The following is a 71,047-nucleotide window of genomic DNA, read 5'->3' as shown; positions in this document are numbered from 1 at the left end:
GTAGATTACAAGCTACTTGCAAAGGTTTTAGCAGACCGGTTGCGCACAGCCCTTCCCTACGTCGTCCATGAGGGTCAGACGTGCGGGGTAGAGGGACGCTCTATTAGATGGAACCTACAGTTAATCAGGGACTCCATCGCTTGGGTTGAAGATAGAGGACTGCCTTTAATGGTAGCAGCGCTAGATCAGGCGAAAGCCTTTGATCGCGTGAATAGATCCTTTTATTCAGAGTGTTAGGTCGATTAGGATTTGGGGAGAAGTTCATAGGATGGATTCGTACATTATATGTCGGAGTGGGGTGCCGAGTTAGTGTAAATAGTCACTTAGGTGACGTTTTTGACCTCTCGTCTGGGGTCAGGCAGGGGTGCCCACTCTCGGCTCTCCTCTTCGTTCTGTACATGGAGCCTCTGGGGGCTGCCATTAGGGCAGACACAGGGGTGGAAGGCTTGTTGATCCCTGGAAGTGGTGGGCTGCGTGTTAAGATGACGCAGTACGCCGACGACACTTCCTTGCTACTGTGCAAGGACTCGTGCCTGACAAGGTCCCTTGCCATCTTTGGGGATTTCACCCGAGCGTCGGGAGCGGTTCTGAACCATGCAAAGTCTTCCGTCAAGTTTTTCGGAAGATGGCGCGGTAGAACGGATGTGCCCGGGGGGTTATCTCTCTGTGAGGGGGCCCTGAGGATTCTCGGGGTCCATTTTGAGACCTCCGGCTCAGCGACGCTAAACTGGAACATGCGTATCGCAGTGGTACAGAGGAAGCTAGCAATGTGGAAGGCTAGGTATTTGTCTTTTATGGGCAAAGTCCTGGTCCTAAAGGTGGATGTGTTGCCGTCTCTTTTGTATTTGGCGTACATCTACCCATTGCCGGCTTGTCTGAGGAGGCCTCTAGTGAGGCTTGTGTTTCAGTTCATGTGGAGTGGCAGGTGCGAGTGGGTCGCCAGGGCACGCATGATCTGTCCCATCGGGGAGGGAGGTAGGGGGGTACCACATTTCCCCCTCAAGCTGGACACAATTTTTGTTTCTTTCTTGTTAACGGAGCTTGCTCATCCAGTGATACACCCGTCCGGTTACGTCCTGTGGGTGTTCTTCTCGTATCAGGCGAGAAGGCTAACACGGGTCCTCGGGCGGAACAGCTGCCGTGGCATTTTGGTCATGCGGCCAAGTGGCTGCGTGCGCACCCTGAGGTTGAAGTTGCCCGAGTAGGTTTAGATCACAGGCACCTGTACGAGGAGGTCAGAAAGGCAGGGAGTCCGGCGCCTGTAGTGGGCATCTCGGAAGTGGTCTGGGAGGGAGTGCAGGCGCGGGGTCTGGACAACAGGCTCAAGGACCTGAATTGGTTGAGCCTCCATAAGTGCTTGCCGGTACGTTCCATCATGTACCGGTATAATTTGGTGCAATCCCCCACCTGTCCAAGATCCTCTTGTGGCAGGGAGGAGACTGTGCGCCATGTCTTTTGGGACTGTGCCTTTGCCGGAGTAGTATGGGCTAGGGCACGGGTGTTGTTAGGTTTGGTAAGGGGGGATTTTGTATTGACGTGGGCCAGGTTAGAGAGAGGTGTAGGGAGAGCGAGAGGGACGGATAGGGACAGGTTTCTGCTCTGGAGTCTCATGAGTCTCTTTAAACGGGGGCTGTGGGAAGCCAGGCAGAACATGGTGAAGACAGGGAGAGATTGGGGGGTGGAAGGGATAGTGAGGAGGGTGGAAGGAGATTTGAGGGGGAGGATGAAGAGGGAGGAGAGGAAGTGGGGGCAGCATGCTGCTCGGGAGAGGTGGAAGGGGGGTTTAGGGCTGGGTGTCATTTAGATTTGTAAGGGGATAGATTAGGGACGGGGAGATAGGGAAAGGTAGTTTGTAGGGTGACGGGGAGGGAAGATGCTCCCCTGAGGTTTTGTTTGGGGTTTTTGTTTTGTTTAGTTAAATTAAAATACCATTGTTGGAGTATGTATGAAAAATATAAGTTGTAAAGAATGAATGGTATTGAAGATAATAAATTATTTTTTATAAAAAAAATATTTAAAAAAATAGGGCTGTTTCGGTTTTCATTATTTCATTTTGTTAGTTTTGTAGTTTCTGTATGTATAGGTTTTCCTTCATTAAAATATATCATGAATCATCATCACGCTGCTTCGACGGAAGAAAGCCGTTACATGAAACGAGCTGGCACCAGAAACAAGGTAGGCACAATTCCTACACCTATTACCACCAATTCTGACATCTTGGGGAGATGAGAATCGTAGGCTGAACAATTATAGGATACGGACCCAGAAAACCTGAGTTTATTCAGTAGGCCCATTGTCTAACAACTGGTCGTAAATATATGGTGTAGGGTAGGTTCCATAAGGATAGGTCCCGAGTGGAGCTAGTTCTCTCTGTGATCCATGAGTGACATGTAGGATAGGTCCCTAGTGGGGGTATTCCCCTGTGAGATCTGTAAGAGATATGAAAGTCCCAGCCGCAGTGGCAGTGAGGCATTAGAGTGTATGTACAGTTGAAGTCGGAAGTTTACATACACTTAGGTTGGAGTCATTAAAACTCGTTTTTCAACCACTCCACAAATGTCTTGTTAACAAACTATAGTTTTGTCAATTCGGGATTTTCTTTATTTTTACTATTTTCTACATTGTAGAATAATAGAAGAGATCAAAACTATGAAATAACACACATTGAATCATGTAGTAACCCAAAAAGTGTTAAACAAATCAAAATATATTTTCTATTTGAGATTCTTCAAAGTAGCCACCATTTGCCTTGAAGATAGCTTTGCACACTTTATATAATGGCAAATTGTGAACCTCACAACATGAAGTAGTTGTGTACATTATAAGCTTTATACAGTTATAGTACAGTACAGTACTTTTACAGTATCTGCTGATGTGCATCAGTTCAATGTTTGTACGATTAGGGGTTTCCTTCATTTTATGAATATAATCCATCCGTTTTCTTTGCATTAATCACAATTTTGTAAATATTTTGAGAAGTATAATTTTGCTGATTGAAGTAGCACTTTATTCATTCTTATGAACACACCAGAATGTAAGTGTAAAGTTATGCACCAAGAATGAAATTAAACCAAGTGATTGTAATTGTAATGATGGGTAGGTTGACAACGTCACATAAATAATGCGTGGACATTGATGTGGCCGGAAGCCGTACTTTGTTATGATTCTGAGCAGTCAGATAGCTGGTAACAATGACAAGAAGCTGCTTTATGGGGAATTGTAAGTGGCTCGTTTCAGCTAGTTTTATCTTGTTCTTGATACCATGTCTTGTTTTGAGGTGTTTTGACTGATTTCATGTCAATGCTAATATGGCAAAAAAAATCACTAGCTAGCTTATCAACAACTGTCATGATGTATTTGAGAGACAACAAGCTCATTGTGCAAATGTATTTAAGTTTTCAATAAATATTTGGAGACATAATAGAGTTAACCTGTTGACAACAATCTAAGATAACCCCCTCTGTTTTGCCCCATAGTTGTCAGTTTTGTTGCTAAACAACCAACCCATCTATGAGGACTGCTCCATCTGAGGAGTACCAATATGGCGGACGGTGGCTTCAAAACCTCTCATTGGGCAATATGAATAAATAGCAATCTAGGGTTTATATACATCATTGGTATAATTTTATTTTTTAAATTTAAAAAAAAAGTGACCGGGTCCAAAAATCTGACCGGGTCCATTCGAATCCGGGTCTAATTGTCCTCGTTCTGATCTGGGACCAACGTTTTGGAGCTGTGAAGTAGGGCGTCAATTGGGCAATATGGCAGTCACCATACCCTACCTAGCGCAACACCAACAATTTAAAATTGGCAACTAAAATCATTCCAATCCCAATTAAAAGGAAAATGCAGTTTAGCAGGATTAGAGGGCTGGCTTTAGGAACATGTAGAGGGCTCAGAGCAGGGCGAGAAGGCTGTTTGCCCAGCTAGCTGGCTTTAGGACTATGGACAGAGAGAACATTGACGCAGTTCTCCAGAAGACAGTGCAGTTCTATAAGATGGCTAGGTAACTGTTTGACTTGACGTGTAACTAAACTTTTGACCCCTGTGCTGAGCTAGTGTGTAGTAGCTAATTGCAGTATGACATGTTTGTAGAATGTTAAGTCCCCTATCGACTGAGGTGAATGAAGCTACAGCAGCCAATGTGATAATGGCTGGAGTGCATTTAGGTTGTTTTTGCTGTTCTCCTAAATGCATTTGAGAGTTTTTGAATTGTGTAGAAATGCAGTAAATGAGCTGCCATACCCTAGGTTTAGATTAAATGACGCCCCTGCCATGAAGACCTCAACCCCTGGGAGCTTCATCCTCATTCTCCATTGAAGAAATTACAGCTTGATCAGGTTTGTCACTAGGGGGTGCCATCCAACCAACAATGTATGGGTTCATACTGTACTGCTCTGAAGGAGGGGCCAAAAGTTATATATCTTGTCCCATAATAAGTCCCATATCTTCTCTTGCTGTGAAAGGTTGCCTCCATGCTGATTTAAAATAGTTGCCTACAAAGCTGTCTAGAACTACGTGGACAACCTTTTACATAACAGAAGTCCAATTTTTGTTAACTGTTGCTGCCAACTACTTTATAGTTCTGACATGGAATTTTACAGGCAAATGACAGTCAATGCTGTTTTAAAATACTGTATGTGGCGACCTGCACAAAGCCCAACAATATGATAAGATAGAAATCGGTAGAAATGAATGGCACTTAGCCCAAAGGCCGGCAGATGGCGATATAATGGACTCGGTTTCGTTAGTTTCGTTTTTACCTAAAGTTTGCCAGAAATAGAAAGTGAAAGTGATGCTGCGGTAGTCGCCTCAAGTCGCGTCTTTTGCATATTATTTTTTCCCAAGGCTGTGGATAGTCAATGAGATCGATAAAGTAAGTGAAATCTTTGCTTAAAATAAATACATATTATGTTATATGCAGTGTTTTGGATTCACAAAAATTGCACCCTTAATGTTAGCCTAGTTTCTCAAAGTTAAGTAAACTCGGCTATGTAAAAATATATGATGACTATCCAGTTATTCATTTGTATTTCACTCACAGGGAGGTGGACCCCTTGGACTTCTTAACTCAACAACAGTAGTCCAGCAATAGATACGATAAAACGATAGCCCTGATGTCACGAAGAAGTTGCTCAATGTTCTACCGTAGTTGGAGTCTACCTATCGAGAGTAGGTCACAAGGTACGGGCTTTGACTGAATGCATATGGTGGAAAGTAGATACTGAAACAAGCCAATAGGCTGGTTATTTTTCCCTGATCACGGGACCTGCTTTACACTTTTCCCTATTACTGAGCCGCCAAGGGCCTTGAGTTTTCCCTCTTCCTGATCACATGACCAGGAAAAAAATCTGACCATAATCAGCCGTAGCATCACTGCAATTTACACCACACACTTTGCATTGATGAATATGGACACAAGCACAGGAGGCTGCTGAGTGAATAGAATGGCATCAAACACATGGAAACCATATATTTACCATATATTTCATGTATTTGATACCATTCCACTGACTCTGCTCCATCAATTACCATCAATTACCAACCTCCTGTGAGACATAATACATTATTATTACTTAACTGTCTGGATAGAATTGATGCATGTAGCTATGTTCTGATCATATTGATGCCCATAGGCCTAAGAGGTCTGCTGAACTATGGCCTGTCATGCTGTGTGAATGCTCTGCTGCAGTCCTTCTCTGCCACCTGGGAACTGGTAGATCTGCTAGAAGGGTAAGCCAGGTAGCAGGTTACAATACTTTGCTATTAAGAATCAACACGTAACAAAGACATTAGTTAGTTTACTGGTAGTTATCAGGCTGCTTGTGGGAAAGCATTGAGTGCTTGGAATGTTATGTTCTTAGGTGGAACCCAGTTGACAAGGAGAGTGTCCCTTTGTATCTGAGGAAGGTGCTGCTAGCCATGCAGAGTGACCAATCCCAGCCTGCTCCTCATAAAGACTTCCTGCACTGCCTGGACAGAAATTACATCCGCAGTATGAGTAGTCTGTGTCATTACATAAAAAATGTTAAAATTATGAATTACAAAGAATATAATTTTACTGTCTGTAACTTTAACATTGACAAGAATGTGTTTCTCAGACAATGTTCAGCAGGATGCAGATGAGGTATTCCTTTCCATTTTAAACCTTATCCAACAACAGATGAGTGACAAGGCCTTGGTATGTACCACTTAAATTGACATAATATTAGATCAACTTAAAAATAACAACAGGGACACCCAACAAAAAGCATGTTGGAGATGATACGATAGGAAGCTTCTCTGTCTGTGTTCTCCATCCCCAGGCTCAGGAGATTCAGTCTCTGTACAAGGTTACCGTGGAGACATACCTTCAGTGTCTAGAATGTAAATACATCGAAACTGGGACCAGCTTTCTACTCAGCCTCCCCATGCACATAAGGGAGAGCCATGACTCCCTGGTGAGGGTTCCCTCAAACTTGGCTTGAGTTTTCTCTTATATTGGGATTCTATTCAAAGTACTTAGCACGGAATGTTACATTGCTCTATTTGATAGCTGTCAAAGGGAGGATGTGGTTTGTTTAAAATGAAAATTTAGTCTCTGTGTCTTTCCTATTCTGTGGTCTTCCAGGAGGACTGCATACGGTTCTTCTTCGAGCTTCAGGAGCTAAGGGATGGAGATAAGTGCTACTGTGAAAGGTGTGGAGAGAAGAAGCCATCCAAACAGGTCAGTTCTTTCTAACTGAAGGGATGTTCCATTGTAGAGACTCTTGTGATTTGCCTGTTCACTGAATTACTCCATTTTGTTCTTTCTTATGTAGGGCTTCAAACTCATCTCCCTGCCCCCTGTCTTGTGTCTTCACCTGAAGAGATTCCGTAATTCCCATGGTTACACCAGGAAACTACACTGCAAAGTCACCTTCCCAGAAACCCTGAACATTTCTGAGATCTTGACAGTAGAGGCACTGTCAGAACATTATGCACAGGTAGATAGGCAGATGTTTACAATTTTTGTTTGAGGTATGCTAATATACAACATTATGCACATAAAACAATTACACATGGGCCTCTATATAAACACAATTACATTTTATCACAACATCATTGGAGGGAAATAGTACAGCTGTACTGACGGACATCAAATTGTATTTGTTCGTTCTTTCAGAGTGACAGCCAGTACAGTTTGTGTGCAGTCATAGTGCACTCCGGCGATGCCATGTTTGGACACTACACAGCATACCTTCGCCACAAGGACCAGAGCTGGTACCACGCTAATGATAGTTCTGTACGGCAGGTAAGAGAAAATGAGCGGAAGAATGTTTACCCCACTCAGCAAGTTTGTATTACACCTATACGTTTTTTGGTATCATTAAAAGTAACTTAACATGTACACAAACACAGGTTAGCTGGAAGGAAGTACAGAACACCTATGGAGGAAGTCTAAGGTAAGGTTTTAGCACAACATGACTTCTCTTTAGAATGGCGACATCTCTCAGTATTATCCTCGATCAATTCTGGGGGGGAAATGGCATCAGTTGACAGGTGTCTTATCCTTTGTTAACAGAGAAGGCACAGCATATATGCTGCTCTACAGACGAACCCCAGAGGGAAAGCAACAGGAGTGGTCCTCAGGCTGACGGAGCTAAAGGGATAAAGAGTGGAGACTGGAGACCGTAGGAATCAAGGACCAAACACAAAGTGCACAACTACCTATTGGAGGGGTTGTTGTCTTCATTTAGCATTGGGGATGTCATTTATCTGGATGATTTTCACTTTAAAAAGATGGGTAATGGGTCATTGTTTATGTGCAATTACATGGATTTGTTTAAGTATATTTGGTGTGGTGTGTATATGTTTTGAGGTTTTGTTTATACTGGATATGTTGGACATTCATAGGGCATTACTGAGCTTAGCCAATAGGTGGAGGCAAAGACCCTTCACCCTGTCATTAGTACAGTCATCTTGTAAGCTCCAGAGACTACACGTTCTGAAACCGTTCTGAAACCACTATAAGACGGGTGGTTTGAAGAGAGTGCTGAGTTGAGGTATTCTGGGGGAAAACCTGAAAAAGGCCATTGACTCATTGGTGATAATATTTGCCTGACATGGAAACCTGTGACTCACCTTGTTTCAGAACAATTGGTTTATACAGTAGTTACCCGGTACTCTGTTATGTTTTGATTTCACTACCGATATAATGCTGTCAACAGAGAAATAAATGGTCATTTTCCCAGCTAGCACCTGAAAATGCATTGCATCTTTTTCCAGTTACTGATATGAGCCCTGCAAGACCTAAAACACTCACCGTATGTGCCACAGGCTCTCTCAATACTCATACTTAAATGTGGTTTGGAATGACATGCATTGAGATGTCATGTTCTTGTATAATCTTCTCTATTGTTATTTTCTTATCTTCTATTTCTTCTCATTTGCCTATCATCTTTCTCTCAGAAAATGAGAGTGAGGCATAGATAAAATATCTCCAATCCACCTATTCCTTCTCAACATACTTTACAGTATATACTTTACAGTGCATGTACAACTGGTATAGGCTGTCTGGGGAATCTCACACATAGTTAATAAAAACTGTTCCCACCACCCTAGCCAAGACTGAGGACCAGTTGAAATGGTGCCCGTGTGCTCGCAGCCTGCCTCGCGCTGACAGAATGGAAGACGTCTGCACAGTGCAACAGGTTAAGTAGCCTACGTGGGCATCTCCCACCCACAGTCAACGGACAGTAGCAGAGTAATGCGTTCAGTGTGTACAGTGGTGATGTACAGTTATTTTGCTGGCGTGTCCCTGTTCCTTTTAGATGTTGCATTTCTAGAGTTGACGCTTGAGTCTACTCAACACTACAGAAATGTGACAGTTTTGTAACTAAGTCTTAAACCTCACTCTTGATTGGTAGATATACACTGCTCAAAAAAATAAAGGGAACACTTAAACAACACAATGTAACTCCAAGTCAATCACACTTCTGTGAAATCAAACTGTCCACTTAGGAAGCACACAAGTGGCTCAGGTAGTGCAGTTCATCCAGGATGGCACATCAATGCGAGCTGTGGCAAGAAGGTTTGCTGTGTCTGTCAGCGTAGTGTCCAGAGCATGGAGGCGCTACCAGGAGATAGGCCAGTACATCAGGAGACGTGGAGGAGGCCGTAGGAGGGCAACAACCCAGCAGCAGGACCGCTACCTCCGCCTTTGTGCAAGGAGGGGCACTGCCAGAGCCCTGCAAAATGACCTCCAGCAGGCCACAAATGTGCATGTGTCTGCTCAAACGGTCAGAAACAGACTCCGTGAGGGTGGTATGAGGGCCCGACGTCCACAGGTGGGGGTTGTGCTTACAGGCCAACACCGTGCAGGACGTTTGGCATTTGCCAGAGAACACCAAGATTGGCAAATTCGCCACTGGCGCCCTGTGCTCTTCACAGATGAAAGCAGGTTCACACTGAGCACGTGACAGACGTGACAGAGTCTGGAGACGCAGTGGAGAACGTTCTGCTGCCTGCAACATCCTCCAGCATGACCGGTTTGGCGGTGGGTCAGTCATGGTGTGGGGTGGCATTTCTTTGGTGGGGCCGCACAGCCCCCCATGTGCTCGCCGGAGGTAGCCTGACTGCCATTAGGTACCGAGATGAGATGCGGTTGGCCCTGGGTTCCTCCTAATGCAAGACAATGCTAGACCTCATGTGGCTGGAGTGTGTCAGCAGTTCCTGCAAGAGGAAGGCATTGATGCTATGGACTGGCCCGCCCGTTCCCCAGACCTGAATCCAATTGAGCACATCTGGGACATCATGTCTCGCTCCATCCACCAACGCCACATTGCACCACAGACTGTCCAGGAGTTGGCAGATGCTTTAGTCCAGGTCTGGGAGGAGATCCCTCAGGAGACCATCCACCACCTCATCAGGAGCATGCCTAGGCATTGTAGGGAGGTCATACAGGCACGTGGAGGCCACACACACTACTGAGCCTCATTTTGACTTGTTTTAAGGACATTACATCAAAGTTGGATCAGCCTGTAGTGTGGTTTTCCACTTTTTTTGAGTGTGACTCCAAATCCAGACCTCCATGGGTTGATACATTTGATTTCTATTGATAATTTTTGTGTGATTTTGTTGTCAGCACATCCAACTATGTAAAGAAAAAAGTATTTAATAAGAATATTTCATTCATTCAGATCTAGGATGTGTTATTTTAGTGTTCCCTTTATTTTTTTGAGCAGTGTATATTTTTGGGCTGCCCCCTATAAATGCTGTTTTTGAATAAAATCCAATAAAGTCATTTGTCACATGCTTCGTAAACAACAGGTGAAATTCTTACTTACTTTCCAACAATACCAATAGAAAAATAATAACATGAGGAATAAACAGAAAAATAATAGATATTTGACTTTGATAGTTGAAATAACAGTTTTGAATTTCAGTACTTACAGCAGTAAGACAATGACATAGAACAATGAGCCCAAAATAATTCAGAACTTGGAGTTAGATGACAGACCTCTTTCTCTCTTTTTATCTCTCTTTCTCTTCTATTATAGTAGTAATTTAATTATTGATGCCCAGTTACAATGAGGCCAACACTAACCAGGTGTTATTGCGTGAATGTCCCCTTATAGTCACAGGATGGCTGGCGTGTGCCACAATTTTCACTCAGGGAGAACACCTGCCGTGACACACCCCTCCATACCACATCATGTGGCTCCAGTGTACGCTTAACTTACCTTAACATAGGCGACACATTAGCTCCTATTCATACGTGTGGCACACGCTACATGTCTGCACCACCATTGTTGAGCCTCCTAGTCTGTCGTCTGTCCTTTGTACTGTCATTACCCACCTGGACAGTGGACACATGGGAGGCACCTTATGAACCGTTCTTGTATTTGGAAGGTTTTCAGTCGGTCTGGAGGGTATTGGTTACTGTATTGTGTTTACAGGATCTACTCTTCTAGATCTGGGCAAGGTGACTTATCTCTGCCCATAACAGTGACCGTTCTTGACACGCCAAGAGCGAGGGAAGAGACTAATCTAGCATGTGGCCCAGCTGAACTCATTGCCTGACCACAGTGTCATCTAGGTCAGAGGTTCCCAAACTTTTTCACTCAGATCCCTCTTTCTATGGGCACAAGCACTGTTCATGACACAAACTGTTCACAGCCCTCTTGTTGGCAGAGAGAACATTTTGCAGGTTTAATGCTTATTTCCTGCAATTCTACACATTTTGTCATGGGGTTCAGAGAACATTTAGCAGTTTTAAAAGCAAATTTTCTTGCAATTCTACATATTTTGCCATGTCTAATGTGTATTGAGCACCTCCTCCCAGCTGCCCACTGCACTGAGGCTAGGTAACACGGTCACCACCGATAAATCCATGATTATCGAAAACTTCAACAAGCATTTCTCAACGGCTGGCCATGCCTTCCTCCTGGCCACTCCAACCTCGGCCAACAGCTCCGACCCCCCCCCCCCCCTCCCCCGCAGCTACTCGCTCAAGCCTCTCCAGGTTCTCCTTTACCCAAATCCAGATAGCAAATGTTCTGAAAGAGCTGCAAAACCTGGACCCGTACAAATCAGCTGGGCTTGACAATCTGGACCCTCTATTTCTGAAACTATCCGCCGCCATTATCGCAACCCCTATTACCAGCCTGTTTAACCTCTCTTTCATATCGTCTGAGATCCCCAAGGATTGGAAAGCTGCCGCAGTCATCCCTCTCTTCAAAGGGGGAGACACCCTGGACCCAAACTGTTACAGACCTATATACATCCTGCCCTGCCTATCTAAGGTCTTCGAAAGCCAAGTCAACAAACAGGTCACTGACCATCTCGAATCCCACCGTACCTTCTCCGCTGTGCAATCTGGTTTCCGAGCCAGTCACGGGTGCACCTCAGCCACGCTCAAGGTACTAAACGATATCATAACCGCCATCGATAAAAGACAGTACTGTGCAGCCGTCTTCATCGACCTGGCCAAGGCTTTCGACTCCGTCAATCACCATATTTTTATCGGCAGACTCAGTAGCCTCAGTTTTTCTAATGACTGCCTTGCCTGGTTCACCAACTACTTTGCAGACAGAGTTCAGTGTGTCAAATCGGAGGGCATGTTGTCCGGTCCTCTGGCAGTCTCTATGGGGGTGCCACAGGGTTCAATTCTCGGGCCGACTCTTTTCTCTGTATATATAAATGATGTTGCTCTTGCTGCGGGCGATTCCCTGATCCACCTCTACGTAGACGACACGATTCTGTATACTTCCGGCCCTTCCTTGGACACTGTGCTATCTAACCTCCAAACGAGCTTCAACGCCATACAACACTCCTTCCGTGGCCTCCAACTGCTCTTAAACGCTAGTAAAACAAAATGCATGCTTTTCAACCATTCGCTGCCTGCACCCGCACACCCGACTAGCATCACCACCCTGGATGGTTCCGACCTAGAATATGTGGACATCTATAAGTACCTAGGTGTCTGGCTAGACTGTAAACTCTCCTTCCAGACTCATATCAAACATCTCCAATCTAAAATCAAATCTAGAGTCGGCTTTCTATTCCGCAACAAAGCCTCCTTCACTCACGCCGCCAAACTTACCCTAGTAAAACTGACTATCCTACCAATCCTCGACTTCGGCGATGTCATCTACAAAATAGCTCCCAATACTCTACTCAGCAAACTGGATGCAGTTTATCACAGTGCCATCCGTTTTGTTACTAAAGCACCTTATACCACCCACCACTGCGACCTGTATGCTCTCGTCGGCTGGCCCTCGCTACATATTCGTTGCCAGACCCACTGGCTCCAGGTCATCTACAAGTCCATGCTAGGTAAAGCTCCGCCTTATCTCAGTTCACTGTTCACGATGGCAACACCCACCCGTAGCATGCGCTCCAGCAGGTGTATCTCACTGATCATCCCTAAAGCCAACACCTCATTTGGCCGCCTTTCGTTCCAGTTCTCTGCTGCCTGTGACTGGAACGAATTGCAAAAATCGCTGAAGTTGGAGACTTTTATCTCCCTCACCAACTTCAAACATCTGCTATCTGAGCAGCTAACCGATCGCTGCAGCTGTACATAGTCTATCGGTAAATAGCCCACCCAATTTACCTACCTCATCCCCATACTGTTTATATTTATTTACTTTTCTGCTCTTTTGCACACCAGTATCTCTACCTGTACATGACCATCTGATCATTTATCACTCCAGTGTTAATCTGCTAAATTGTAATTATTCACCTACCTCCTCATGCCTTTTGCACACAATGTATATAGACTCTTTTTTTTTCTTTTTTATTTCTACTGTGTTATTGACTTGTTAATTGTTTACTCCATGTGTAACTCTGTGTTGTCTGTTCACACTGCTATGCTTTATCTTGGCCAGGTCGCAGTTGTAAATGAGAACTTGTTCTACCTGGTTAAATAAAGGTGAAATAAATAAAATAAAATAAAAATTGGTGTGATATTTGAGTGACTCGAACATTACTACAAAGTCTATGGGCTAAAAAACCTAGCTAAAAAAACTTTAGCTGACATGGGCTACTTGATCTGGACATTTCTGACAAGTTATAAATAGCTCTCTAAGGTATGAAATGACTGACATGACAAGAGGAAAACTGATGATGTACTACCCAATTTAGAAATTGTACCTTGTGCATTCTTTCTACTATTACAACTTTCAAGAGTAAGTTGAAAGTCGGACTGAGTTCCCCAAAAAACTGATGTAGGTGATGATATTCTACAGGCTTTGCTGTGTGGAAACTCTCAAGTGCTAGTGTTGTCTTTGGACAAGGTCTCCTAATGCTTTGGGTTCTTTGTTTATGTGTGTGTACCAGTTACTAGGAGAGTGTGGATGGTTTATGGTGGAATTCAGGAGCTCAGGTCAGTGGTTTGCTTGAGAATGTGAGTGAATCTTTGTGACATATCCCTACCCAACCCAGTATTCCGTCTGTCTTGCCAAAGATGGCAGTTTCAGAATTCAACATGGCTTCCTTTGGGCATTTCTCACTGCTTTCATACACTTAGTAGCTGTGAAAGAGGGGTGTTACATCACTGGTGTCATCCGTCCAGTCTTCCTTCCTTCCTCTTTAGCAGTGTTTACTGCACAGTATATGCTGCTGCTCAGAGGATTCCATTCACAGAAATGCCCGTTGACTCTCAGGGCTTAGTAGTCTAAAGCAATATTTTCTAATTATTCAGAGGACAATGACTTTCATAGGATTGAGAGACAAACCCCCCTTTGTGTTGCCTTTGCAGTCACCATCTCGTATCTAGTTCCAGGACATTGCCAATGGCGTTAGTTAGAATAGTTTGATTTAGTGCGGAATTTTCACCTACTTCATCATGAAGAAAAGCCTACGTTCCTCCATATGTCCAATGACAACTACTTTAATCTCTGATTTCCACCCTGTCATGACTAGGCCTACTCTTCTATTTTAATCTTAGTCAACCTGTCATCATGAAACCTCTAGCTTATCTACCGGCTGTCGTGGTTATGTAATGGGTTTTCAAAGAGGAAATGAATCTGCTTCGCTCTCCGTGTTGAGTGTGCAGACCCTGGTGACCATGGTGAAGGGAGGATGTAAATAATAACAAACACGAGCTGAATGGGAATGTCTTTTGCATCACTTTGATATTTCCATTCGTATCAATGTAGAAAAATATAATGGAATGTAGCACTGAAACACTATCCACCAGTTGTCTCTTGATAATGAAAGGTGCATGATTCTGACCTGCCACAATAGGTTTATCATTAATTATAGCTGTACCGTCTAGTGGTAAATGTAGACCAACGCCTAATTCTTGTGAGATGGTCTTCCATCTGTTGAGCAGTGAGACATCCATCTGTCAGTTCATTGTGGAGGTATCCCTGTGATGTACTTTGATTGGTGGCCTGTGACACTTCACCGTTGCTTCTAGGGTCATGACCCTTGACTCATATTGATGTCAGCACTGACTGACTGTGAATGCAGGCATGTGTTCCTACGATATCTGTCTAAATGGTATTCCTAATAGTCCTAGGTTCCTACCAGTAACCCTTGTCTAAGATTCACTCATAAATTAAACTGTCTGGAAACCGTAGAATCTTTTCTCTGGTCATATATAGGCTGCCGTGCTTCAGCTTTCCCCTTCTGAGTTCATAAAATATATCCTCTCCAGAGGGAGTCTGGACCTCATGAAGTTTACCTCTCCCCTCGGTCAGCTTTTCTCCCAATGAGTCTAGTTGGCGTGAGGGTCGTAAAACTAAAACTGTACATCTGCTGTGTTTTCTAAGAGGATGTTGTATCATATGTCTGACCACCATAACTAAAGATTCAAAGACTGAGGGAGAGGTGTGGTTCGGATTTGGTTCGCTTTTTGTTGTTGTCACCCAGGAAATGAACTTAGACAATCTTATCTTCTTCAGAGCGTTGGCTAACAGCTAACATGATATGATGTCCCAGTCTCTATTCATTCTACCTCTATTACAGACCGGGATTCCAGGCCAGATCAGTGATCTGTCTCACTCCGTGAGATTAGCCTTCTCAGGTTACAGGGGAGAAACGGTCCTCTCTGTTGTCTTCACACAGGGCCCTTATAGCTGGCCCTGCCTGTGCATGCCATCGCAAAAACCTCTGTATTCTCTTGCTCCAACATGTACAGCGGCATCCAATGGTTCCCACGCTTACAGTGACTTTTTATTTTGGCTGGTATTGCAAATGATTGCAAATGTTTAGATTCCTCTCAAGTTTCTTGTCCAAGCAGTTACTCATGGCTCATGAAGCCTATCTAATTTAACAACATTCATATCAGAAGAGCAGTATGCTGCCATATCATGTCAGGAAATAGGTGCATCGGTTTAAGAATTACATCACAAATGACTCTTCTGCAGAGAACAGTCCACTTTAGGCTATGACATAATGACTTTTAATGAATTTATGCAGCGATTGTAACCTTTCTCTTAGCAGTGCTGGAAGCTCAGACTATGGTTATTTCATCTAGCATATTCAGGTCTCTCTCACTGTACGGTACTGCAAGCATGCAGGAACATATAGAACTAGAACCTCAGGCTAAACGGCTGCCTCATCATTCCAAGCTCTGGGCTGAAGTGATAAGTCCACAGCACAGTGTTGTATCTGCTCCTGACACATTTGGGGTGTGTCCCGAAACACCCTATTCTCTATTCCCAAAGGGATCTGGTCAAATGTAGTGTATTATATTGAGAATAGGGTGCCATTTGGGACGCTAACCTTAGATAGCGATCGTGTTGAGTGTGCTATGTGTGCAATCAGTTCTCTCATCAGCAGAAAAGTTAATGATTTGTGCAGGGGGGCGTGTGGGGGGAGGCTCTTGTGACCCGTGACACAAACTGAAACTGTCCTGTGCAAACATACTTTTTTGCCTGTCTGCTTGTGCCCCTTCACCATGTTTAAACATTCATCCAGACTGTATGTACTGTTCATTTGTTAAGGATTGTGGACTTGGCTCCTTCGAGCCGAGGTATCAACTGTCAAACCTTTTTGACCTGTTCTCTTCTTCAGCCGCTCCTATTTCCGGACAAAGGCCCTCTAATGCAGGTAGCTGATGTTGGCATTCCGGCTGGATTCCTACCTTGGAGAAGTTGCTGGGATCTGGGGGAAAAATGCATGAAAACAAAGGCAGACTCTCATTCACAGGGTTTAAAGTTCTGTGGGAAAGTGTGGGCAGGACAGGAGGTGTATGGCAGTGGAATGTGAACCTTGGCATAGCTCACCAGTTACTATGACAGTGACACACACAGCCTTGCAGACTGATAGGGTGGAGGTCCATAGAGAGAGAGAGAGAGAGAGAGAGAAAGGCAGCTATATAATAGGGTGTGATCTTAGTCAAGAGGACAGAGCAGAGTTAATTTTTTAACATTTAGGCCTAGACTGTTGTTTTAGATCTTCCTTTGTAGACGGAGGTCAGGAGGCATTTGAACATAGCGTAGCATACGAATGATCAGTCTTCTGTTGAGCTAAGTTACATTGTCTGAAGCCTTACATCATTCTATGGTAGCCAGGCTAGTTCTACAACACGATCACACTTTTTGAGGAGTTAGACAAGGAGAGTTCAAGGTTGAGTAAGGTTTGTTAAGGTTCTGACCTCACCTTACTCCAACTACTATGACCCTCCTCTGAGCTGTATCTGAGCGGTGGTCTGTGAAGATTAAGTGCTCCGCTCTGCTCTCAGCAGAAGAGGAGCCCAGATGGTCTCTAAAATTAATTTTCAACTTAAGGGGATGTGAAATGAGCTGGAAAGTGGCCAAATGTTGTCAAATGGCCGCTGTCACGTACCTTTGAATGCTTCGGCCCCCCAAAAAACATTCCCTCTGTGAAAGTTCTGTGTCTACCATGAAAAGCCTCCTACTTCTGAGGCTGAGAAACATTGGGCTTTACCTGAGGAAGATTGATAAACATCCTGAATGTCATCTGTTGATAAACACCCCAGTCATTTTCAAATGTAATCTTGTTTAGAACTTTCTCTTGTCTTAACCTGCCATCTGTTCATCTTGTTTTATGTATGTGTTGGTTGGTTCTTCTTAGACACAGATATCATGATGTACATTCTTGTCTTGCAGTTTCTGAGAGCTTCAGGCCACTGCTATATTTAAATGAAAACTCCACATCATACGCGGATGATCTCTGTATTTTGAAAGTTACATATCTTGAAAATGTGATTGCTGACAAACAAAACATGTTGGGACTATGTCAAGAATGGACTAATGAAACAAGTACCGGAGTTTCCCTGTCATATAAGACTACACAACAGTCATTGGAAGTCACTGCACCAGCAGTATTGTTTTTACTATTTCCATTACACTCCTAAATAGTGCAAAACAAATATTTCTTTCTTAGAAAGGGGTTATAGAAAGAGCGTATACTCCTGGTGGGGAGTGTGTGTGGAGTGTGTGGTTGGAGAGTTCTGGATGAATTACATGGGGAAATGAAAGGAGGCCTGCTGTAACCCACAGGTCCATTCTGGGAGAGGAGACAGCCTCTGATGTGGCTTTATAACATTTCCTAAAAAGCGCAAAGCCCCCTGGGATGATACCAAAACCAGTCATCAATGGAGTGGTGTGCGCGTGTGTGTGTGCCTCACTATGCTGTATTGTTCATCCTTCCTTTGATATCTGAGGATACAGTTGGCTATCTGTGGCTTCCCACACACAAAAAAGTATGTCCTCCAGAGCTCTAGAAGAGGCCAGGGGAGCACACCCCATCAGGCAGTTGTTTTCTCTCCTTTACACAGTGTTGTGTCTTCAGGGGTGTGGTTCATTATAGCTGAAGCCCTCTATAGAGGTCCTGCCTTGGAGGCATTTTGTGCTTTCTCACATCTATGACATCAGTCATGCACACCCATCTGTAGCCTGGGTTGTTATCTGAGACAGCTGGAGCACTAATATCTACTTTCGGCGTGTTTGTAATTCAATTCTTACACAACCTTTGATTTTGCACTGCAAAGTGATGCAAGCACCTTTTAACATTGAGGAAATATTAATTATGTATTAGAAGTCTGTATTTATGCAGTTTGTACAGTCAAATCCTCCTTGTTTTAAGCCTTCAGCTCCTTTTCTGTGCCTGTGTGAGGCACATTCATTCGGCTTGAGACCCAACCCTCTCTAGTCCAAACCCCCGCTCATCTGCAGTCTGTTATGGCGGACCGGGGGATGACATCGTGTTCGTCTCGGAGAGAGCAGTTGCTGGTAATTGGCGCGCTCTACTCCACCAGTGATGCGGGCCAAACGGAACACACACGGCGGAGCCAGGCAATGCAAGTCAGATGCACTGCTGGGTTTTTCCAGAGTGGCTGACTTGACTGGGGCCACAGAGAGAGCCAGATACAAGAGGCCTCCGAGAGGGGGCTACTCCAACTGTAAATGTCAGAAATGAATGAAGGGGCCTCAACCCTAAATTGAATCTGATATAATGTGCTCCAGGCTAGCCCAGACGTTTGATCTGATTCACAATGTGGTGCTGTCGTCGACGTCGACGGGGATAGAGCTGTGCCTATTCTGGATGTTATGACATGGCAGAAAGGATTTTCATGTGTTCTTGGATGCTTTTGTGGAATCAGAGCTAGGCGTACATCAATGAGTGCACAGTTACCCACACAGCTTTCCATTAAAGTTGCATTGGAGCTCTGTACCTCTTTAGATCTCTCTGGTAAATAGGCCTAGAATGGTAAAATCAACCCTCTGTATCGCCGTTTCATAGGGGCTGCAAACATCTTAACGTCGTGCAGGGAGCATGTTTTTGTATCTTTGGTCTTTATAATACAAAGGTCCACGAGGCATTCATTTACCGATTATTCTGAAACCCTTAGTGCATGTTTGGTGATGGTAGGAAGATTACACATCTGGAAATAAGATTAGGCATTTGTTCACGGTTTAGATGTGTGTCTTGGGGACGCAAATTACATCAGTGGGACAATAACATGCAGCCATTTTTTGTGGCAATGTGAGCTGAGGCGAATTGGCTACAGTGAATATGTGAAAAAAGAATGCTTTTGCCCTCTCTTTGGCCAGCCATCCACCTCTGTCTTGCAAAGGATCCTATTTGTTTGTACAGAGAGCTTTCACCATGTTTCCTGCTATGTGGTTGTTGAAGGAAACACCAGAGGCGAGGCATGTTGATTCTGTGATATTGTTGTTTGTGGAAATGTTGCATAAGCTTCCTCCTCATCTTTGTTGTTATCTGTAGATGTTGTGAGAACATGTTCGCTGCAGTTGGCACGTCTGGGAAAACCCCTAGAGTATGACAAACAAGTGAGGGCAGAGCTGAGCGTGTTGGCACGTGCCCGTCTCCCACCTTCTCAGCCACATTTGAGAGTGCTGGTGCCCCATATACTTATGCGAGACAGTCTGGGTGGTGAATGGAGGGCAGGGCGAGAGGCTCAGCGTGCCTCGCAGGTGGTGAGAAGAGATCATCACAGTTCCTTTGAAGAACAAAGTGCAACTCTGTGTGTCTGTGGGTAAAGAGCAGAGCATGCAGAACTGTCAGAGGAAGTGCCCATGCAGACTTACCAGCGTTGGGCAGATGACTCACTGACAATAAAATGAGATGTGTACTGTAGAGTGGTTGTTGCAATAGCGAGGCCTTGAATTTGTTAATGCATCATATAAGTGGGTATCTTAGGCAAGATAGTGGTGTAATTTCTTCGTCTTTGCAGTCCCCACCTATTTAATTAATTTCCATTAAAGTGAAGAAATCTTTGAATCACACTTAATGTAAGATACAAATGTATTTTTTTATTTTTTATTTTTTTATTATTTTTATTTCACCTTTATTTAACCAGGTAGGCTAGTTGAGAACAAGTTCTCATTTACAACTGCCACCTGGCCAAGATAAAGCATAGCAGTATGAACAGACAACACAGAGTTACACATGGAGTAAACAATTAACAAGTCAATAACACAGTAGAAATAAAAAAGAAAAAAAAAGAGAGTCTATATACATTGTGTGCAAAAGGCATGAGGAGGTAGGCGAATAATTACAATTTAGCAGATTAACACTGGAGTGATAAATGATCAGATGGTCATGTACAGGTAGAGATACTGGTGTGCAAAAGAGCAGAAAAGTAAATAAATATGAACAGTATGGGGATGAGGTAGGTAAATTGGGTGGGCTATTTACCGATAGACTATGTACAGCTGCAGCGATCGGTTAGCTGCTCAGATAGCAGATGTTTGAAGTTGGTGAGGGAGATAAAAGTCTCCAACTTCAGCGATTTTTGCAATTAGTTCCAGCCACAGGCAGCAGAGAACTGGAACGAAAGGCGGCCAAATGAGGTGCTGGCTTTAGGGATGATCAGTGAGATACACCTGCTGGAGCGCGTGCTACGGGTGGGTGTTGCCATCGTGACCAGTGAACTGAGATAAGGCGGAGCTTTACCTAGCATGGACTTGTAGATGATCTGAAGCCAGTGGGTCTGGCGACGAATATGTAGAGAGAATATAAGCTATTCCTCGTTATAATTTATTCTCTGTGGACTGTGTTGGGAAATGCTTGCTAGTTTTAGTTTGGCTGGTGTACGCCGTTACAGTGATGACCTAGCCTCCTGACTTCCTGTGACAAGTCATCTTAGGACAGGAAGTGCAACTTGTGAAGGGTGACCCAGCTAGCTCCAGCCAAAGCCTATCTCATGACACTGCCTATTGGCTTGACTGTGAGAAAAGATGTTTCCAATACGGCTGAAGCATCTTTCCTTTTCTTCTACAGTAACTCAATGCTGAGGCATATTTTCCAGCACATCCTCTCTCAACTGGTGAGCTAGCTGTCGAGGCAGCAACAGTGCCTGAGGGAGGAAATTATTGTAGCATATGGGAATGCGTTATCACTCCTCGTTCCCCCAGTAGATCCCTCATGCTTCATACTGTACGCCACACTTGGTAGAACCTTATCCGTTAGATTTGAAGAAACACATGTTGCGGCTCTGACCGAATGACATGTTTTCTATCTGTCCCCCCATTTGATGTGAATTGTTCCTGACATGTAATGTCAGCCAATGTCTATTCTAAGGTCATGTATATTGAAATGTATTTGCCAAATGTCATGTTGGTTCTTGTTGTTAGCTGGCACACAGTGGAAAGTGGCTGTATCATGTTCCCCTTGTATGTATCACTCTCTTGAGGAAGCAGACACAGCTGGGTAGTGATAGCTCTGTTGTTCTTCTTCCCATTTTAACAGTCAGATTGCAAGCAGGACACAGTGTACACTGTCATAGCCTGTTTGTCCACTTATATGGCTGCCTGTATGTCTGTCTGCTTACCGGTAGGTGCATTGTCACCTGACTTCCTTTGCTTGTGTCATGTTGACTTGACCTCTTAAATGCACTGTAGTGCTGCATGGAAGAATGGGTCATGTTGTTCAATGCAACTTCCTACCTAAAGCTGCAGCAGCCCCCCAACTCTGTGTTTGTGGGAACTGGGAAAATCCACAGGACCTTCATAGGCACCTTAGTGTGTACCTACTGGACAGAGATGTCATTTCAACATCTACTTTTGATTTACATTTGGTTGGGTTTGTCAACGAATAGGAATTCAATGTGAAATCAACAAAGAATGTCACCATGTCAATGGCATATTTTCCAGCACACCCTCTCCCAACTGGTGAGCTAGCTGTCGAGGCAGCAACAGTGCCTGAGGGAGGAAATTATTGTAGCATATGGGAATGCGTTATCACTCCTCTTTCCCCCAGTAGATCCCTCATGCTTCATACTGTACGCCACACTTGGTAGAACCTTATCAGTTAGATGTGAAAAAACACATGTTGCGGCTCTGACCGAATGACATGTTTTCTTTCTGTCCGACCTCTTGTTTTGAATTGTTCCTGATGTGTAGTGTCAGCCAATGTCTATTTATTTTCTTTCTTTAAAAAAAACTATTTTCTACATTGTAGAATAACAGTGAAGACATTTAAACTATGAAATAACACATATGGAATCATGTAGTAACCAAAAAAGTGCTAAACAAATCAACATATATTTTATGTTTGAGATTCTTCAAAGTAGCCACCCTTTGCAACAGCTTTACACACTGTTGACATTCTCTCAACCAGCTTTGTGCGGTAGTCACCTGGAATACATTTCAATTAACAAGTGTGCCTTGTTAAAAGTTCATTTGTGGAATTTCTTTCCTTCTTAATCCGTTTCAGCCAATCAGCTGTGTTGTGACAAGGTATGAGGAGTATACAGAAGATAGCCCTATTTGGTAAAAGACCAAGTCCATATTATGGCAAGAACAGCTCAAATAAGCATAGAGAAACAACAGTCCATCATTACTTTAAGACATGAAGGTCAGTCAATGCGGAACATTTCAAGAAAGTTTTTTCAAGTGCAGTCACAAAAACCATCAAGCGCTATGATGAAACTGGCTCTTATGAGGACCGCCAGAGGAAAGGAAGACCCAGAGTTACCTCTGCTGCAGAGGATCAGTTCGTTAGTGTTACCAGCCTCAGAAATTGGAGCCCAAATAAATGCTTCACAGATTTCAAGTCACAGACACATCTCAACATCAACTGTTCAGAGGAGTGTGTGAATCAGGCCTTCGTGGTCTAATTGCTGCAAAGAAACCACTACTAAAGGACACCAATAATAAGAAGAGACTTGCTTCGACCAAGAAACACGAGCAATGGACATTAGACCATGGATATCTGTCCTTTGGTCTGATGAGTCCAAATTTGAGATTTTGGGTTCCAACTGTTGTGTCTTTGTGAGACACAGAGTAGGTGAACAGATGACATCTGCATGTGTGGGTAGTGTGGAGGAGGTGTGATGGTGTGGAGTTGGTTTGCTGGTGACACTCTGGGATTTATTTAGAATTCAAGGCACACTTAACCAGCATGGCTACCACAGAATTCTGCAGAGATACTCCCTCCCATCTGGTTTGCGCTTAGTGGGACTATTATTTGTTTTTCAACAAGACAATGACCCAACAAACCTCCAGGCTGTGTAAGGGCTATTAGACCAAGACAGAGTGTGATGGAGTGCTGCATTAGATAACCTGGCCTACAAAATCATCCGTCCTCAACCCAATTGAAATGGTTTGGGATGAAGGAAAATCAGCCAACAAGTGCTCAGCATATGTGGGAACTCCTTCAAGACTGTTGGAAAGGCATTCCAAGTGAAGCTGGTTGAGAAAATGCCAAGAGTATGCAAAGCTGTGTGTGCAAAGAATCTCACATCTCAAATATATTTTGATTTGTTTAACACTTTTTTGTGTTACTACATGATTCCATGTGTTATTTCATAGTTGTGATGTCTTCTCTATTGTTCTACAATGTAGAAAATAGTAAAAATAAAGAAAAACCCTTGAATGAGTAGGTGTGTCCAAACTTTTGACTGGTACTGTATATTGAAATGCATTTGCCAAATGTCATGTTGGTTCTTGTTGTTAGCTGGCACACAGTGGAAAGTGGCTGTATCATGTTCCCCTTGTATGTACCACTGTCTTGAGGAAGCAGACACAGCTAGGTAGTGAAACCTCTGTTGTTCTTTCCTTTTTAACAGATTGCAAGCAGGTCACAGTGAAGACTAATAGCCTGTTTGTTTTGAGGAACTGGGAATCTCCACAGGACCCCATATTCCCACTAGTGTGTACTCACTGGGCACAGACATCATTTCAACGTCTACTTTTGATTGAGTTGTCAACTAATGTGAATTTAACGTGAAATCAATAAAAAAAATAGTTTTTCAAGACCAATCAGTTTTCCATGTTGATTCAATGTCATCACATTTCAGTTGTTGTTTTTTTATGATGTGGAAACAACGTTAATTCAACCAGTTTTTATCCCAGTGGGTATACCCTGGGCCTACAAACACACACTCAGTTTACACACCCAGGAGTATTGGTCTCATAATGAATGACTACCATTACAGCAAAGGACATGGAGAAAAGAGCCACACCTTCAATGCTCTGTCATGTCTACAAACATCTCAGTTTGGATAATCACTCCTCCCACAATGTGCATTGCAGAGATTCCTGAAAATCTTTGGTCTCTTTACCAAGACTTCAATTTGATTAGTTTGAAATGAAAATGTCCTGTTGCATTGTGGTCAGTTTCATTGCTCAATGTTTTATCCAGTTGCTCAGTTTTGTGCGTTGTGCAAGATAGAATAAGTCCTCCGTTATTTTTCCTCATTGAAAGTCCTCCTCCTCCTTGGGAGTATTTCTGTATACCAGGGCTAACCATAAAGAGAGCCTCCCTTTGCCTTAATTTCCTCATTGACAGTGGGAATCCTGACCAAGGGCCTGAGCTCCAGCACAGCCATCGCTCCAACCATAACACATGCCTCACTACTTCCTGTTATGGATGCTTACATAAGGCTCGGAAACACAGACATCCAAGGTCGTCCAATTCCAAAAACAGCCAGGACACCTTCTCTGTATTTGGCATCAATGAAAGTTCCAATAGGGTATTATTCTGTAACCCAACCTTGCTTTTTTCTTATCAAGATATTCCCCAGATGATAGAATTACAGTATGTGCATCACTGTGTGTAAATTGATGACGGCAGGTGGATAAAGCAAGATTTTTGATTATGATTTGTTTACATGGCTTTAGTCTGACATAGAATAATGGAAAAATTCAGCTTCCAGCAGAAGAAAGTTTGTTTTTTAAACAATGGATATGTCACATTCGTCATTCTTAGAAGTTAAAAGGCTACAACGATCTGAATGTACTGTATGTCTGATGGATTTGATAGATGGGCACCATCCAACAGTGCGCTATGTAGGTCAGTGTGATGGCCTGATGGGCCGTTTTCCCAGTCCGGAAGACCACGGAGGATCCGAAGCGATGGGGGCCAAAACTGGACGAGTGATCCCCAGGGATGTGGCCTTGGTCCTGGGAAATGGTGGCCCAGGGTGATTCTGGAGCATCGCAGCAAAGCCTCGGCAGCACTGTGAACCTCGCTTTCTCCCCTCACACAAGTGGACCGGCTGGTGTGGGGCTTGACATTGGAATAATAACGTTTAAGGGGAAAAAGACTCTGGGCCTCTATTCTTCTTCCCAGAGTTTTGGTGGGAAGAATCGATGACTTCCTCTCGTTTGACCTCAGGGACGAGGGAGGGATATGTCTCTTCAGAGGGGTATCTGGTATTAAAATGCCCAATAGAGCGATCTGAACCGTCCTTGTGGGAATTTTGTAGTTTGATTGTATATCTCTTGTTTCTCAAAATGTTGAAATAAGGCTTGTGTGTGTGACATGTTGTGTGTATAATATACCTGCTACTCTCTTGAGTGGTCCCATCATAATGGCATAGTCAAAACCCTGCTCTCTGGTTGGCCCCAGCCTTTATTAGGACATTATGATATCGTCATAACATTTCTTTCTGATTGGCCCCTTCATAATGACGTCATACCCCTGCTCTCTGATTGGTTCCTCATTATGACATCATCATAACTCTGCTCTCTGATTAGTCCATCATAAGAACATGATATTATGAAAGGACAAATGGGAGAGCAGGGTTATGACAATGTCATTATGATGCACTAATCAGAAAGCAGAGTTATGATGATGTAATAATAAGGGGTACATTTTACATTATACACATTGTCTTATACTGTGGAGTTGTTGAATACTCTTTTCTGATGGGCTGGATGTCACGTTCTGACCATAGTTCTTTTGTGTTTTCTTTGTTTTAGTGTTGGTCAGGACGTGAGCTGAGTGGGCATTCTATGTTGTGTGTCTAGTTTTCCCGTTTCTATGTTTGGCCTGATATGGTTCTCAATCAGAGGCAGGTGTTAGTCATTGACTCTGATTGGGAACCATATTTAGGTAGCCTGTTTTGTGTTGGGTTTTGTGGGTGGTTGTCTTCTGTCTTTGTGTGTCTGCACCAAGAAGAACTGTTTCGGTTTTTTCACATTTGTTGTTTTGTACTTTGTAGTGTTCACGTTTATCGTCTTTATTAAACATGATGAACACTAAACACGCTGCGCTTTGGTCCTCTCCTTCGTCCATAGAAGAAAGCCGTTACACTGGAAGGGTATTCGAGAGCTTGCATTATTTCCTTAGAACTCGGGTATTAGCACGGTAGAATTCAATGGCTATAGTTAATTCTTATATGTTTATGTTTGTGCTGCTTTTGAAAGTAAAATTCGAATTGAAAATATTATTGACATTGTTGAATTCGATTTTCATAATAGCAAGCTAGCACTGATGGTTTGGTTAGCTAGACTAGCAAGTCTGTTTGTTTGGTTACCAAGAAAACTACTGTAGCTATTTAATAAACTTGCTTTCTACTTCAGTGGATGTTTAACACATTTCTACCTGCAAATGGACACATTTCTAGAGGCAAATGTGTTAAATTATAGCCATGTTATAAAAGAGATAATCAACTCGAAACAATGCAACTCCGTGGAGGGTCATTTCCACTCTGCTAGCACGACGTGGAACACACCATCTATGGAGTTAATTATGTTCTATAATATGCATAGCCTCTCGTTGATTATCCCTTACAGAACCCTGCTCTCTGATTGTTTGCTCATAATGACATCATCATAGCCCTGCTTTATGATTGGTACCTTTATTGGGATGTTTTCATAACCTATCTGATTGATCCCTTTATTATGACATCATAACCCTGCTCTCTTATTGGTCCCTTCATAATGCCATCATCATCAGCCTGCTCTGATACACCTCCCATTTCTTGGTTGTCTCTAACTTTGTATGTGACAACACCAGTATCAGGTCCTATTAGTTTCTTATCCAGGTTTGTATTTCAACTGGTTTTCACGGTGGAGAAAGAAAGTGCTTATTGCCCTCTTGCTAAATAAAGATCCAGCCTGTCGAACTGAATTTAGCCTCCCAGCTAAAAAAGGGCTGTGCCCAAAGTAATGTGTCATGGGAAAAAAGACATGGGAAAACAGTGACCATACTTTAGAACGGACGGGCAGGGAATTATGGGAGAACAATTAAACATATTTGCAGTGTAATTTGGAGGAGAAGGAACAGAGAAGAAGAAAAAATAAGACATGACTTATCACAACACCACATTATTGAGCAATCAACACTTGCTCCAATCCATTCATGTTTAAGTCTCATATTTCTCCAAGTTTTGAGATTAGATGATTTCAGTGTGCAGTATGTGAAATTCTTTGGCTTGGTCCAAAGGAATGCCCTAGTGGGTGCAGAGCACTGACATACCAGCCTGATGGCACCACGCTCTGATCCCAGGCAGACCACCCTGGTCAGGTCAGCCTCCTCTGCCTCCCTGGTCCTCCACGCCAGGAGAGAAATCACAGGATCAAATCCAGGCCGTGTCCCAGGGGATGGGGGGTAGCAGGGGGAATGGTCACTGCCGGTCACACCGACCTCACCACTCTAATTCATATTATGGCATTTCCTGCAGATAAGGTGATAAGGTTGGTATGCCTGGTGCTTATCTCAGATCTTCTCTAGGCTATTTGGAATGTAAAATTATGCAATCTGGTTGGGATTTTTTTTTAATGACCATCGTAATGTGAGAGTGTTTGTTTGTTTGCTTTGTTAATTGCCGGTCTCTGCTGCTGGACTGGTTTGTGGTGAGCGGTTTGGGACCGTAGTGGCCACAGCCATCTCTGGGCGATAGGCCATACCGCCCCCACCCTATGGTCCCTGAGTGCGCTAACCAAGCCTGTGCTGCAAGATTGTACTTGACCCAGCCAAGGTTCCTAGAATGGCTTTTCACTTTGAGAGAAATATGTTGGGAAATCAGTCAGAAAGACTTACTGTACCTCACAGGCATGGATGGCTTTTTCCCCTTGAATTGCTTGAAGCCCAGCAGTGTCCCCAGGATACTGCTGTGTTTGAGGATAACACTCTGTGCTTGCTCCAGACCTGGGTTCAAATACTATATGACGTTTTTCAAATTTGTTGGGCGTTTGCTCTAGCTTTGCTGGAGTGCCAGGTGAGCGGGGTTTGCACTTTTGGGGATTTTTCTATTGGTCCAGTAAGCCAGGCAAGCTCAATCAAGCACAGATAAAGTATTTGAAATATTGTAATTATTTCAACCCTGGTCTGGCTGGATGGAATCCAAGTCCCACTTTGGGCTGCACGATGACTTCCATCGTCCTGTTGAATGGCTGAGTCTGGCGACAGGGGAGCTCTCTCATCCTGCGTCCTCCCTCAATCTAATCAAGCAATGAGACCAATAAGGTGAATTAAGATGTGAGCTGAGATGGCTATTCTCTCACAGAGGTCTCTTTGTGCCTGGTATAGGAATATAAGGCCCATGGTTAGCATGCATCACACACAGGAAAGGAACAAGGCCCCCAGAGCAGACCCAGGAGTCTACCCTCCCCTGCTAGTGATTTATAGGGAGTCGAATCACCTTGCTATAGCAGTTTTCAAAGCACTTTCTTCAGCCATGCGAGCTATGGCCCCATTTCCTCCTTTCTCTCTGGAGGGAAATGTAAGTGTGCTGGGGAGGAAATGTTGCAAAGACGGAGGGAAGTCACAGAGACAAAGAAAGCAATGTTATTTGTAGACAAGTGGGGCCAGCACTTTAAAATAAACTTCTCTGAAAATGTTTTACTGGAAACTGCTCGCCACTGATTAACACACCATGTTTTCAACAGGCTACAGAACAACAGCAATCATCAGTTTGTACAGAACTTTTGTTTGGGACGAGGATACTGTATCGCACCAGCTACTCTGTTGGTCTATCTGCCCCCTGGGCCTGTCTTCCTGTTGGACATCCTGTCCCTGATGAATCAGCCTTTAAAGAGGATGCTGGTGGTCGCAAGGACACACCCCCTCAGCCCAGCACAACCAAATACAGCATCCTCCCCATTCAGAAAGCACCAGCCGACGCTGCTGCTGACAGGAGCTCCCTCACCGGAATCTTTTTTGTTTGTGTTCTCCCTTCGCCTGATCTTTGACCGCAGAGACCCGGTCCACTTGTGACAGGCAGCCCACTGCCTATTGGCTCCCACTCAGACCGCTTCCCTTCTTCACTGCCTTGAGATGTCTGTGATGTGAGGAGAGGCAACCGGAGGGCGAGGAAGGGAACTGACTCAGTGGAGGCTGATGAGGGGAGGATGGCTCATAATAATGGCTGGAATGAAGCGAATGGAATGGCATCAAACACATGGAAACTGTGTTTGATTTAGTTGACACCGTTGCACTAATTCCGCTCCAGCCATTACCACAAGCCCGTCCTCCCCAATTTGGGTGCCACCAACCTCCTGTGAACTGACTGTAGAGCTGACAGACTGAGCAGCACGGGAGGGGGGGGGGGGGGGCTCAGCCTCAGGCTGGTTAGTTACATAACGCAGAATCCATCTACCTAGTAGGGCATTCACAGAAGCTACTTCACTCGCTCATAGCCTACACACTGTATGAACAGGTTGACATACAAAGACCCCGTCTCAGGCTGGGCAGAGTGCGCTCCTCCAGGCGTCAGAGGATGAGTTTTGTTCTCTGTTCAGAGGAGAGGATGTGATCTCACCCAGTAAAAATCCAACCTATTTTACTAGCTGCTCATGACTTAATTCAAGCTCCCCTCTTCCTCATTTTGCACCCTCTCTCTTTTTTATATTTTACTAGGCAAGTCAGTTAAGAACACATTCTTATTTACAATGACTGCCTAGGAACAGTGGGTTAACTGCCTTGTTCAGGGGCAGAATAACAGATTTGTACCTTGTCAGCTCGGGGATTCGATCTAGCACCCTTTCGGTTACTGGCCCAATGCTCTAACCACTAGGCTACCTGCCTCCCAACTCACTCCTGAGTGTATGGAAGGGACAGAGTAGGCTAATGTTCTCGAAGCGATGCTGTTTATAAGATAGAGACACAAGCTGATGGACGTCAGAGAGAGAGCTAGAGGGATAGTTGTATATAGGAGGGGCTGAGAGAAGGTTGGATAGAGCCACTGACTCAGGTCTGTGTTCAAGACCAAAGACAAACACGGAAGTGCTTACTGTCTCAACGTTGTTTTCTTAAATGTTGCCATTGGGTTTTGTATAAGAGCTTTCAGTTTCACTGAGAATCTCTCAATGCACAATGTGGGAAACACCCCTCCTTTTCCTGTTTTGAATGTATAGTTCTTTCCATTCATTTCTCTCTAGCTCGTCTGAGACTAAATTGAACTGTTTATGCATGTCTGCATAGACTACGTCTGTGTGTCTGTCTATGTTTTCTATGTAAATATTTTATTATCTTCCCTCAGTCTTCAACAGGACTCAAATTGAAAGGAATGACTTAGGCTGCAGTCAGGCCAACCCACATGCCTTTTGCTCTCTATGGTTTTTATTCTGTGCCAGGTCAGCTTTTCCGCATTCACTGGCTTCTTCCTAGGTTTACTTTGCTCTGGAGAAGAACCTTAGGAGTGATGGGAGTCACCCTACACATACATAACTCTATTGAGTGTGTTAACCCCATTACCACACACAAACCTTGAAGCTGTGCTCGTCATGTCCATTACCCAATATCTGTAATGTAATTATCTCACCGCATTGGTTCCCAGTACTACTCTACAGCTCTGAGAGAGGTTCTTACCCTCATTGGCTTCCAATACCACTCTACAGCACTGAGAGAGGTTCTTACCCTCATTGGCTTCCAGAACCACTCTACAGCTCTGAGAGAGGTTCTTACCCTCATTGGCTTCCAGAACCACTCTACAGCTCTGAGAGAGGTTCTTACCCTCATTGGCTTCCAGAACCACTCTACAGCTCTGAGAGAGGTTCTTACCCTCATTGGCTTCCAGAACCACTCTACAGCTCTGAGAGAGATTCTTACCTGCATTGGCTCCAAGTTCCACTCTACAGCTCTGAGAGAGGTTCTTACCCTCATTGGCTTCCAGAACCACTCTACAGCTCTGAGAGAGATTCTTACCCGCATTGGCTCCAAGTTCCACTCTACAGCTCTGAGAGAGGTTCTTACCCTCATTGGCTCCAAGTGCCACTCTACAGCTCTGAGAGAGGTTCTTACCCTCATTGGCTTCCAGAACCACTCTACAGCTCTGAGAGAGATTCTTACCCGCATTGGCTCCAAGTTCCACTCTACAGCTCTGAGAGAGGTTCTTACCCTCATTGGCTCCAAGTGCCACTCTACAGCTCTGAGAGAGGTTCTCACCACTGACTGTTCACACACAGGCATTCCAGCCTGGAATGCTCCTCTCTGCTGCAAATAAACCAAAATAGACTTTGTGCCTCTTCATGTGCCATCGTGATGCTCTGAGTTGTCCCTGAGGGTCAGACTGTCATGAAAAACTCTGGGCCCTGGCTATGTGGGCACTCTATAATCAGGTTTGGCAGTTAACTGACACTTCATGGTGGAATTTATTTACCTGTTTTGCTTGTATTACTCACTCGATCACACATCATTCTTAACATAATGCCGTTGGCCTTCAGGACAATTTCAGGGATTAGCTAATATCTTTCTTTTCCCCACTATCTTTCTCTCCCCAGTGTGTGTGTGTGTGTGTGTGTGTGTGTGTGTGTGTGTGTGTGTGTGTGTGTGTGTGTGTGTGTGTGTGTGTGTGTGTGTGTGTGTGTGTGTGTGTGTGTGTGTGTGTGTGTGTGTGTGTGTGTCTTTCTCTGACCCTGGTGTCATCCTGTGATCTGTTCTGATCTGAGGGCCTGTAAGTCTCGGAGCCCCTGCCCTAATGGGTTCAGTGGGCTGGTATGCAGCAGGAATCTTTGGATCAAGGTGATTTCACGCTCCTCCACGTTTTCCCAGGGCTCTGCCCAGTCTCTGTTACCTCTGTGCGACTTGGACTGTGTGATAGTGGCTGACACGTGTTATCATTAGACACATGCACACACAGCAGCACTGAGCAAAGGGAGCTTTATCTGTCTGACACCTCCGTTTCCCCCAAGGTTTGGATTTTGCTGCCTGGTATGAACATGGCAGCCAGGGTTCCATTTGGTCTCCAGCTGAGACTCATGCACACCATAACTGAGTTCTTTAGCTTGTTCCCCCATAGGTCTATATTAATTGCATATCTGTCTGACCTGAAAGTGGAATGCAAACTGAATGGTTTCAGCCTGTCCCCTTTGAAGTAAAACTAATCCAACTAACCTTGACATTCCCATAGAGACAATTCTCCCTCTCTTTCTGCGCATTCTGTTCTCACAAAAACTCAGAATACGTGGCATATTTAATTTAGTTATTTTTGGTAATGATTGTGAAAGAGGAAATGTGTGTAATCATCCCAGTAAGATGTTGCTTTTTCAGCTCAATGGTTTTTAGTTCCTTTTTCAACAGTATAGGATACTGTTCTGTAAACATTGAGTTAGTTGAACTAAAGAAAAACATGCAGTTTAGTTTGCTAGATTCCAAGCTCTTGATAATTAACACATTAAGTGCCAATTAAGAATAGCCTAGTCATATTCGTTAGCCGTAGTAGAAGCAGTGGCCTGGTTAAATATGACAAACTAAGATGTAAGAGATACAGAAACCTCACAATGCTACTGTGATCGATTAGGTTCATGTCTGACATTTCTTTAGCCCAATGTTCGATTTCACTGCATCAGCGCATGTGTGAGACCGGAGTTGGGGTGGGGAGAGGGACAAGTTAAACGAGTGAGGTGGCATTCATCCGGTTCCTGCTTCTAGCAACACAGCAAAAGATAGATTGTACAACAAGCTTTTGCTCTGTCACTATAGCCTAGCCAACTATTGTGCAGAATGAGATATGCTTGCATCGTAGCCTATAGACTACCCTGCGTTTATTCAGACTTCAATAAGCGGCAAGTAGCCTAAAGCCCAGGGCTGAGAGGAAACAGGCTATCGAGAGGCAGGACTACGCTGGAATAAACCCTGCAGTCTCACCCATGCTTCCTCCCGAATAGCCTTCTTCTCCAGCTGTTTTACACTGTCCCCACTACTGTTTTGACGTTATTAATTTTTTCTGCAAAGGAAAGAACCGAACCATGGAACTTCTTTGCTTCGAGGACAAAGTCGTGCTTGCCCAAATTGACCTCAACATTCTCTATGACGACAGAGTATTGCAAAGTCTACTAACCATAGAAGACAGGTTTCTACCGCAATGTTCGTATTTTAAATGTGTCCAGAAGGACATTCAGCCACATATGAGGCGAATGGTTGCAGGATGGATGCACGAGGTTTGTGAGCGTTTTTAGCCTACATGTGCATTGGTCAGGTATGGTGCTGTTTTCAATGCATTTGTGCATTAGTCAGGTATATTGTTTGAGGGCATATCTCTCACTCTAATAAGTGTGCTGTGTATAGTAAGATTTGATTTATCTAAAACAAGTGAGCCTACAAGGGTGTGTGTGTTTTGTGTAAGAATGTTGCATATAGGAGCATGTTCTAATAACTGTAATACGTTTGTCTATTTATCCAAATGGTTTATTAAAGTTTCATAGCATGGTTGTTTTGAGAGCTGACATGTTGCCGAATTTGTACAATTTAATTCACTGAGACATGACCCATGCTAGGCATGTGGTGCCTGGGAAGTTCCACCAGGCTAGCTAAAGTCATCACCACACATTTAAGTTCGCTGAATGTCAATAATCTTGGATTGTATCGGTTATGGAATCAGTTAAATGAAAGAAGACATTCTAAGCTTCATTTTCATGTTGAATCTATACAATTTGTCCGTTCTAAATAATTATGACAATTTTTTTTGAAAAAAATATTTTCACTTCTTGCTGCCTCAAAATAGCAAGCACGCACAGGCTACTTTAGTTTTTGCCATTATAAACTTTAATCAAAGACAAATTACTTTCTCAATTTTCGGGAATGGTTTATGAATGGCTTGTGGACATTACGCATACAAATTTCCTGCTGCAGCTAATTTATTTATATTTGTAATTATTTTTTGAAAATATGACGGACATGGCGAAGTGAGCTGCGTGGGTGTTTGGGCAAGACTTCCGCTACAGGCTATAACGAATGAGAGCTCTTTGATATACTTTGATATTTAAGCTTTTAATGCGGATCCACTGAATGAATATCGACAACATTTGATTTCCCCATCATGCAAATGTTGAAATGGGATGTCTGCAGACATGAATGTAAATATTGATAGAGTAATTAAAAATAGTATGTCTAATATAATAATATTATCTCCCACCAGGTTTGTGAAGAGGAGAAGACTGAGGAAGACGTTTTCCCCTTGGCTATTAATTATTTGGACAGATTTTTAGCGGTGGCGCCCACTAGAAAGTGTTATTTGCAACTTCTAGGAGCTGTATGCATGCTCCTTGCAACAAAGTTAAAGGAGAGTCGTCCATTAACTGCAGAAAAGCTGTGCATGTACACAGACAACTCCATCACACCAAGGGAGCTGCTGGTAAGAAACTATTGTTTTCTCTTAATGCATGGAAAAGTATGCAATTAAAACATCATACATTCGTGTATAGCCCAATAATTGTACAATATTAAAGTTTTTTCTTCTGCCATATTTGGTTAAATATATCAGTGTACAGTTCTGGAGACTGATTCATTCCTTGGCCATACAGTGGGCCTATGCATGCATGAGGAGAGTGCCTGATCAGGTCTGAACTAAAGTGGCCTGTGTTGCCACCTAGTGGAAGTTATCCAGTTTGTCTTGTGGTAGAAGGATTTCAACATTTCAAACATTGTGGATTAATCATTTGTAGAAAGGAACAGTCGTGCATAAACCCACAAGGGTTATATTAATATCCACTGGCTGAGGAAGTTTATATACATTAGTTTCATAATATCCAACTGTGTTTTCCTGACCACTTTCTGTTAATTGAACGATTGGTCTCTCTCAGGGGACTGTTATTCACAGGTTATTCCTGTGCATTCCCCCCCCCCCCCCCCCCCCCCATGGCATGTCCCACCCATGTTGCTCAAGTGTCCAAATATGAATCACCATAGGAGAGCTATAGGACTGTGTCCTCTTCTCCTCTGCTGTCCAGCTGCCGGGGTTGCATCATCACACAACCCCTGTGCTCGAGGTTTCCTAGGAAAAAGTGAATGGAAACTTATAGGTAGAGGCTGGTCCCAGATGTGTTTGTGCTGTCTTGCCAATTCCTAAGGTCACAGTAATGCCAACTCATGCTAGACGGCACAAACAGACCTGGGACCAGGATGGTGAAATTGAGATTATTTGTCAATGAGCCACTGCTGGTGCATCAGCTGAGAGAGAGAGGGGAATTCAGGGGTTTTCTAGCAAGGGCAGCTGTCCAGGAAGTGAGCGCAGCAGTGACAATAGGACAGACCTCCCTGCACATCTTCAGTCAACATTCTCCACGGTCTTACCATAGGTTAATCGTTTGCATGTGTGGCGCTGCCCTGGTAGGAAACACATATAGATTAATGAAGTCCCGCTGTATGGCTGACGCTTGTTCTGGGCTGCCCCTATAATCTGAGAGAGCCGCTCAGAGAGGGGCCTGTCCCTGTCCACGCTAACAGAGTGGTTTCAGTAAACATGGGCGTTCCCTGCCACAGTCTCCATCTCGGGTTGACCCATCATCTCAAAAGAGGAAACCAGTCAGGGGGGGGGGGGGTCAGCTGAATTTATCACATTGGCTGTTTTGTTCCTTTCCTTTTCCCCTTGGGGTGAGGCTGCTTTTAACATGAAAGCTCCCCGCAGCATGCTAACCAACACGGGCGGTGCAGACCAAAGACGCTAGCTAAGGCTTGTGACAGGAAGGAAGCAACTGTGGCTGTGATGCTGCTGTCTGGCTGGAACCAGTGGTGAGGCTCGACGCGTCACATGAAGAGTAATGGGAGAACCATGCAGAACGAGAGAGAGTGTCAAGGAAAATGTTGCTTTGGTGTTGAATGATATCTCCTCTGAATTGAGACGGACTTGTTGGTATGCATGGTATTTCATGGCAAACAGAAGAGGAACAGGATCAACACACATCCCCTCAATACCCTATAGTGCAACAGAATAAAACCATTAAAAGTCCCATGATGGTAGTGACTCTCCATTACTGCTTATCACTTATTAATCATAATTTCACATTTTACTTTATTAAAAGTATTTCAGTTGTGTATATTACACTTGTTTTATTTGAAGACTATTATTTCATTCCAAGTCATCTCATCTCTGTAGAGCTACTGCCTATTGTCTGACAAAAATCACTATTTTAGTAGTGCTTCAAAGTAAATAAGGCATATTTTTATTACTGCTGAATACAATCAATCTATTTTCAGGTAGATTCCTTGCGAAGCAACAGCTGCTCTCTATATCACCTCATCGTGCATTGATCTCTCTTCCGTAGCAGGCGTAAAATAAACCCAGACCGGACAAGTAGATGCGCAATGGATTATGCTTATTGTAGTTAATTACTTCGCTAAACTATATAGAATATTGGCCTGTTGGAAACGAAAACACCCTACTACATCGCACAGTTCAGGCTCAATATGATTTATCTCTAGAGAAACTGGACGATGTGCCCATTGAGCTCACAGAAAAAGAAGAGAAAACAAATGGCATTCTAATAATTGAATAGACGTCAGTCAATTAGTAGTTTAAAAAACAAAATTTTGGTTAATCGTTTAGCACTAATACCCGATAAAGTGTCAGCAGCTTATAAACCCAGCTCATGCATTTGTTGACAGTAAGGCTGAGTAAAGTGGTGAATGCATAATAATGATCCACAAGACATTATAATTCTTCTCATGCTTTGTTTTCTTCCTTCTGTCTCTGTCCTCTAGGAGTGGGAGTTGGTGGTCCTAGGGAAGTTAAAGTGGAACATGGCGGCAGTCATCCCAAACGACTTTGTGGATCACATCCTGCACAAACTGCCCCTGCCCAAAGATAAGCTATCTGTGGTCCGCAAGCACACACAGACATTCATCGCCCTGTGTGCCACAGGTAATAACAGGAAATTACCTCAGGAGAACTTCTGCTTCCTGATAGGATAGTCTCGCCTTTTTTCTCGTTAACAATCTATCTGACATTGTGACTCATTGTTGATTGCACTCATCTGACCCTCTACTCAGCAGTCTAAGGGCAGGGACCACAAACACACATCCATCCAATGGCTGCTCTCCACGTTTCTCTTCCCAACACTTCTCGTAGTCTAATGGGGTCATCTTTACATTAGAACGGCTGCTAAAAGCAGATGCAAGCAGTATCGAGAGCACTTTGAGCATATAAGGCATTAATAGTATAGTTAAAGGAGGCTGGGAGGATCCTCTCAGTGCGTGTTGTTTAGGTTAGCCTCTCCCTGTGATGACAGTGGGTGGATGAGTCTCCTCGCCTGCTCTTTGGCTCCCCTTCCACCTCCTCCTCTGTGGACTAGGGTACAGCAGCTGTGGGTCTCTCTCTCTCTCTCTCAAAACACACACACACACACACAGAGGTCCTTCCAGGTTTGATAAGTCAGAACTGGCAGCCAGTGGTCTTCCTTCCTCCCCTAGCCTCTGTACATCTCTGCTGTGGAGCAGGATGGACTCAGATGCTGCTGCTTCAGACCCTTCCTAAACTCTAAGGGTGAATCCCAATGGGTTTGTTTCCTTTATCCTACTGTATTGTTTACCTTTATTTAACTAGGCAAGTCAGTTAAGAACAAATTCTTATTCACAATGATCGCCTCGGAACAGTGGGTTAACTTCCTTGTTCAGGGGCAGAACAACAGATTTGTACCTTGTCAGCTCAGGGATTCGATCTAGCAACATTTCGGTTACTGCCCCAAAGCTCTAACCACTAGGCTACCTGCCCTACCTCCTATGTCCTTGTTCTGATTGAATGGACTGCAGTAATAAGACAGTTTGATCTAGCTGACCTGTAGGCAGCTGCTGCTCTCTCTCTCTCCTATATATTACATCTTTCACGTCAGACAATTTTAGAGGGAGGAAATGTAACTTAGGAAAAAAGTCCACTTTGATGTATTGAGATTTACTGACATGTGTCTCTTTGATCCGATCTGGCCCATAAGTCCTTGTTTACTACAATATGGTATTCAAGCCATAGGCTCCTTCAATGAGGTTCATGCCCTGTGGCTGTTTAGTGCCATTTTAGTGTTGCATTTTTTATTTGGGTGTGTTTCAGCGGTCTCCCCACTATTCATAAGCAGCCCGTTTTATATCACAAGCGCAAAACAGCCACAATAAAAAAAGAGTCTGCTGTGGTTTAGCAATAATGTAAATGTTTGGGGGTTTATGTGCTGCTCTGAATGTTGTTCTCATGACAGGGGAGCTCTCTGGCCTCTGCACAGCTGGCCTCTTGAGGAGACGAGAGTGGTTGGACTACTCCCTGGGGTTGATCCAAAGCTATCAGTCGCATCCTCTTTCTATAAAGAGAGAGAAGGCCACAGCACAGCGACCAGGGTCTGTGCTTGGCTGGACTGTGCCTGGGCTAGAGCTGGAGCTAAAGCTAAACCCAGTCCACTTTAGGGACGTTTCCTTTCCTCCAGGCCTGCTTCCTCCCTCCCCCGCCAGCAGGCAGGGCTATTGTCGCTGAGCGCTCTGGGCCTGGTTGATGGAGGACAAGAGGGAGTAGTTTCTGGAACTCATTGCTCACTGAGTAGGAGGATTCCTGCTATGTTTTCCTAATCACAGCTGAGGCAGAGTGAGGGAAAACACACAGGCTCATGTTGGACATGTGTTAGACTGTGGGAAAGTTGGATTAAGCTCTTTAAAAGCTCATATTAAGAGATTATGACGATGTTTGAACGTCTTTAAATGCTCAGCTACTTCATTTGGACTACATCTTGACTTGATAGTGCGTCTTGTGTTAGTCTGTGGGAAAGTACAGTTCAACTCAGTTCGTAGCTTTATATTGTAGATTTTTCCCCTCTAAATGCTTCCTCACTACTCCTTGACTTGAATGTGCAACTATGATTGTGATTTGTCACCCCTTGACTGTTGTGAACTCACTGATGTCCGACAGGTGACTGACGGATCATGTTGTCTCTTATCCTCAGATTTCAGCTTCGCTATGAACCCCCCCTCCATGATCGCTACGGGCAGCGTGGGGGCGGCCGTCTGCGGCCTGCAGCTGGACCAATCAGACCAGGCCCTGAGTCGAGACCGTCTGACTGACCTGCTGGCCAAGATCACCAACACAGAGGTGGTAAGTAGTGTCTATAGCCTGATCCCAGGTCTGTTTTTAATGTTTGGCCAATTCCTTGTTATGTCAATGAATGACAAGGCGTTAGCAAGACAGCACAAACAGATTTGATATCAGGCTAGGTAAGTGCTACATGGCAGACATTTTAGGAGCATGGCGGGAAACTTTTGAAGAGATGGTAATATCAGTGTTGGCGAGCGTATAGCACATAATACTTAATGTGTTCCAACAATGGGCACCGACACCCTCTTTGGCTGCCTGTTTGACTTAGCTATTCACCAACGTTCCTGGGCTTGGAGCACGGAGATCTTCCTGGTAAACAAGAGCGATGCTACAGTATGCCTGCAGTAGTCGCACATTGAAGCTATTTACTTTTCATGGAGTCAGAGCCTGTGGGTCTTGGCTCGGGACCTAGACTGCAGCTATAAAGAGCAGAGGCAAGGGAATGTCTTCTTAGAACCCAGGGCCCACATTCTTGTGGTAGAACACAGGCAGGCAGTTCCTTTGCATGGCTCCCACTTTAACTCTTCTCTTATGCCTAACAGAGGCTCCATCTTTCTAGGCGAAATGGCAGATGAGAAACACACAGATTTCCTAACTCCTTAAGATGACATGCATTGAGAGCTCTCACACCATATATATTAGTGCTGGCTGGTGGGAGGAGCTATAGGAGGACGGGCTCATTGTAATGGCTGGAATTAAATGAATGGAACAGTATCAAACATATGGAAACCACATGTTTGAGTCTGTCCCATTCCAGCCATTATTATAGCTCCTCCCACCAGCCTCCACTGCTATATACAGTGCCTTGCGAAAGTATTCGGCCCCCTTGAACTTTGCGACCTTTTGCCACATTTCAGGCTTCAAACATAAAGATATAAAACTGTATTTTTTTGTGAAGAATCAACAACAAGTGGGACACAATCATGAAGTGGAACGACATTTATTGGATATTTCAAACTTTTTTAACAAATCAAAAACTGAAAAATTGGGCGTGCAAAATTATTCAGCCCCTTTACTTTCAGTGCAGCAAACTCTCTCCAGAAGTTCAGTGAGGATCTCTGAATGATCCAATGTTGACCTAAATGACTAATGATGATAAATACAATCCACCTGTGTGTAATCAAGTCTCTGTATAAATGCACCTGCACTGTGATAGTCTCAGAGGTCCGTTAAAAGCGCAGAGAGCATCATGAAGAACAAGGAACACACCAGGCAGGTCCGAGATACTGTTGTGAAGAAGTTTAAAGCCGGATTTGGATACAAAAATATTTCCCAAGCTTTAAACATCCCAAGGAGCACTGTGCAAGCGATAATATTGAAATGGAAGGAGTATCAGACCACTGCAAATCTACCAAGACCTGGCCGTCCCTCTAAACTTTCAGCTCATACAAGGAGAAGACTGATCAGAGATGCAGCCAAGAGGCCCATGATCACTCTGGATGAACTGCAGAGATCTACAGCTGAGGTGGGAGACTCTGTCCATAGGACAACAATCAGTCGTATATTGCACAAATCTGGCCTTTATGGAAGAGTGGCAAGAAGAAAGCCATTTCTTAAAGATATCCATAAAAAGTGTCGTTTAAAGTTTGCCACAAGCCACCTGGGAGACACACCAAACATGTGGAAGAAGGTGCTCTGGTCAGATGAAACCAAAATTGAACCTTTTGGCAACAATGCAAAACGTTATGTTTGGCGTAAAAGCAACACAGCTCATCACCCTAAACACACCATCCCCACTGTCAAACATGGTGGTGGCAGCATCATGGTTTGGGCCTGCTTTTCTTCAGCAGGGACAGGGAAGATGGTTAAAATTGATGGGAAGATGGATGGAGCCAAATACAGGACCATTCTGGAAGAAAACCTGATGGAGTCTGCAAAAGACCTGAGACTGGGACGGAGATTTGTCTTCCAACAAGACAATGATCCAAAACATAAAGCAAAATCTACAATGGAATGGTTCAAAAATAAACATATCCAGGTGTTAGAATGGCCAAGTCAAAGTCCAGACCTGAATCCAATCGAGAATCTGTGGAAAGAACTGAAAACTGCTGTTCACAAATGCTCTCCATCCAACCTCACTCAGCTCGAGCTGTTTTGCAAGGAGGAATGGGAAAAAATGTCAGTCTCTCGATGTGCAAAACTGATAGAGACATACCCCAAGCGACTTACAGCTGTAATCGCAGCAAAAGGTGGCGCTACAAAGTATTAACTTAAGGGGGCCGAATAATTTTGCACGCCCAATTTTTCAGTTTTTGATTTGTTAAAAAAGTTTGAAATATCCAATAAATGTCGTTCCACTTCATGATTGTATCCCACTTGTTGTTGATTCTTCACAAAAAAATACAGTTTTATATCTTTGTTTGAAGCCTGAAATGTGGCAAAAGGTCGCAAAGTTCAAGGGGGCCGAATACTTTCGCAAGGCACTGTGTGTGTGTGTGTGTGTGTGTGTATATATCAGCCACCAATTGTGCAAGTTCTCCCTCTTAAAAAGATGAGAGGCCTGTAATTTTCACCATAGGTACACTTCAACTATGACAGACAAAATTAGAAGAAAAAAACCCAGAAAATCACATTGTAGGATTTTTTATGAATTTATTTGCAAATTATGGTGGAAAATAAGTATTTGGTCACCTACAAACAAGCAAGATTTCTGGCTCTCACAGACCTGTAACGTCTTCTTTAAGAGGCTCCTCTGTCCTCCACTCGTTACCTGTATTAATGGCACCTGTTTGAACTTGTTATCAGTATAAAAGACACCTGTCCACAACCTCAAACAGTCACACTCCAAACTCCACTATGGCCAAGACCAAAGAGCTGTCAAAGGACCCCAGAAACAAAATTGTAGACCTGCACCAGGCTGGGAAGACTGACTCTGCAATAGGTAAGCAGCTTGGTTTGAAGAAACCAACTGTGGGGGCAATTATTGGGAAATGGAAGACATACAAGACCACTGACAATCTCTGATGGCACTGTATATGTATATATACTGCAGATGTGAATCTATAATTTTACGTCACAGATTAAATCGCTGTTTTGTTGTCTAAGATATTTCTTTATCACTGTAAGTCTGCGCTCTTGGCTTACACAAAGGAACCTGAGGCCAGCACAGCAGCACACAGGGACTCAGGGGCCACAGTCAGACTAGGAACAACCCAGCATCTCTCGATAGACCTGTGGCCATGGCAACGCTGGAGCTTAGACTGCGGCCCATTTAAGTTTTAGTTATCCATACATTTCAAAGGAATGTTGGCCTCTTCGCAAGCTGTGTGCACTCTTTAGGGCCCACGCTTTCGGTTCCAGAGTCAGACCTCCCACGAGAGGATGCACGGAATCAGGGAAATTACTTTTGAGATTCACCCGCTGTGTCCTGAGAGATGAGAAAGGTTTCTTTGGTCTCAGGGCTGCTGTGTTCCTCTCAACAACCCAATGGGCCTTGGTCAAAAATGTTGCACTATAAAGGGACTATGTAACCATTTGGAAGTCTAGCCCATTATTGACTTTAGGACAATTAGGAATGTTCTACCCACACCTCACGTGTGTTTAGGAGGATTCAAGGGCCCAATGAGTCGCCACTCTCTGCCTGGTGTCTGTGTACGCTGGTACCCATTGTTCTAGTGACTGACTGGTCATGAAACAGGCACGACCACCTATCACAAGACTCATAATACCCTCCCGGTCTGGCCTGCCATGCATGTGACCAAAGCTGTTCCAATAACAGTCAGATGTCGAACGTGTAACTGCATGACAGCGTTAACTGTTCGTCCACAGGTGTCTGGGGTCAATCAAGAGTGTGTGTACAGCACCTAAAGTAGAGGTGTTAGTGTATTGATGTCTCTTCTCTGTGTCTGTTGCAGGACTGTCTGAAGGCGTGTCAGGAGCAGATAGAGAGGGTGTTGGCCAGTAGCCTGCAGCAGGAGCAACAGCAGCAGAGGCAGATGGCCCAAGGCAGACCGGGCAGCAAGGCCATGGAGCAGCAAGACCAATCCAGAACCCCAACAGACGTTTCCAGCACCCCAACAGACGTACGCGACGTCAACCTATGAGCCCCCACCCCCCACCACCACCATCTACAAGAGTGACGCCCACCAGCGAGCTCCCAACAATTACGTCGCTCTGTCAATCTATGGGATCTAACAACATTCGCAATGTCAAGCAATGAGCTGCCAGCACATACGCCAAGTCAACCAATGAACTCCCACCACTAAATGTCACACCAACCTATGAGTTCCCACCCTTGTTTGTTAAGTCAACCTGTGAGGTCCCACAAAGTTTGGGTTGGCAATCTATGAGCTGTCAACAGCATTATGCTGGAATTATCAACTGATAAGAACTTTTACAAACAATATAGAGAATAGGTAAAAAAAAAAAAAAAATGGGTGGCTCCCATCTATATTTAGCTGGTCACATATTGACATATGTGCCATATTGAATTAAACAAGCTATTTTAGACCCAATGTATTTGAAAACGTGATAGTGCCTTAGGTTTGCAGAAAGGAAACTTGAATAGATTTGCATCATTGAATTATTAAATATAGAAATATTAGTTTTTTTACTTGATAAAAATACAAAATGTAGTTTTTCACTCTAAAAAAAGCTAGCAAAAACATTTATTATTCATATTATTGTATTTTAATTATTGTTATTCTAGATATTGTTATCATTATTTCAATATAATTTAGTTTTATGATTATTATAATAATTGTTAATCATTAGTAAGCATTTATCAATTTCACAGTGGCTGGGTGTTTCCCTCAATTTCAAATACAGGAAGCCCCTGTAGTACTGTGTGCATTACATTAAGTACTGGTTTGGTTCTGCACAGTGTTCATACACCTTTATTTAGGAGAAGCTAATGTACAGGATGAAGAGAGCGGTATCTCCTGCCTGCTTAGCTCTGCATCTATAGCACTGCTTCCTATTTATGCTTTTATATGCTAGCCAGGAGAGGGCTGGGCCCACTCACACAGAACACAAAGAGAGCAAGAGGGGGTAGAGAGACACAGGTAAGGAGTCCTGAGGGTGTGGATATACTGCCTCCTAAGGGTGAGAGCAAGGACAGAACAACTATCAGCTGTTAAGGTCTTGATTTCATTGCCAAGTTAATACCAAGCCAATATTTACTTTCTAATTGAACCAAGCTATTTTTGTTGTTATATGTTATTGGGTTGTGTGCTCTGAGAAACTCCTGCATGTTATTAGAAAATGATTGAGGATCATGTATACCTTTTATACCAGGGAGCACTGTTTTAAGACTGTCAGTAACGTTGGCGTGAAAGCATGTTTTTGTTCTGGGTCAGACAAAGCCAATACTAGGGAAAGGGAGACGGCATGTTGGAGGGATGGTCTTAGTCTGGAGATGAGAATGAAACTACAGTTGTTTGTTAGTGTCAGATGGCTTGTTAAAAAAGTTTTGTAGAGTTGGAGTGTGGAACATTTAGAGCAGTGAAAGTTTGGCAAAAGTGGAGTAGCCTATTGGAGAGTGAGAGGAGATGGCAAAATAAGGGAGGTTTTGAGAATGGAACTAGAGACGGCACGATTGGTGCCATGAAATGAAGGACTTGCAAACAGTTCAAATGAGGGGGAAATGGATGAAGACATGGTAGGAAGCTCTTGTGGCACACCAGAACAAGCCTGTTCTTGATTGGAAGGGCTGCAGGCGGTTGTCATTCTGATAGGGCAAGAGTTGATCATGAGGGAGCAGTTTGGTGTGCTGGAACATTTCCTGTAAGGGCCTCCTGTTAAATTCAACTAGATATTTAAGTCATGGTCAAAGACTTGGATCAACCTAAATGCACTTTTAAAAACATGTTCCTTAAAAGCTGAAGGGGATGGTTATCAAATGGGGTAGGTGGGTTTTCAATGTTTTATTTTTTTATAATTTTATTTTTTAATTTTAAGTTATTTGATATTCTCTGGGCTGGATCCCCACTTCGGGTGATGCACAATGACTAGAAGGAATTTCCTGACCAATGAGTAGGAGAAGGGTTTACCAACATGGAACCAAATCAATTGCAACGCAAACCTAGGAAAGCATTAAAAATCACATCTAGACTTGATTATTTGATTACATCCATTTAACTTGAATTTTATTTTTGCCTGCTTCATATCCAAATCAATATGATGGTCCTAAGAAAGGATTACACAATGTTTTTTTCTGGTTCATAGTTTTTTTTTGTATTTTGTTTTGCTCCACAGTTCAGCTTGTTTTTCAGAGAGGAAAGAAATAACATACGGACTTTAAACCTATAGGCAGAAAACTTTGCTCTTTACTTTTGGCAACCACGTTCACCAATGCAGAAAGTATTTAAAACCTATTTTCTTTCTCTCATGAAACGCAATTTGCTATAAACTGAGAAAAGATATGGGTAAGCATTTAAAGTTTTGTTTGTGTTAATTACTTAAATTAATTGAGTGATTTAAGTGATGAAAGACTAAATGGATCTGTTTATCTTTGATATATTTTTCTTGCTGCTATTAAGCCTGTTGTTTTTCAATCTTAGAATTGTGATATTCACTTGTGCTGCTAAATTATGAATTTTAAAGTATCCTATTTCCTTGCTTTTTCCTTGCTGTATGTAAACTGGTGAGCGCTAAAGTGGGACACATCTTCGACTGGAAGTACCTTCTGCAGTTTTCTAAAATAGCATGTTTTACTCTTTCCATTTATCTGGTGTTCTGTCGTTTCCTTGCTGCATTCTACCATTGAAATGTTGTTGTACCTCAGGTTCATTGGACAATACCTCACAACTCAGCAGTTTTTCAGGGAGTTAGTGGAATCAAATCTGACTCTGATGCGTTTTGATAGGTTCTAGATTTTTTTTCCTGGATGAGAGGCAGGAGATTCACGTGGCACCTCCTCTCTTTAGACAACAGAAGTTCCTTGTCTTCCGTCAGATTACACTGATCTGTCGTTGGCCAAGTAAAGGACCAAATACCAGGTATTTCATATACCTAGTGCTAAATAAGAGACGGCTATATAAAATGTATTTGGAAAACAAACAAAAAATATATTTTGTATCTTATTTTTCCTACTTATGAGTTACAACCTAATTGGCACATTTAGGGTCAGTGTATTGGATTAAGTGAAATGCATTTTGTGAGGTACCCATTTAGTGAGGTTTTTTTAAATGATCAAAAAATGTTTGTGTGGAAAACTGGGATTCCAGTTTGTTTTGACCCCCACCACTGCCAACCACATGTACCTCAGAAGTGTCTGATCCACAACTTCTGTTCAATAAATTTGACCCACAAAAAAGAGTGAAGCATCTTTACTGGCTAGTAAATGTACTTTTGTTCTGTGCTAGTTAAGGGAAGGTTAACCTCGTCCGCAGGCTCAAATTGCTGGTGCATAGAGAGCCAGCTGGTGGACGAAATAAAGGGAAGGTGAAATGTGTAGAGTGATTGGGCTGGTGGTGGTGTACTGTGCAGGTAAGTAACTATGCAGATGGCAGGGTAGCCTAGTGGTTAGCGCATTGGACTAGTAACCGAAAGGTTGCAAGTTCAAATCCCCGAGCTGACAAGGTACAAAATCTGTCGTTCTGCCCTTGAACAGGCAGTTAACCCACTATTCCTAGGCCGTCATTGAAAATAAGAATTTGTTCTTACTGACTTGCCTAGTAAAATAAAGGTTCAATTTGATTTATTTTAAAATATGAAGGTAAGTTAAAGCTTGAAGGGTGCTAAATGGCTTCTCATTTGATAGAAGATATGCTGCACCAAAAGAGTATTTTGTTTCTGCAGCTATAGGCTTATCTGACCTAGTGGCTGTGAGTTCAAACTTCTTATGGGGTGGGCTCCTTACGCCAGAACCAGAGACTCCTTCAAACTTTCTTCTTTGTAATTTTGACAATGAGAGTTGCAAAAATGTATACAATAGCACACAGATATTAAACCCACAACCTCTTGGCTGTAAGTCAGTGCTATGACTATTAAACCACCAAGTCTGTACCCCTTTCCTGCAGACAAATGACCAAGTGGCCCCGAGTGGAATCTTATTCATATTTTACTTAATTTCATAAATAATAAACTACTTTTACGCCCCAAAATGTATGTAAAACTGTTTTGCTATATTTCAGTCTTCTGTGATGTATATAAAGTGTAATATTGGGATGCAGACAAAAAAAAAGTATACATTTCAACTCTAAATCTGATAGGGTACAGTTTTTTTTCTTTTTTTTAAATAACCATGTGTGTGAGGTGTATACTTTTGTTTCAAACTAGATTTGTTTAAGACTACCAAGAAACACTGCGTGACCCTGATACTGCCCACTGCAGTAAAAGGTTCATGCTTCTTCTTCCTCTCTATGTTTGACGTTAAGAGTTGCAGAAATCCACACAGAAATGTAAGAGTAGAGGATAAAACCTTACACTCTCAGGTGCAAGGTATGGTTTTAACCTCTGAGCCACAGACTTTTTCACACTTTTTATACTCCTTGTAATTTTGACATTGAGAGTTGCAGAAACACGCACACACAATATGATATTTGAACCTACAAATTCTTGGCTGCATGGTATTGTTTAAACCGCAGAGCCACATACCTCTTCACACTTCTTACAGTTCTCTGTATATTTGACATAGAGTTTTGGAAATGTACATTAAAGCACAAGTTGTTTGGGTATTATATCTTCTCACTAACAATTGCAGTATTGAATCATCAGAGGTGACATACTAGTAATGAGTTACTACGATATAGCAGCTTTCTTTTAGATGATAAAATATATAACTAATCTTGAAGAAAATATATCCAACTCAAATTGAATGGTTTTGTACCTTTTCAGTTGCAAGCATCCTTAAACTCCCTCTCTTTACTTCAATGAATAGGCTACATTTATCACATACCATTACATACCATTACATACCATTACCATTACATACCATTACCATTACCATTACCATTACATACCATTACCATTACATACCATTACCATTACCATTACCATTGCAATCCAATTCGGATCATTTTCCCACCAACTCATTTCTCACCTTCTGCAATGCCATTGGTCTGTTAGAGTAGACCTCGTGACGTTCGACGTCACGTCCACGTGTCATATAACTAGGAAGAAACCCGTAAACATTGAGCCAGTAAGGAGGCAGAAAATCTTTTGGCTTAGCCTAAAATGCTTACATTTAGCTTGACCGTTGTTCGACAGTAAGTAAATACCACCACATTTCTGTTTTGTGTGCTGTATGTATAATATATTTCCTAAAAAGCTATTAACGTTAACTTTTAAACTATTTGTGCACCTCTAGAATTTCTGATACTCTGTATCCTCAGAAAAATGCTGTGCATGTCATTTTCAAAGTGATTATCGCCTCAATTTCACAGTGGGGAGACACAATTCAACAAGGAGAAGTTGCTGCAAGGTATGTTATTTATAAACATTCCAACCTTGACCAGTAATGACCGTACTCGGGAATCCTGTGTGATTTAAAAACAAAGGCTGTAAGAACCAGCTATAAACCTTTCCTTGTTGCTCATGTATCAGCTAGTAGAATTAAAGTTATTGATACTCATCTGTTTCCATGTTCATTTGAGGGGGGAATGTTAAAAGAATGGTCACTCACACAAACACTGACTAATCCCTTATCCAACTGGTTTTCTAAGTGTGTCTACAGTTGAAGTCGGAAGTTTACATACACTTAGGTTGGAGTCATTAACTTTTTTTCAACCACTCCAGAAATGTCTTGTTAACAAACTATTGTTTTAGCAAGTCCGTTAGGACATCTACTTTGTGCATGACAAGTAATTTTTCCAACAATTGTTTAGACAGATTATTTCCCTTATAATTCACTGTTTCACAATTCCACTGGGTCAGAAGTTTACATACTGTAACTTGACTGTGCCTTTAAACAGCTTGGAAAATTATGTAATGGCTTTAGAAGCTTCTGATAGGCTAGTTGACATTAGTCAATTGGAGGTGTACCTATGGATGTATTTCAGGGCCTACCTTAAAACCCAGTGCTTCTTTTCCTGATGACATGGGAAAATCAAAAGAAATCAGCCAAAACCTCAGATTTTTTTTTTAGATCTACACATACAGTGGGGCAAAAAAGTATTTAGTCAGCCACCAATTGTGCAAGTTCTCCCACTTAAAAGATGAGAGGCCTTTCATCATAGGTACACTTCAACTATGACAGACAAAATGAGAAAAAAAGAATCCAGAAAATCACATTGTAGGATTTTTAATGAATTTATTTGCAAATTATGGTGGAAAATAAGTAACTGGTTCATCCTTGGGGGCAATATATAAATGCCTGAAGGTACCACGTTCATCTGTACAAAAAATAATACATAAGTATGAACACCATGGGACCACGCAGCCGTCATACCGCTCAGGAAGGAGACGCGTTCTGTCTCCTTGAGATGAACGTACTTTGGTGCGAAAAGTGCAAATCAATCCCAGAACAGCAAAGGACCTTGTGAAGGTGCTGGAGGAAACAGATACAAAAGTATCTATATCCACAGTAAAACGACTCCTATATTGACATAACCTGAAAGGCCACTCAGCAAGGAAGAAGCCACTGCTCCAAAACCGGCATTAAAAAAGCCAGACTACGGTTTGTAACTGCACATGGGGACAAAGATTATACTTTTTGGAGAAATGTCCTCTGGTCTGATGAAACAAAAATAGAACTGTTTGGCCATAATGACTATCTTTGTTTGGAGGAAAAAGGGGAAGGCTTGCAAGCTGAAGAACACCATCCCAACCGTGAAGCACGGGGATGGCAGCATCATGTTGTGGGGGTGCTTTGCTGCAGGAGGGACTGGTGCACTTCACAAAATAGATGGCATAATAAGGTAGGGAAATTATGTGGATATATTGAAGCAACATCTCAAGACATCAGTCAGGAAGTTCAAGCTTGGTCACAAATGGGTCTTCCAAATGGACAATGACCCCAAGCATACTTCCAAAGTTGTAGCAAAATGGTTTAAGGACAAAGTCAAGGTATTGGAGTGGCAATCACAAAGCCCTGACCTCAATCCCATAGATAATTTGTGGGCAGAACTGAACAAGTGTGTGTGTGTGAGCAAGGAGGCCTACAAACCTGACTCAGTTACACCAGCTCTGTCAGGAGGAATGGGCCAAAATTCACCCAACTTATTGTGGGAAGCTTGCGGAAGGCTATCCGAAACATTTGACCCAAGTTAAACAATTTAACACACTCCGTTAGTATTTGGTAGCATGTAAACTTCTGACCCACTGGGAATGTGATGAAAGAAATTAAAAGCTGAAATAAATCTTTCTCTCTGCTGTTATTCTGATATTTCACACTCTTAAAATAGTGGTGATCCTAACTAGAGGTCAATCAATTATTATTTTTCAACACCAATACCAATTATTGGAGGACCAAAAAAAAAGCAGATACAGATTAATCAATTTTTTTGGTAATAATGACAATTACAACAATATTGAATGAACACTTATTTTAACTTAATATAATACATCAATTAAATCAATTTAGCCTCAAGTAAATAATGAAACCTGTTTGGTTTAAATAATGCAAAAACAAAGTGTTGGAGAAGAAAGTAAAAGTGCAATATGTTCCATGTAAGAAAGCTAACGTTTAAGTTCCTTGTTCAGAACATGAGGACATATGAAAGCTGGTGGTTCCTTTTAACATGAGTCTTGAATATTCCCAGGTAAGAAGTTTTAGTTTGTAGTTATTATAGGACTATCTCTCTATACCATTTGTATTTCAGACACCTTTGACTATTGGTATTATAGGCAGTTTAGTATTGCCAGTGTAACTGTATAGCTCCGTCCCGCTTCTCGCCCCTACCTGGGCTCGAACCAGGAACACATTGACAACAGCCACCCTTGAAGCATTGTTACCCATCGCTCCACAAAAGCCACGGCAAGGGGAACAACTACTCCAAGTCTCAGAGCGAGTGATGTCACCGATTGAAACACTTAGCGCTCACCCCGCTAACTAGCTAGCCATTTCACATTGGTTATACCAGCCTAATCTCGGGATTTGATAGGCTTGAGTCATAAACAGCTCAATGCTTGAAACATTGCGAAGAGCTGCTGGCAAAACGCACGAAAGTGCTGTTTGAATGAATGCTTATGAGACTGCTCGTGCCTACCATCGCTCAGTCAGGCTGCTCTATCAAATCAGACTTAATTATAACATCACACAGAAATACGAGCCTTAGTTTCCGGATTCGACCATAATGACCTATCATTTAGAAAAAACAAAACCTTTATTCTTTCATTGAAATACGGAACCGTTACGTATTTTATCAAACGGGTGGCATCCATATGTCTAAATATTCATGTTACATTACACAACCTTCAATGTTATGTCATAATTCTGGCAAATTAGTTCGCAACGAGCCAGGCGGCCCAAACTGTTGCATATACCCTGACTCTGCGTGCAATGAACTCAAGATAAGTGACACAATTTCACCTGGTTAATATTGCCTACTAACCTGGATTTCTTTTAGCTAAATATGCAGGTTTAAAAAATATGTACTTCTGTGTATTGATTTTAAGAAAGGCATTGGTGTTTATGGTAGGTACACGTTGGAGCAACGACAGTCCTTTTCCCCGAATGCGCACCACATCGACTATATGCAATGCATGACACGCTAGATAACTACACATGGTTGATGATATTACTAGTTTAACTAGTGATTATGATTGATTGATTGTTTTTTATAAGATAAGTTTAATGCTAGCTAGCAACTTACCTTGGCTTCTTACTGCATTGGTGTAACTGGCAGGCTTCTCGGAGTGCAATGTAAGGCAGGTGGTTAGAGCGTTGGACTAGTTAACTGGAAGGTTGCAAGATTGAATCCCCGAGCTGACAAGGTAAAAATCTGTCGTTCTGCCCCTGAATAAGGCAGTTAACCCACCATTCCTAAGCCGTCATCGAAAATAAAAATGTGTTCTTAACTGACTTGCCTATTTAAATAAAGGTGTAAAAAAGTGTTTAAAAAAAAATCTTTGTCCAAATATACCGATTTCCGATTGTTATGAGAACTTTTAATCTGCCATTCCAATTAATCGGTCAACCTCTAATCCTAACTGACCTAAAACAGGGAATTTTTATGAGGATTAAATGTCATGAATTGCGGAAAAACTGAGTTGAAATGAATTTGGCTGAGGTATGTGTAAACGTCCGACTTCAACTGTACCTGTTGGTCTTGTGCTGTCAGGTCAGGGGGTGGACACTTCTCTGTCGGAGCCGGGGCTCCAGCAGGCAGAGGCTGCAGGACTGTACCTCAGAGAGCTCAGTTTCTCCAATGTGTTTGTCAGTAACCTGCAGCGCGCCAGACAGGTGAGTTTTCCTGAGATGACACTGGTGTTACATGTGATGTCGTCTTAGGTTACGGTTAGGGGACACTAACCTCGTCCACCCAGTTGGCTCTATGTAGTAATTGAGCCTGGGACCAAGGTTAGGTGACCACCAGAAAGAATAACAATGCACAGCAGATGTAGGATGTAACCTCTGTTTAGTTTAGATTCCCAGTGTGGACTTAATTGCGGCTGCACTGTCACTGCCATTCAATAGCAGAAAATGGCAGATGTTGGCAACTTATGTCGAAGTAAAATCATTCCTTACTACAACACCTTTTCAGTGGGAAACACTCAGATCAGACATTAAAGTCACTTCAATAATTCCTGGAACAAAACTTCTCCATTGTATATGTTACTGTGAAGGAGGGAATAGAGCAGAGGATATATTGAACCACAGAAGTAGACTACAGGATATGAGACATGCCAGCAGGTAGAACTAAACTTGGCAAAAAAAGAAACGTCCTCTCAACTGCATTTATTTTCAGCAAACTTAACGTGTAAATATTTGTATGAACATAACAAGATTCAACAACTGAGAGACAAACTGAACATGTTCCACAGACGTGACTAACAGAAATGGAATAATGAAGGGGGAGGTCAAAAGTAACAGTTAGTATCTGGTTTGGCCACCAGCTGCATTAAGTACTGCAGTGCATTTCCTCCTCATGGACTGCACCAGATTTGCCAGTTCTTGCTGTGAGATGTTACCCCACTTTTCCACCAAGGCACCTGCAAGTTCCCAGACATTTCTGGGGGGAAGGGCCCTAGCCCTCACGCTCCGATCCAACAGGTCCCAGATGTGCTCAATGGGATTGAGATCTGGGCTCTTCACTGGCCATGGCAGAACACTGACATTCCTGTCTTGCAGGAAATCACGCACAGACCGAGCAGTATGGCTGGTGGCATTATCATGCTGGAGGGTCATGTCAGGATGAGTCTGCAGGAAGGGTACCACATGGGGGAGGAGGATGTCTTCCCTGTAATGCACAGCGTTGAGATTGCCTGCAATGACGACAAGCTCAGTCCGATGATGCTGTGTGACACACCGCCCCAGACCGTGATGGACCATCTTCCTCCAAGTCGATCCTGCTCCAGAGTACAGGCCTTGGTATAACACTCATTCCTTCGACAATAAACGCAAATCCGACCATCACAAGGTGTCAGTCCAATCTCTCACAGCCTATTGCGGACAGTCTGAGCACTGATGTAGGGATTGTGCATTCCTGGTGTAACTCAAGCAGTTGTTGCCATCCTGTATCTGTCCAGCGGGTGTAATGATTGGATGTACCGATCCTGTGCAGGTGGTGTTACACATGGTCTGCCACTGCAAGGACGATCAGCTGTCCGCCTTGTCTCCCTGTAGCACTGTCTTAGGCGTCTCACAGTACGGACATTGCAATTTATTGCCCTGGCCACATCTGCAGTCCTCATGCCTCCTTGCAGCATACCAAAGGCATGTTCATGCAGATGAGCAGGGACCCTGAGCAGGGACCCTGGGCATCTATCTTTTGGTGTTTTTCAGAGTCAGTAGAAAGGCCCCTTTAGTGTCCTAAGTTTTCATAACTGACCTTAATTGCTTACCGTCTGTAAGCTGTTAGTGTCTTAACGACCGTACCACAGGTGCATGTTCATTAATTGTTTATGGGTCATTGAACAAGCATGGGAAAAGTGTTTAAACCCTTTACAATGAAGATCTGTGAAGTTATTTGGATTTTTATGTATTATCTTTGAAAGACAACGTCCCTTTTTCAGGACCCTTTTTTTGCTGAGTTTAGAAGTACAGTAATGAGGGCAATGTTAGTTTCTAGCCTAGTAGCTGATTTGGTTGTAGGTGTGGAGATTAAGACAATGCTGTCATTGTTCACATATCCTTATCCTTTGTCGGACTGCAGAAATCATTGAGGAACGATGTTCACTCCTCGGGCGTTGAAATGGTCTTTGACCCGTTACTCAGAGAGAGGGTAAGTCTTTCATATGCCTCCTATTGCATGTATGTAGTATACATTTGATCCAGCCCAGTCTACCTCAACAGGGACCTAAGAGTTTGACATTCAAATACAATGCATAGAAAATGATAATCAAAGTGCTCATCAATCATACAGAGTTTTGGGATCGCAGAAGGACGGCCCAAGGAGGATCTGAAGAACATGGCTAACAGAGCCGGCCAGTCGTGTCGAGACTATACTCCTCCTGGAGGGGAAACCTTGGAACAGGTTAGACTGGGATCTGAACATTTGATCAGCTTTCCCTTTGGCCCTGCTGTTGGCTAGCAACAGCTAAGAGCTGGATTCCATGGCCAACAGTGCCATGCAGGGGTTCAACTCGGAACTTCAAGGCAGAAGCTCAACACGTAGTTCAGAGAGGTTAATAGATTTTTTTTCTTCTAGGGAGATGAGTATTTTAGTCCTTGAATAATTTAAATGTGTGTCTGTCTCCCTCAAGGTAAGGCTGCGATGCAAGAAGTTTCTAAAGTCCCTTTACCAGCGCATGGTTGACGACCACGGCTGCTCAGGACAGAGTTCTACTGCTGTAGGGAGAGGGGCCGGTGCAGCCGAGTCTGGTACAGATGGGCCCCTACCTGGTCTGCCTGACAACGGGATGGAGGGTGTCCCTCTCCATGCCCTGGTGGTGAGCCACGGGGCCTACATCTGTGTGGCTGTGAGACATTTTGTGGAGGACCTGCAGTGCTCTCTGCCCCAGGGCCTGAAGATGTCCAAGGTGTTGTCAGCCTGCCCCAACACAGGCATCAGCCGCTTTGTCCTCATCGTTTCTGGAGCAACGAACCGCCCTTGCTGTCTCTGCCTGGCCTGTTCCCCTCTTTCCACTGGGATTCTCTGCCTCTAACCCTATTACAGGGGCTGAGTCACTGGCTTGCTGGGGCTCTCTCATGCCGTCCCTGGAGGGGGTGCGTCACCTGAGTGGGTTGATTCACTGTTGTGGTCATCCTGTCTGGGTTGGCGCCCCCCCCTTGGGTTGTGCCGTGGCGGAGATCTTTGTGGGCTATACTCAGCCTTGTCTCAGGATGGTAAGTTGGTGGTTGAAGATATCCCTCTAGTGGTGTGGGGGCTGTGCTTTGGCAAAGTGGGTGGGGTTATATCCTTCCTGTTTGGCCCTGTCCGGGGGTGTCCTCGGATGGGGCCACAGTGTCTCCTGACCCCTCCTGTCTCAGCCTCCAGTATTTATGCTGCAGTAGTTTATGTGTCGGGGGGCTGGGGTCAGTTTGTTATATCTGGAGTACTTCTCCTGTCCTATTCGGTGTCCTGTGTGAATCTAAGTGTGCGTTCTCTAATTCTCTCCTTCTCTCTTTCTTTCTCTCTCTCGGAGGACCTGAGCCCTAGGACCATGCCCCAGGACTACCTGACATGATGACTCCTTGCTGTCCCCAGTCCACCTGGCCATGCTGCTGTTCCAGTTTCAACTGACCTGAGCCCTAGGACCATGCCCCAGGACTACCTGACATGATGACTCCTTGCTGTCCCCAGTCCACCTGGCCATGCTGCTGCTCCAGTTTCAACTTCCACCTGACTGTGCTGCTGCTCCAGTTTCAACTGTTCTGCCTTATTATTGTTCGACCATGCTGGTCATTTATGAACATTTGAACATCTTGGCCATGTTCTGTTATAATCTCCACCCGGCACAGCCAGAAGAGGACTGGCCACCCCACATAGCCTGGTTCCTCTCTAGGTTTCTTCCTAGGTATTGGCCTTTCTAGGGAGTTTTTCCTAGCCACCGTGCTTCTACACCTGCATTGCTTGCTGTTTGGGGTTTTAGGCTGGGTTTCTGTACAGCACTTTGAGATATCAGCTGATGTACGAAGGGCTATATAAATAAATTTGATTTGATTTGATTCTCCCACAGAGTCTGGCCTGGCACTCTCTGCTGTCCGCTGTGTTTTCACCAACAGGAAGGACCACCTGACCTCCCGTAACATATGTTACATCACACATTAAAGATGGACAAGGCAACACAAAAGGTTTAGTCACTACTCTGCTCTGTTTAAATGTTATTTACTGTAGCTAACAAACCACTGAAAGCAAAGAATATCTGGCACAGGGACCTGTCTAATATTGATGATATGAGTTGGGGGGAGATTTTACTAGGGTCGTTGAGGAACCCTAATCACCAATTGATTCATTTTTTAAATTTTATACACGGTAAATAAATTAAGCATTTTTGCACAGTTTATATCTTCGCCTGTTTTAAAGCTTGTTATGTAACCATGGTGACCTAGGCTCTTTTATGCATTGGAAGTGCCCCAAAGTGGATAGATTTTGAAGACCGGTATTTTATCTACCTTATCTGATGTTCTTGGTGTCACTACCAGTCCTTAAGGATGACTCCTCTCACACACACTGTCACTCCAACAATGACATGTAATGCTAACAGGTTTAACCTCTTGAAACTAGGGGGCACTATTTTTATGTTTGGAAAAATAACGTTCCCAAAGTAAACGGCCTATTTCTCAGGACCAGATGCTAGAATATGCATATAATTGACATATTGGGATAGAAAACACTCTAAACTTTCCAAAACGGTCAAAATATTGTCTGTGAGTATAACACAACTGATATAGCGGAGGAAAATCCAATCAGGAAGTGCCTCTTATTTGAAACTCTTCTGTTCCTATGCATGCCTTTCCTCCATTTAAAGGGATATCAACCAAATTCCTTTTTCTCTGGCTTCCCTGAGGTGTCAACAGTCTTCAGACATAGTCTCAGGCTTTTATTTTGAAAAATGAGCGTGAAAGATCACATTGCGTAAGTGGATAGGTGGGGGCTCTCAGAGTGAGATGGTGCGCAATTGCGTGAAGCGGCCATTGTTCCTCCCGCTGTTATGCAAAAAGCTACACACTCGGTTGATATATTATCGAATATATATATTTTAAAAACTACCTGAGGAATGATTATAAAAAAAACGTTTGACATGTTTCTGTGGACATTATGAAGACTATTTGGAATTTCCGTCTGCGTTGTAATGACCGCTCTTTCCTGTGGATTTCTGAACAAGACAGACAAACTGAGTTATTTTGGGTACAAAAATAATCTTTATGGAACAAAAGGAACATTTGTGTTACTGGGGGTCTCGTGAGTGAAAACATGCGAAGATCACCAAAGGTAAACGGTTAATTTGATTGCTTTTCTGATTTTCATGACCAAGCTTTCTGATGCTATCGATAAACTTACACAAATGCTTGGATTGCTTTCACTGTTAAGCATAATTTCAAAATCTGAGAACAGGTGGATTAACAAAGGGCTAAACTGTGTTTTGCAATATTGCACTTGTGATTTCATGAATATAAATATTTTTTTGTAATATTATTTGACTGTTGCGCTATGCTATTCAGCGGTTGCTGATAAATGATCCCGCGACAGGGATGGGTAGCGTCAAGAAGCATGGCGCTGCAATGGCAATTACACACAAAAATGTACTACCTCAGTAGTTCTTTTGATTATTCGATTGTGTATTTATTTGGCTAGAGATCGGGGTGGGTTGGCTTGAGAGGTCGGATGGTGCAGCTTGAATCAGTCTGAAGTTGGGTCCATATCCCCGTAGTGATATCATGTATCTATCTTACATTTTTTGCTCCTTTGTCATTGAGGTTTGTCTGTTTTTCCCGTTCTATTATCAAGGACACAAGAGGACACAATGTATTATGGGAATACAGGGTAAATGTTTTGCTCTCAATGGACCCTTTTTACAGTAGATCATTGCTCAGTGCAAATTCTGCAGGATGTCTGTATATCCTGTGTGAGTCTTTTTTTTCCCGGTCTTCCAATATTTATCCATGGAATGTTCTATGGAAACTTAACACTTCCTGTGTCATAGTTCCAATAAAATGAGGACTTGTTTGGAATGTTTTAGTATGGATAATGTAATGGTTTGTTTCCACTACTAAGTTGATCATGTTGAAGATTTAGTTGTCATATTATACCGAAGTCAGAAAAGTGTGAGGAATGTCATCTTTTAAAGCCTTTACAATTCAACATGGAGTTATCACTTGTGGTCCTTGTCCATTATGAGAAATTATACACTGCAAAAAGTACAGCGTTACAGTATTGTATTGTTTAATCACAACCCAAAAAAAGGCTTCAATATTGGAGTCTAACATGTTCAATGGCTATGTATTTCAAGTGTCCAAAGTGGTCACAAGCTTCCTCTGATCTTGCTCAAATATAATTGTCACTAAAGGTTGCATAAGAGGCAATAGCATGTGCAAGTCTTGTAGTTTCTTTATGCAAAGCAGGATTTGAACCCATGGACGTTTGCAGGTTGGGAAATATCAGGTTTTATCACCCGAGGGGCCACCTCCGAGTTACAGGCTTTCTCACGTTTAAAACCTGATAGAAATCACTGTTTCAGTGCTCAGGCTGAGCATGACCGGTCAAAGAACTGGGGCAATTGAAAATGATGCGACAGCTACCGACCTGCGTCTAGATTGTTCTAGAGACAACCATGAGTAATGTTTTGAAGGCACTAGTGGCAGCATAAACATCTGTACTAAATCTGATACTTCAACATGAATGGGTGGGTTTGCTTAACTTATTACAGCTCTTCTTTTGAAAGAATATTGCAATGTGTGAATAAACTGTCTAAAAAATATTGAAAAATATCTACACTATCATATCAATCTAATAAATGTGCCTTCACTCATGACCACCACTGAGATTGTTAAGGCTCCTCTCAGATGTGACAGCCAGGTCAATGTGGTTTAACCTCAAAGTGAAACAGGACAAAGATTAGTGGTCACTAATGTGTTCCTTTGACTAAAATACCTCAAACATGTTACTTAGTGAGAGTGAAACAAAAATTGAATGTGGAAATCGTTTGGCAGAAACTAAGATGCCAATTTTCTCCATAATGAGATGCGGAAGCGTGAGACACGCAACCTTAATGACTGGAAGCTCGAAGTGAATGAGTCAATGGTCAACCTGCTTATGCACTTAATGTGACACAGAGCTTCCTCACACATTTAGCCTGTACTTATGATTGGAACATACATAGAATTCTAGGATGAAGTGGCTGTGAGTATGCATTCTTCATCCTGAAGTTCTAAAATACAATATAAAGTCATTGTCTTCACCAACATAATACATTTTTTCAAGATAAATGTCACTGGCCCTTACACACACAGCCTCATAACTTACAGGTTTTCAGAATTTCTCTTTAACAGCTAAGCATCCATATAAATAGTATACTATCAATTACAATAAGTGAATGGATTTAAATCAATAAATACTTTCAACTTTCTTGGAATTGGCTTTGTTGCTTGCTTTTGGTGTCCAGCGTCGATAACCTGTCGTATTTGTTCTGATACCCTGTAGAGATACCCTTGAATTAGTAGGGCTAATTTTGGATGAAATATGTTCAAGTTTCATATCAATAATATTTTCTAGCACTCTTCTTGCATTGTATAACATTTAATAAAGTGACCTCAGCTCAACTGCCTTTTTTCTATAAAAAAAAGACGCAACATTATTTCGGCTTTCAGCATGATTTTCATAGGAACCTCCCCGTAAACAGCGCAATCAAATACAGAATGTGCGTCCTGGAATCAAAAATCACGGAAACCGAGAGTTACTCACTGTGCTATTGTGAAGAATGGCCGAAATAAAACGTTCTAATGTGGTACTTTTTTGGATACATATTTCATCTTATGACAACATATCAATTACTAATATGCCCTAATAAGGGTGCCACGGTCCGACTTTCACACGTATAACATCTGTTTAAAACATTGAGGGTTGATTGCAGAACTGGTGGAAAAGACCCAACGTGAACACATGCATATCTTACATTGATAAACCCAAGTGTACAACTGCGAGTGTCCTGTCCTCTTATCCCATTAATAATACGGGGGCTGGGAGGAGGGTTTCGGGAATGCACGTTCCACAGGTCGGCGTAGGGAGACTGAGGGGTCTCCCGGTAGATGATGCGTCCCTAGGAGAGTTCCCCGCATCCTCCTCCGTCTGCCCCAGCATGTTGTAAGGATCAGAAGAATCAACCACCCGGTTCCTCTTCTCCCCGGTGCAAGAGGCGCTCCAGTGGCACCGTGTTCTTCTCCGATGGGAAGAGGGAGGTTTGCGGTAGATTCTGACCCACCGTGAATACTTGCTTTATCCCTTCCACGTTGAGCAGAATACCAGTTCTGCAAGAGTAGTACACGTCGCGGTGGTTTTCCAATAACTTGTGGTTAAAAAGACCGTCTTCCTTGTGGCAAACAGTCTGTAAACAGATTAATAGATTAATTTACGCAAACAGACCATTTAGAAACGTACATAAATTAACTTCATTTTCAAAGTGGTACTTGAGTGCTAAACACAAGAACACTTCGACCGATGTAAAAATGTGATATTATATTGGCTATGTGTTTGGTTAAAAGTGGTTTGGTTGGCATATGACAGAAAGAGCTAAACTTAGGAAACTTATCTCACGAGTTTTATTCTACATTTTAAGAAAACATGTATTTCAGTTCAATGGATAATGAAAATGGGCATTTACTTACAGAGCTGAAGGGGTTTCCCAGGGCATCTATGCAAAGGTAGCGATTACTTTTGACTCCAAGTATCGCCAGGCGCTCTCTTGTTTCCGCCTTCAATTAAATCACACCTGTTGACAAAATTGTGTTAGCCTATAGAAGCAGATTAAAGACACAAATTTTAATCAAAACCAAACGGCAAAAATGTAATTAGAACTTACTGTATGAGCTTCGAAGTGTAGTTTTGCGCAAGTGGCCATTTAAAATCTCAATGTAGAAATTGTTCACGTTTGAAGACGTCTGCATGTGTACGTATCTTCTCGGATTCCCCCAGTTGGATCCCATGAGCGGTGATGGGTTTGGAAGAGCGTCTACTAGTCGAAATCCCTGAAGAATAGCCAGTATCTTTTACCCCTAAAATACAGAGAATGTATCCCAGAGATTTCGAATGTAGCTTTGAATTCTGCAGCAAACTTCAGCTGATCTGATGGTCCAACGTTTGAGGACAGCTCAATTTAAAGGGACCCAAGTGCCACTCCTGCTCGTATCCTTTAGCCTACGCAGCACTCGCAGATGTGGGTCTTTCTCTCGGCGGAAGGAATGGGGTGCATCTCCACCTGACTGTTTGTCTAAAGGTATTGGTCACCAAATAACGTAGTAGTCTCATTGAGCAATGTCTGTACAAAAGTGACGTCGTATTTTTTCCTCAAACATCAGCACTTTCATAATCATGATCCTTGCACTAATCTTTAAATCGCACATGTCATCACAGTGTGTGCAATATAACCCTCTGTTCAGTAAGCACATTATAATATACCTATATATTTTCTATAGATATAGAAACATATGAATCATTTCACGTTGAAAAACTGACTATAGATAAGTCTATAGATAATATATACAACCAATTCCCAAGGTTTCCTGTCCCTAATCTATACAACCTATTCCCAACACCTTTCCAATGTTTTGAAAATGTAATTTTATGATAGTAATTGAACATTATGGTACAATCTGTTCGAATGAAATGATAGACAACATATTAAACTTAGATAAATATTTGGCCATTTAAAAACACAGATCTAATGTAGTGCTGTATTTCTATCTAGTATTTTCTATTTAATTATAAAAACATAAATCCATGCCTGAATAATACTAATTAAGCTCCAAATTAACATTACACTGTGTGTATAGTTGATGATGACTGGGGGAGCTAGACTTACCCCAGTCTATAGTCCAATATTACCCCTTGTGTAGAAACAACACTGCCGATTCTTGTTAAGGTTACTTCCTACATGAATTGCACAACCATTGTCTTGTCTTCCTTTTGATTCCTACACATCTGTAACGGAACCACTTCACCATGCAGTCTTAGTTTGTGCAGCAGATTATCTTGCCGAACAGATGTCTATTGCAGGTACAGATTCCTGCTGATCCCTCCTCCTATTCATTCAATACCATTTGCAAATTCCTTTTCTGCAACTCTGGAATCAGGTGATGTTCAACAAAGGCTTGGGTTCTGATCAACAGGTCTTGAATGGATGCCTCATCTTGGGGAAGATTGATGACAGAAATGCCTTGCTGTGTCCAGACAACAAAGTTACCCTGTTGACATCCTGTGACAAGCAGTTGTGTTTGAACTTGAGTTAAGTACTAAGAGAAATGAAAAAAAGAGAAATGCTCACAAAAAAAAAGAGAGAAAAAAAAGAGAAATGCTCACTAACAGGGATGTAAACAAATTTGTTGTCACGACTTCCGCTGAAGTCGGCTCCCCTCCTTGTTCGGGCTGTATTCGGCGGTCGACGTCACCGGCCTTCAAGCCATCGCCGCACCATTTTTCATTGTTCCATTTGTTTTGTCTTGTTCCCCGCACACCTGGTTTATATTCTCTAATCAACTGCATATATATATTCCATTGTTCCCCTGTCACGACTTCCACCGAAGGTGGCTCCTCTCGTTGTTCAGGCGGTGCCGGGCGGTCGTCGTCGTCGACCTACTAGCTGCCACCGGTCCATTTTTCCTTTTCGTTTGTGTCTGTCTTTTATTGTAATCACCTGTGTCTGATTAGTTAATTGCGGTGGGTTTATTAACCTCCGCTGCCTGCTAGTCTTTGTGCGGGATTGTTTTTGCTTGTTAGTTCTGTTAGGGTTGCGTGTTTGGACCACAGGGTTTTTTCCTCACAGTCTTTGTACCGTGGGTAGTATATTTAGGAGTAGAGATTTCTCCTCTGCGTGTTTCATGATTTTCCCTACTGTGCAAACTACTGTGCTACTACTGCTACTACAAACTACTGTGTAAACTACTGTGCAAACTGGAATTCCTTTCTCTCCTGCTCCTGACTCCTGCACCTACCTCTTCTTAGGAGGCACCTAACAGAATCCCACACCATTATTAAATGGAGTCAGTAGGAGCTGACGCGCTCTCGGTGGTGTGGTGTCGCCCGTGCAACACCACACCACCGTTCTCCATCGTCTCGGGACCACCATGATCAAGTGATGGCGACGATGGAGAGATGGCCCCTCCACCAGCCACACTCCAACCAGCACCACCACCTTCTCCGACGTCGTCCGGCACCAGCGGTATCCGGCTCGCGCTCCCGAGGGAGTACGAGGGGACGGCCGCCGGGTGCAAGGGGTTCCTGCTCCAACTGGAGCTTTACCTTTACCTGTGTTCGGCCATCCACCTGAGGGTCGGGTGGCGGGTGAACGTCTGTTCCATTTACGGCAGGAGACGAGGAGCGCACAAGACTTCGCTCTGGAGTTCAGGACCTTGGCCGCCGGTGCAGGGTGGAACGACAGGGCCCTAATTGACCACTATCGGTGCAGCTTACGGAGGGCAGGGATCTAGCATGCAGAGACGCCACCCTCACCCTGGACCAGCTAGTGGACATGTCCATAAGGTTGGACAACTTGCTTGCTACACACGGGCGTCCGGATCGGGTTCTGTTGGTTCCACCCCCCCAGCGCATCCGCGCCAACCCCAATGGAGTTAGGGGGTGCTGCAGCGAGGGTGATTGGAGGAGGAGCTCCTTCCTGCACTAGGTGTGGTCGGAGAGGGCACACTGCCGACCGGTGCTGGAGGGACTCATCTGGGAGTCGAGACGGCAGGCCGAGCACTGTTCGGACACCCCAGGTGAGTCAGCAGCAGGCTCACCCAGAGCCCCCTGTTGGTCACATGTATGTGTTGATTTCTTTCGCTGAGTTTTCCCCCCATTCCCAGCATAAGGCGCTAGTAGATTCAGGCGCAGCGGGGAATTTTATGGACTGCGGTTTCGCACATAGGTTAGGGATTCCCCTGTTTCAGATGGACAAACCCTTCCCCGTGCCCTCCCTAGATAGTCAACCATTAGGGTCAGGGATGGTCAGGGAGACCACGACTCCACTGGACATGGTTACGCAGGGGGGTCATGAGGAGAGAATTAGTCTCTTCCTCATTGATTCCCCCGCATTTCCGGTGTGGCTGAGGATTCCCTGGTTGGCCTATCATAACCCCACTATTTTGTGGCAACAGAGGGCTCTAAAAGGGTGGTCAGAGGAGTGCTCAGGTTGGTGTGTGGGAGTTTCCATCGGTGCAATGACGGTGGAGAGTCCAGACCAAATCTCCACTGTGCGCATTCCCCCCAGAATATGCCAATTTGGCTCTCGCCAGGTTGATTCGGTGGGCTCACACGTAACCCTCCTCTGGTCATCCTGGTATCGATAGGACGGTGCGATGCCTTAGGGGGAAGTAGTGGTGGGCCATTTTAGCTAAGGACGTGAGGGTTTATGTCTCTTCCTGTTCGGTGTGCGCTCAGTGCAAGGCTCCTAGGCACCTGCCCAGAGGGAAGTTACAACCCCTCCCCGTTCCACAGCGGCCTTGGTCACACCTGTCGGTGGACTTCCTGACCGATCGTGATCTAAGCGTTCACCCTTAGTTTAGGGATTCCAATTGTTCCTGTGGTTAGACCTTTCCCAGTACACGCTCTAGATAATCGACCATTAGGGTCCGGGTTAATTAGGGAAGCCACCATCTCCCTGGCCATGGTGACACAGGGGAGTCACAAGAAGAGAATCAGTCTCTTCCTCATGGACTCTCCTGCGTTTCTCGTGGTGCTAGGCCTTCCCTAGTTGGCTAGTCATGACCCCACCATTTCATGGCAACAGAGGGCTCTAACGGGGTGGTCGCGAGAATGCTCAAGGAGGTGTGTAGGAGTTTCCATTGGTGCTACCACGGTGGAAAGTCCAGACCAGGTCTCCACTGTGCGCATCCCCCCCAGAATATGCCAATTTGGCTCTCGTCTTCTCCAAAAAGAAGGCGACTCAATTACCACCCTATCAACGGGGGGATTGTGCTCCACTTCCCAGGAGTCACGTGTATCCCCTGTCGCAAGCGGAGACGGCGGCTATGGAGACATACAGTATTTCACAAAAGTGAGTACACCCCTCACATTTTTGTAAATATTTGAGTATATCTTTTCATGTGACAACACTGAAGAAATGACACTTTGCTACAATGTAAAGTAGTGAGTGTACAGCTTGTATAACAGTGTAAATTTGCTGTCCCCTCAAAATAACTCAACACACAGCCATTAATGTCTAAACCGCTGGCAACAAAAGTGAGTACACCCCTAAGTGAAAATGTCCAAATTGGGCCCAATTAGCCATTTCCCTCCCAGGTGTCATGTGACTCGTTAGTGTTACAAGGTCTCAGGTGTGAATGGGGAGCAGATGTGTTAAATTTGGTGTCATCGCTCTCACACTCCCTCATACTGACTGGTCACTGGAAGTTCAACATGGCACCTCATGGCAAAGAACTATCTGAGAATCTGAAAAAAAGAATTGTTTCTCTACATAAAGATGGCCTGGGCTATAAGAAGATTGCCAAGACCCTGAAAATGAGCTGCAGCAGGGTGGCCAAGACCATACAATGGTTTAACTGGACAGGTTCCACTCCGAACAGGCCTCGACCATGGTCGACCAAAGAAGTTGAGTGCACGTGCTCAGCGTCATAACAAGAGGTTGTCTTTGGGGAAATAGACGTATGAGTGCTGCCAGCATTGCTGCAGAGGTTGAAGGGGTGAGGGGTCAGTCTGTCAGTGCTCAGACCATACTCCGTACACTGCATCAAATTGGTCTGCATGGCTGTCGTCCCAGAAGGAAGCCTCTTCTAAAGATGATGCACAAGAAAGCCCGCAAACAGTTTGCTGAAGACAAGCAGACTAAGGACATGGATTACTGGAACCATGTCCTGTGGTCTGATGAGATCAAGATAAACTTATTTGGTTCAGATGGTGTCAAGCGTGTGTGGCGGCAACCAGGTGAGGAGTACAAAGACAAGTGTGTCTTGCCTACAGTCAAGCATGGTGGTGGGAGTGTCATGGTCTGGGGCTGCATGAGTGCTGCCGGCGCTGGGGAGCTACAGTTCATTGAGGGAACCATGAATGCCAACATGTACTGTGACATACTGAAGCAGAGCATAATCCCTTCCCTTCAGAGACTGGGCCGCAGGGCAGTATTCCAACATGATAACGACCCCAAACACACCTCCAAGACAACCACTGCCTTGCTAAAGAAGCTGAGGGTAAAGGTGATGGACTGGTCAAGCATGTCTCCAGACCTAAACCCTATTGTGCATCTGTGAGGCATCCTCAAATGGAAGGTGGAGGAGTGCAAGGTCTCTAACATCCACCAGCTCCGTGATGTCGTCATGGAGGAGTGGAAGAGGACTCCAGTGGCAACCTGTGAGGCTCTGGTGAACTCTATGCCCAAAGAGGGTTAAGGCAGTGCTGGAAAATGATGGTGGCCACACAAAATATTGACACTTTGGGCCCAATTTGGACATTTTCACTTAGCCTCTTGCGACAAGCAATCCCGGATCCGGGATCGTAATCATAGCCTCAAATGAATTAGCATAACGCAGCGGACATAAATACCCCTAGTAACTTTTCCTATTCATGAAAATCGCAAATGAAATAAATATATTCAAACACAAGCTTAGCCTTTTGTTAACAACACTGTCATCTCAGATTTTCAAAATATGCGTTACAGCCAACGCTAGACAAGCATTTGTGTAAGTTTATCATGGCATAATGCTATGTTAGCTCTGCTGGCAGCAGGCAACATTTTCACGAAAATAAGAAAAGCAACGAAATTAAATAATTTACCTTTTGAAGAACTTCAGATGCTTTCACTCAGGAGACTCCCAGTTAGATAGCAAATGTTCCTTTTTTCCAAAAATATTATTTTTGTAGGCAAAATAGCTCCCGTTTGTTCATCATGCTTGGCTGAGAAATCGAACGGAAAATGCTACCACTACAATGCCAAACCTTTTTCAAAATTAACTCTATAATATCGACAGAAACACGGCAAACGTTGTTTAGGATCCATCCTCAAGGTGTTTTTAACATATCTATTCGATAATATATCCGTCGAGGCAATTGGTTTCTCATAAGAAGCGATTGGAAAAATGGCTACCTCAGTATTTTACGCAAGATTTTCTGCGGGAGACACCATGTGACCACTTGCTATATATGGTCCCTTACGGCTATTCTTCAATGGAAATGCGTAAAAAGACGTCACAATGCTGTAGACACCTTGGGGAATACGTGGAAAACGTAAGCTTATTCGTAGCTCATTCACAGCCATATAAGGAGTCATTGGCATGAGGCGGTTTCAAAAAATGCGGCACTTCCTGGTTGGATTTTTATCTGGGTTTCGCCTGTAACATCAGTTCTGTGGCACTCACAGACAATATCTTTGCAGTTTTGGAAACGTCAGAGTGTTTTCTTTCCAAAGCTGTCAATTATATGCATAGTCGAGCATCTTTTCGTGACAAAATATCTTGTTTAAAACGGGAATGTTTTTCATCCCAAAATTTTAATAGCGCCCCCTAATGCATAACTACGGGTGTACTCACTTTTGTTGCCAGCAGTTTAGACATTAATGGCTGTGTGTTGAGTTATTTTGAGGGGACAGCAAATTTACACTGTTATACAAGCTGTACACTCACTACTTTACATTGTAGCAAAGCGTCATTTCTTCAGTGTTGTCACATGAAAAGATATACTCAAATATTTACAAAAATGTGAGAGGGGTACTCACTTTTGTGATATACTGTATGTCTCTGAATCCCTGCGTCAGGGGTACATTCAGCTCTCCATTTCACTCGCCTCCTCGAGTTTATTTTTCGTGAAGAAGAAGGAGGGAGGTCTGCGCTCATGCATTGACTATCGAGGTCTCAATCAAATCACGGTGAGGTACAGTTACCCGCTACCTCTCATCGCCCCGGCGATTGAGTCAATGCACGCTTCTTCACTGAACTGGATCTCAGGAGCGCTTACAACCTGGTGCGTATCCGGGAGGGGGACAAGTGGAAGACGGCGTTCAGTACCACCTCCGGGCATTATGAGTACCTCGTCATGTCGTATGGGTTGATGAATGCTCCATCAGTCTTCCAATCCTTTGTAGACAAGATTTTCAGGGACCTGCACAGGAAGGGTGTAGTGGTGTATATCGATGACATTCTGATACTCCGCTACACACACCGAGCATGGGTCCTTGGTGCGCCGGGTACTTGGACGACTGTTGGAGTATGACCTGTACGTCAAGGCTGAGAAATGCCTGTTCTTCCAGCAGGCCGTCACCTTCCTGGGGTATCACATTTCCACATCAGGGGTGGAGATGGAGAGTGACCGCATTTCAGCCGTGCGTAATTGGCCGAATCCAACCACAGTAAAGGAGGTGCAGCGTTTTTTAGGGTTTGCCAATTACAACCGGAGATTTATGGGGTTTTGGCCAAGTGGCTGCTCCAATTACCTCATTGCTGAAGGGGGTCCTGTACGTTTGCAGTGGTCGGCTGAGGCAGACAAGGCTTTTGGGCACTTAATGGCTCTGTTTTCCTCGGCTCCCATGCTGGTCCATCTGGATCCCTCTTTGGCCTTCATAGTGGAGGTGGACGAGTCCGAGGCTGGGATAGGAGCCATGCTCTCTCAGCGCTCGGGCACACCACCGAAGCTCCGTCCCTGTGCCTTCTTCTCGAAGAAGCCCAGCCCGTGGAGCGGAACTATGATGTGGGGGACCGGGAGCTGTTGGCTGTGGTTAAAGGTTTGAAGGCGTGGAGATATTGGCTTGAGGGGGCTAAATACCCTTTCCTCATCTGGACTGACCACCACAACCTGGAGTACATCCGGGCAGCGAGGAGACTGAATCCTCGTCAGACAAGGTGGGCCATGTTCTTTACCTGTTTTGTATTTACCCTGTCCTACAGACCAGGTTCCCAAAATGTTAAGGCAGACGCACTATCCCGGCTGTATGACACAGAGGAGCGGCCCATGGATCAGACTCCCATACTCCCGTCCTCCTGCCTGGTAGCGCCGGTTGTGTGGGACCTGGACGCGGACATTGAGCAGGCGTTACGTACAGAGCCCACTCCCTTCCCAGTGTCCCGTCGGGCGTATGTACGTTCCATCTGCTGTCCGTGACCAGTTGATCTATTGGGCCCACACGTCACCATCCTCTGATCATCCGGGGATCGGCCGGACGGTGCGCTGTCTGAGCAGGAAGTACTGGTGGCCTATGTTGGCAAAGGTTGTGAGGGTTTATGTTTCCTCCTGCTCAGTGTGCGCCCAGTGTAAAGCTCCTAGACACCTGCCCAGAGGTAAGCTACATCCCTTACCCGTTCCACAACGTCCTTGGTCACACCTGTCGGGGATTTTCTAACCGATCCTCTGCCCGGTCTTCCCCAGTTCACTTCGATAGTCTGGAGGGCGTTCATGGAACGTCTGGGGGTCTCGGTCAGCCTCACCTCAGGTTTTCACTCCGAGAGTAATGGGCAGGTGGAGAGAGTGAACCAGGATGTGGGCAGGTTTCTGGGGTCTTATTGCCAGGACCGGCTGGGGGAGTGGGCGGCGTTCGTTCCCTGGGCCGAGATGGCACCGAACTCACTCCGCGACTCCTCCACTAACCTCTCCCCCTTTCAGTGCGTATTGGGGTACCAGCCGGTTCTGGCGCCATGGCATTAGAGTAAGGCTGAGGCTCCTGCAGTGGAAGACTGGATCCGGCGCGCGGAGGAGACATGGGAAGCTGCCCATGTTCATCTCCAGCAGGCCTCGCTGCACCAAAAAAACAGCAAAGACCATCACCGCAGTGAGGCCCCGGTGTTCGCACTGGGTCTGGGTGTGGCTCTCGACCCGAAACTTGCCCCTCTGCCTGCCCTGCCGGAAGCTGAGTCTGCAGTTTGTGGGGCCATTCAAAGTCCTGAAGAGAGTGAACAAGGTGTGTTACAGGTTACAGCTTCCCCCCTATTACCGCATTAACCCCTCGTTCCATGTGTCTCTCCTCAAGCCGGTGGTGGTTGGTCCGCTCCAGGAGTCTGAGGTGTGGGAGGTTCCTCCACCTCCTCTGGACATCCAGGGGGCCCCAGCGTACTCTGTCCGTTCCATCCTGGATTCGAGACGTCGGGCGAGGGGCCTTCAGTACCTCGTGGAGTGGGAGGGGTACGGTTCAGAGGAGAGGTGCTGGGTCCCGGTGGCGGCCGTGCTGGACCCTGAAATGTTGCGGGAGTTCCACCGTCTCCGGCGGCTCGCCCCGAGGCCGGTGTCGGGGGTACTGTCAAGACTTCTACCGAAGTTGGCTCCCCTCCTTGTTCGGGCGGCTCTGTTCCCCCCATGTCTTTGTGTGGGATTGTTTTGTTACGTGTTTTGTATTGACTCGCCTAGCTGTTTTTTTCCCGGGTACTATGTTTCAACCCGGAGGATGTTTGATTGTTAAACATTTTTGCTTATTTGTGACTTTGTTGCGCTTTGCACTTTTGTGTCAGGACTCCCACCGCAGGTGGCTCCTCTTCCTGTTCAGGCGGCGCTCGGGCGGTCGTCGTCA

At 43.9% G+C, this 71,047-nt stretch overlaps 3 protein-coding genes and 1 pseudogene across 6 annotated transcripts; 3 read left to right on the top strand and 1 right to left on the bottom strand.

The window, feature by feature from the left end:
* The first annotated feature begins 4,750 nt into the window (after nt 1-4,750).
* Nucleotides 4,751-8,229, top strand: LOC109864408 (ubl carboxyl-terminal hydrolase 18-like). 2 transcript variants are annotated; one of them, XM_020452183.2, is made up of 11 exons: nt 4,751-4,876; nt 5,045-5,184; nt 5,637-5,733; nt 5,865-5,995; nt 6,102-6,181; nt 6,306-6,440; nt 6,611-6,706; nt 6,801-6,965; nt 7,145-7,273; nt 7,381-7,424; nt 7,544-8,229. In XM_020452183.2, exons 2-11 carry the CDS (start codon nt 5,118-5,120, stop codon nt 7,614-7,616), a joined length of 1,017 nt encoding a protein of 338 aa, XP_020307772.1. In that variant the 5' UTR covers nt 4,751-4,876; nt 5,045-5,117; the 3' UTR covers nt 7,617-8,229. The 2 variants fall into 2 exon arrangements, with proteins under 2 accessions (XP_020307772.1, XP_020307771.1); XM_020452182.2 differs by having other exon boundaries at nt 5,865-6,004.
* Nucleotides 8,230-32,962: 24,733 nt separating this feature from the next.
* Nucleotides 32,963-46,081, top strand: LOC109864549 (G1/S-specific cyclin-D2). The gene is made up of 5 exons (XM_020452397.2): nt 32,963-33,515; nt 34,493-34,708; nt 37,054-37,213; nt 39,267-39,415; nt 43,270-46,081. Exons 1-5 carry the CDS (start codon nt 33,324-33,326, stop codon nt 43,456-43,458), a joined length of 906 nt encoding a protein of 301 aa, XP_020307986.2. The 5' UTR covers nt 32,963-33,323; the 3' UTR covers nt 43,459-46,081.
* Nucleotides 46,082-48,431: 2,350 nt separating this feature from the next.
* LOC109864320 (fructose-2,6-bisphosphatase TIGAR B-like) lies at nt 48,432-57,201 on the top strand. Of its 3 annotated transcripts, XM_020452035.2 has the most exons (8): nt 48,432-48,564; nt 48,742-48,779; nt 52,579-52,700; nt 54,613-54,681; nt 54,823-54,933; nt 55,163-55,495; nt 55,742-55,745; nt 56,579-57,201. In XM_020452035.2, the coding sequence occupies exons 1-8, from the start codon at nt 48,533-48,535 to the stop codon at nt 56,668-56,670; spliced, it is 801 nt and encodes a 266-aa protein (XP_020307624.1). In that variant the 5' UTR covers nt 48,432-48,532; the 3' UTR covers nt 56,671-57,201. The 3 variants fall into 3 exon arrangements, 2 of the variants coding, with proteins under 2 accessions (XP_020307624.1, XP_031653412.1); XR_004204200.1 differs by having other exon boundaries at nt 55,163-56,416; XM_031797552.1 differs by lacking the exons at nt 48,432-48,564; nt 48,742-48,779; nt 52,579-52,700; nt 55,742-55,745; nt 56,579-57,201 and adding an exon at nt 53,681-53,828 and having other exon boundaries at nt 55,163-55,590.
* Nucleotides 57,202-60,065: 2,864 nt separating this feature from the next.
* LOC109864548 (fibroblast growth factor 23-like) lies at nt 60,066-61,807 on the bottom strand (annotated as a pseudogene).
* Nucleotides 61,808-71,047: the final 9,240 nt, after the last annotated feature.

Source organism: Oncorhynchus kisutch, linkage group LG19, assembly GCF_002021735.2.
Source record: "Oncorhynchus kisutch isolate 150728-3 linkage group LG19, Okis_V2, whole genome shotgun sequence".
NCBI lineage: Eukaryota > Metazoa > Chordata > Actinopteri > Salmoniformes > Salmonidae > Oncorhynchus > Oncorhynchus kisutch.
This window is presented reverse-complemented; position numbering and strand designations above follow the sequence as displayed.

What these genes read in the sequence shown, in the direction of transcription:
- LOC109864408 (XM_020452182.2), top strand. Translation starts at nt 5,118, where the DNA reads ATGTCACGAAGAAGTTGCTCAATGTTCTACCGTAGTTGGAGTCTACCT. An exon ending in TTACATCCGCAGTATGAGTA is followed by an intron (nt 6,005 to 6,101) that starts GTCTGTGTCATT and finishes TGTGTTTCTCAG; the next exon opens with ACAATGTTCAGCAGGATGCA. An exon ending in GGGAGAGCCATGACTCCCTG is followed by an intron (nt 6,441 to 6,610) that starts GTGAGGGTTCCC and finishes GTGGTCTTCCAG; the next exon opens with GAGGACTGCATACGGTTCTT.
- LOC109864320 (XM_020452035.2), top strand. Translation starts at nt 48,533, where the DNA reads ATGCTTACATTTAGCTTGACCGTTGTTCGACA. An exon ending in CAAGGAGAAGTTGCTGCAAG is followed by an intron (nt 48,780 to 52,578) that starts GTATGTTATTTA and finishes TTGTGCTGTCAG; the next exon opens with GTCAGGGGGTGGACACTTCT. An exon ending in ACCCGTTACTCAGAGAGAGG is followed by an intron (nt 54,682 to 54,822) that starts GTAAGTCTTTCA and finishes TCAATCATACAG; the next exon opens with AGTTTTGGGATCGCAGAAGG.
- LOC109864549 (XM_020452397.2), top strand. Translation starts at nt 33,324, where the DNA reads ATGGAACTTCTTTGCTTCGAGGACAAAGTCGTGCTTGCCCAAATTGAC. An exon ending in CATCGCCCTGTGTGCCACAG is followed by an intron (nt 37,214 to 39,266) that starts GTAATAACAGGA and finishes TCTTATCCTCAG; the next exon opens with ATTTCAGCTTCGCTATGAAC. An exon ending in AGATCACCAACACAGAGGTG is followed by an intron (nt 39,416 to 43,269) that starts GTAAGTAGTGTC and finishes TGTCTGTTGCAG; the next exon opens with GACTGTCTGAAGGCGTGTCA.